General features: G+C 38.4%; 3 protein-coding genes across 13 annotated transcripts in view; 1 reads left to right on the top strand and 2 right to left on the bottom strand.

Annotated features, from left to right (window-relative positions):
- The window catches only part of syne2b (spectrin repeat containing, nuclear envelope 2b), a 124,283-nt gene extending 123,797 nt beyond the window's left edge, over positions 1 to 486 (bottom strand). For all 11 annotated transcript variants that reach the window (XM_079843340.1, XM_079843345.1, XM_079843348.1 and 8 more), the window contains exon 1: positions 301 to 486. The gene's annotated coding sequence lies outside the window, so the exon portion shown is untranslated. The remainder of the gene's footprint in view (positions 1 to 300) is intronic.
- A 3,131-nt stretch (positions 487 to 3,617) lies between these two features.
- Positions 3,618 to 7,266, top strand: gphb5 (glycoprotein hormone subunit beta 5). Its single transcript, XM_079841969.1, has 4 exons — positions 3,618 to 3,844; positions 3,939 to 4,012; positions 4,759 to 4,957; positions 6,223 to 7,266. The coding sequence occupies exons 2-4, from the start codon at positions 3,984 to 3,986 to the stop codon at positions 6,412 to 6,414; spliced, it is 420 nt and encodes a 139-aa protein (XP_079698095.1). The 5' UTR covers positions 3,618 to 3,844; positions 3,939 to 3,983; the 3' UTR covers positions 6,415 to 7,266.
- Positions 7,267 to 13,480: 6,214 nt separating this feature from the next.
- On the bottom strand, positions 13,481 to 69,091 carry kcnh5b (potassium voltage-gated channel, subfamily H (eag-related), member 5b). The gene is made up of 11 exons (XM_079842981.1): positions 68,878 to 69,091; positions 67,300 to 67,423; positions 66,515 to 66,621; positions 65,344 to 65,472; positions 63,671 to 63,789; positions 61,220 to 61,612; positions 54,651 to 55,080; positions 41,097 to 41,296; positions 40,752 to 41,004; positions 35,659 to 35,855; positions 13,481 to 15,453 (listed from the first exon to the last, which is right to left on the bottom strand). The coding sequence occupies exons 1-11, from the start codon at positions 68,948 to 68,950 to the stop codon at positions 14,440 to 14,442; spliced, it is 3,039 nt and encodes a 1,012-aa protein (XP_079699107.1). The 5' UTR covers positions 68,951 to 69,091; the 3' UTR covers positions 13,481 to 14,439.
- Positions 69,092 to 72,089: the final 2,998 nt, after the last annotated feature.

Here is a 72,089-nt window from a genome sequence, read left to right as displayed (position 1 = left end):
CAGTAATTGTTTGAACTAAAACTACTTATAGGCCTATATTAGCCTATAAGCCTACATATAAGTTATTAGTAGGCTATTTATTTATTTATTTTATATATTTTTTAAGTATTAAGGATATTTTATAGAAGCTATTTTCTCAGAAAAAAAACAAAACAAATAAAAGCAACAAATATAGGCCTAATTAATAGGCTACATTAAAATAAATATGGTGTGATTACGATTTAACGTGTGTTATGCGTTATTCTACGACCTTACAGCTGCCAAGGTGGGTCTGTTCAGAAGAACTCAAGTTCTACTCACATGTTTGGCAAAGTATGAAAAACTCTCTTCAAATGTCCACTTAGCCTACATATCCAGTGTTGAATGTTTCCCGTCAACTGCAATAACGACAAATATGAATCGTTAGGGAGTTCACATTACTGCGTGTAGCGAAGAGTGAAGCTACTGGATTCCCTCCCGTTCCCAGCTGAGCTCACCGGGAGAAGCGACCGGCCAGCGGAGTGAGTGTAATCCGACGCGCCCGCGGGGTCTCTAATTATAACGACCACTCAGGGCAGCTCATAGACCTAAAGGAGCATAGCAGACAAACTACCAAATTAACCCTTTATGTAGATCAATAACCCCACGCTGCGAATTATGAGTGCATTTGTGCAGGTCGCCCACCAAATGAATGCTTCAGCCACGCCAAAGAAGACAAAATAGGGTATGTCTAAAAGTTACAGAAAGTTTCACATGTATAGGTTTTAAGATGGTTTCAGTATTGAGAAATGATCAAATACAGCAGTACATGGCTAAAAGTTTGTCACCGCGCGTATTTTTCACCAGTTGTTAAATAGGCCTATAGACACTAAGTTCGACCTCTTTCCATTGACACCAGTTTCAAGCAGCACATCGATAAAGCGCTATCATTATTCACCGATCAGACATTATGACCACCTTCCTAATATTGTGTTGGTCCCCCTTTTGCTGCCAAAACAGCCCTGACCCGTCGAGGCATGGACTTCACTATTCCCCTGAAGGTGTGGTATCTGGCACAAATATGTTAGCAGCAGATCCTTTAAGACTTGGACTTGTTTGTTCAGCACATCCCACAGAGTGAGGTATTTGAAGGTATGAGAATTTGCAGGCCAAGTCAACACCTCTAACTCATTGTTGGGCTCCTCAAACCATTCCTGAATAATTTTTGCCTTGTGGCAGGGCACATTATCCTGCTGAAAGAGGCCACAGCCACCAGAGAACACCATTTCCATGAAAGGGTGTACATGGTCTGCAACAATGCTTAGGTAGGTGGTACGTGTCAAAGTAACATCCACATGGATGGCAGGACCCATGGTTTCCCAGCAGAACATTGCCCAAAGCATCACACTGTCTCTGCCGGCTAAGCGACACACACACACCTGGGCATTCACATGATATAAAAGAAAACATGATTCATTGGACCAGGCCACCTTCTTCCATTGCTCCGTGGTCCAGTTCTGATGCTCACGTCCCCACTGTTGGTGCTTTCGGCGGTGGACAGGGGTCAGCATGGGCACCCTGACTGGTCTGCGGCTATGCAGCCCCATACGCAACAAACTGCGATGCACTGTGTATTCTGTCACCTTTCTATCAGAACCAGCATTAACTTCTTGAGCAATTTGAGCTACAGTAGCTCGTCTGTTTGACCAGACCACACAGGCCAGACTTTGCTCCCCAAGTGCATCAATGAGCCTTGGCCACCCATGACCCTGTCGCCGTTTCACCACTGTTCCTTCCTTGGACCACTTTTGATAGATACTGACCACTGCAGACTGGGAACACCCCACAAGAGCTGCAGTTTTGGAGATGCTCTGACCCAGTTGTCTAGCCATCACAATTTGGCCCTTGTCAAACTCACTCAAATCCCACTTGTCCATTTTTCCTGCTTCTAACACATCAACACCCACTAACAGGTGTCGTGATGAAGAGATAATCACCTGTCATAATGTTATGCCTGATCGGTGTATATCATTTTATTATAGATTTACATATAACAAACAGGCCTATAGCACAAAATATGGTTGTTAAAAACGTTGTTATAGATTTTCATAGGCTACAACAAATATAGCACAACCTTTTTATAACGTACAGGTAGCCTACATTTTAAATGTACTCTTAAAATATGTTTTAAAACAGTGGACCCCTGATAGCCACTGCATAATTCTCACTGTATAACTTGATACTTGTCCACCAGTGTACATATATCTTATATGCAGTTCACATGACATATAGATCCTTAATAATTACAATAATTAAATTAATACTACTAACAATGTGTAGAAGAAACTGATGAAGAACTAAAGGAAATGTTTTGAGCCAGCGTGATCACACTATTCAAATGATATGTGATTAGATCATATTGGTTCTCTGAAGTTAACCAGAAACTAATTCCCATATTGACCACTAGATGTCACTGTGGCATAATTTTAGAAAAGTCATTTGAAGATGGTCTCAGACTCTCAATTTAATGCAGAGAAAAACAACTTGCTTACTCAATAGGTAGGCCTACTTTGTACTTTTCAGGTAGTAGATATTCTGTACATGACATTTATTTTATTTTATCAGCAATTGTTTGTTTGTTTCTCTTTTTCTATTAATATTTTGTACATACAAAGTGCTAAAAAATGTCAGTAATTTTACAAAAGGATAGTCATAATGGAAAAGAATATGAACTTTTTTGGCAATCATTAATCAAATGTCTATAATTTAGTGGCCCCAGTTAGATCAATCCTAATGTTATTGTCTTCAGACTTCTGTTTGATTTGGCAGTAAATAGTTGTGTCAATGCCTGTTTGTCACTTATAAAATACAAACATTTTCAATGTAATTTTATATAAAGCTGCAGTCCATAACTTTTTGCGTTCTAGAGGTTAATAAACAGAACTGCATGCGTCTTGCGGAAGAACATTGCAGCCGGAGCTACTTCTCTCTGTTTATGTCTATGGCGAGTCGCGCAGCGACTGTGCTCCTCCGCAGCGGTTCCTACCAGACCGGTCTGAAATAGTCCCAATATAAACACTTATTATAAGTGTACCATAATGATTCAGGGTAAGACAAAAACACGGTTTGGAAAATGGATTCATGTTGTACATTCTCATTATAACATTTTTGTAAAGTTTGAAACCAAAAGAGTTACAGACAGCAACTTTAACTTTAATTGCGTATAAAGAACTGAATAAAGTCAGCTCAGCTGTCATCCTTGCCCCTCAGTTGTCAATAATAAAGACCTAATTTTCAGAAAATCGCTTCTTTGATTTTGCCACCATGTTGCCATGGTAAATATCTGACTAAACTCAGAGTGTTTGGAGCCTGACGTCTCCTTTAACCTGTCCTGACACCTCCCTATTCTTTCTGGAGCCAGGACTAACCACAGCCCACACGATGGATGGATGAATAAATAAATAAATAAATACATGGATTAGAGGATGAAGGTTCTTCCCATTCTCTTCCATGTGAATGAGTCTGAACAAAAAAAGGTTCTTTCCTCTTCATGAAGTTAATGGGTGTACGGCTGATGTACCTGAGTACTAACAAGTAAGACGTGCAGAGATTTCAGAGCCTGAGGGGCTGGATCAACCTCCACGCAACATGGACACATCGGCTCCTTCCCTGTTTGTCTTTGGTCTTATGTGACATCTCTTTATTACTGCTGGATGCAGTTGGCGCTACAGAGACAGCCCCGTGTGTTTTAGGAGGGGTGGGCAGTGCCGTTTCTAATAAATTACAGATTTGAGCAAGTTCAGTGTCGGAGCTTCTTCAGGGCTGCAAGTGAGATTTCTCGCTCACTGATTCTGGAGAGTTCAGCTGTGCTGCATCTGCTGCCCAGGTATCTTTGACCTTGCTGACAAGACAAATAGAAGTAAGATAAGTGAGGTTTATGTTTTAGAAATACTTTTGTTTTGTTAATTACTGTGATTTAGGCACCTGTTTTAACCCACTGAGATCCACAATCACTGGAAACAGCAATGGCTCATCTGAGGTCTAGAGCACAGGGGTGAGAAACTTACCAAATCACTTTTTCACAGCAGTTTATGGAAGCAGCATTTTAGTATATCTCATCATAGTTTTAATAGGGTAAAATAGTAATACACCTCTTTTCAAAATTTTGGGGTTGGTAAGAATTTTTTATGTAATTTATTCAATAAAAAATATTTATATTGTTAAATATTATTACTGTTTAAAAAAACTTATTTTAATGTAATTTATTATTTGATGGCAAAGCTTACATTTTTAGCATATTTACTTCAGTCGTCAGTGTCATTTGATCCTTCAGAAATCATTATAATATGCTGATTTGCTGCTCAAGAAACATTTATTTTTATTATCAATGTTAATAACAGTTGTGCTGCTTAATATTTGTGTGGAAGCCGAGATATTTTTTTCAGGATTCATCGATCAATAGAAAGTTCAAAATAACAACATTTATTTGAAATAGAAATCTTTTGTCATATTATAACATTATGTCTTTTCTGTCATCTTTGATCAATGAAAGCGTTAATTTCTTCAATTTTTTAATTGAATGACAGTGTAGCTACATGTTGAAGGCGTTCTACAAGATTTACAAAAGTTTTAATGTGACCTTAAGTGAAAGAAAAACAGTTATGTTTTCATGGATCATTACAACTCAAATTATTAATAGCTCTAATTATAAACTGCATGTGTTAGGTTAATTAATAGTAATTGCTTGACTTCATCAACATGAACTCTTATGTTTTCTGTGTGTGTGTGTGTGTGTGGCAGATTGTCTCCTGTGACTCTGTGCTGTGTGACACTGGCTGTTTGGCTGTGCTGTAGAGCTCATACTGAGGCGTCTGTGCTCAACCTGAAACGTTTCATCGGCTGCGCAGTTCGAGAATTCACCTTTCTGGCCCGTAAGCCGGGATGCGGTGGGCTGCACATCACCACTGATGCCTGCTGGGGACGCTGTGAGACCTGGGAAGTAAGACTATATTTCAGCCTGTGAACATTCACTAAAGCCAGAGATTAGAGCTCTTGCAACACACCTGGAATGTGATGAATACTTAATCAGGATGATATAAAACTGTCAAGGAGAAAATACTTTATTACAAGAATTGTAGTGCATTCAAATGATTTAACAGGGTTTTAAAATAGAACTAGTTAATCAAATGAATACCCTAGATATATTACACAGTGGCAAAAATAATAGACGAGGTGATTTAGTTTTTAATACAAACTGAAGCTGCAAACGGGGTTTTGAAAAAAAAAAGGATTTTATATTAGAAAAAATATATTACAGTTTGCATTTGCATTATTGATTGTGTTTGTAATTGTGTTTACCAGAACTCAGTCTGACCCAAATAATCACTTTCTGAAAAAGAAAAAAAAATGTAACAGCTTTTCCTTTAGTGCTCTTAAGAGAGAGGCGGGGAACCTCTTGGGCTGATTGCTGGAAATTAAAGGGGGACAAAAAACAGAAAAATTGTAGCATTATTTGCTCTGTCAGGCCTGGCTCTATTTTTTACTGAATTATTTTTTTTTTATAAATGTTTTTCATTAAAAAAAATTTATTGTTTTTTGTAACAGATGTTTTACATAGTATTATTATGTATAAATATTACTAGGATTGCACTTTATTGTCCAATATACGCACTTACATGTACATACAGCATTCTTACCTAAAAAAGTACTGGGTAATATAAGGCAACTCTAAAGGCTATGTTTAAGGGTAGGTTTAGTACCTAGTTATTACACAGTTATTGTAATCACTATAATAAGTACATACACACAGTATGAACATGTAGAACAAGATTGTAAAATAAAATGCTACCATTACTTGTATTATTACTGCTCCTATTTATACAATGATCTGAAGGAGAGTGACAGTTTATTGTACGAGTACAGCAACATACACTGTAAAAAGTCAAAATCAACTACTTTTAACTCCAAAATTGAATTTAATATAACTGAATCAACCTGACAACATTAAAGCAGATCTCGCCAGCCACTGACTACCATAGTATTTCTTCCCTCACTATGGTAGGCAATGGCTGCCGAGATCTGCTTGGTTACAAACATTCTTCCTTTGTGTTCAGCAGAACACAGAAATTCATACAGGTTTGGAACAACTTGAGGGTGTGTAAATTATGACAGATGCTTTTAAGTGTACAATCTAAAAAATAAATCATATAGAAATGAAAAGTCCTCAGTCTGACATACCCTCTCATCACCTGTCAATCACTGCAGAAGCCTGTCCTGGACCCGCCCTTCATCGAGTCTCATCAGCGCGTGTGCACCTATAACAAGAGTCGATTAGAGACGGTGCAGCTGCCGAACTGCTCAGCAGATGTGGACCCGTTCTACACCTATCCAGTGGCCCTCCGATGTGACTGTGGGGTTTGTCTCACCAGCACCACTGAATGCATCACCTCTGTCTGATATGCAGGAGAAACCAGCCATTTTGTTACGGTTACAACATCAAAGGCCATGTGCACTGCCGGAATAACATAAATCAGTTTGATGTCTATGTACATGTGGGAGAGAGTTTACCTTCAAATGGTGTCTGTATGTTTCTTTCTTATCATTTTTTATTTTAAATCCTCATTTTTTCTGAAAAGAGCAAAATGATTAATAAAATAAAACTGCAATCTTCTGTCATAAATTGAAAAACAAGGATCCTAGCGACAGGACATAAAATTACGTAACATTACAAGGTTCCATCTTATTCTTTTAATTGACACAAACAAACATAGCCCATACGAATCCACATATTGTTAAACAGTTTGGGTCAGCAAAATTTTGTTTGAAATTATATATATACACACACAACACCTGCTCCGATTTTTCCTTCTCAGGCCGAATGGATTTAAACTTTTTGTGTATTTACTTAGTTCATATACTTAATCCATTCCTGTATCTGAGCATTTACGTTGTTTCACACGCATGAGAATGAGAATACATTTTCTCATCATCAGCTTCCCGCAGCACTGACTAATTTTTCAGAAAGCTGTATTAGTTCACATGTTCTAGCAGTCCAAACAAGGTAAATGATTTAAAACCTCGCTAATGTGAAACTGATGAGAAAACATTTTCTTCTATTCTGGCATCTTATTGAGCAGCAGACACGATTATTAGCGTTTCCATTATAACCCTGAACACATTCTGGTGTGTAATGCCTCAGAGGTCAAATTCAGCAGTTTTGTACTGGAAATGATCACAAGATATTGCAGACTACTAACCAGTGAAATTGCTTTCAGCATTGATAATAAAAAGAAATGTGACTTGAGCAGCAAATCAGCATATTAGAAGGATTTCTGAAGGATCATGAGACCCTGAAGACTGTCATTACAGGAATATGTTTCCTTTTAATATGTAAATTATAATATATTAAATAGAAAACATTTATTTTAATACTTCACTTCAGTTATTTTAAAATGTAATAATATTTCAATACTTCATTTCACATTGTTGCTATTTTTACTGTATGTTTTATGTTAAATGCATAAGAGACTTATTTCAAAACAGACCTCAAACGTTTGCACGGAAGTGTATTTCTATATAAAGTATCACATTAACACTCAAGGTAAATGTTCATGTAAATGTAATTGTTTCTCCACAAGAGTGGGAAAAAAATATATCCACTGAGTTGCATCTTGTAAAAATATGAGAAGCTAAAAACTAATTCTTAACTTTGGCTGATGCAATATAACATCATATTTCAGTTATTTTAACTTGCAAATACAAGATACAATTTTTCCCTTTTTTAAATCCCTGGCAAAAAACGTTTGTGTGGGGGTACAAGAGGGGACCTCCAAATCGGCTGGTGCCCTGGGGCCTGGTAGGACCATAATTTTCCTGGCTTTTGATCAATGGTGTACCAAGTGATTTTGTTGCTACGGTAATGTTGGCATGTATGTAATTCACCAGCATTCCCAGAAATGTCAAACCTCCCCCAATGCCTCCTTTGTCCCAGATTAATTACCAAAATTACCCTTCTGTCAAATCACTTCCATTCAATTAGCTGTCAAATAAACAAACTCTAAATCTGGCCCAACTCATGGACAAGACAGGCTCTTTCAAATGACTCAAGGCGTTTGAGCTGACAGGTACAGATCCAACCAAATGAGGTTCTAAATATAAGCAAGAGAGAAAAATATAAGAGAAACTGTTCAGTCTTCTTACACAACAACTCACTCTCTCACCTTTATGTTCATTTATGTTCATTTTTGGTCTTTTTAGATACTATTATTTACATCTGCACTGTAAGGTCACTAATATATGGAAGCTTGTTTTTTTTATTTTTTTATTCACGGAAAAAAACATTTTTAAAAAAGACAAATAATTGACTTTTTAATCTCACAATTCTGACTTTTCTTCTCACAACTGCAAGTTTATATCACGCTAAAAAAAAACTTAATTGCGAGGCGTAAACTCGCAATCGCGAAGAAAAAAAGTCAGAATGGTGAGATTAAAATTTGCAGTTACCTTTTTTTTTATTCAGTGGCAAAAACAAGCTTCTATACATAATAATCCCATAAGTAAATCTTACGGGGAAAATCACTGGACAATGAGATACTTGAGATACAATTTCTAAGTATATTTAGTCCACTAAATTCTGAACTTCTATAAAGCAATACAGTGGGGCAAAAAAGTATTTAGTCAACCACCAATTGTGCAAGTTCTCCCACTTAAAAAGATGAGAGAGAGGCCTGCAATTTTCATCATAGGTACACTTCAACTATGAGAGACAGAATGAGGGGAAAAAATCCAGAAAATCACATTGTCTGATTTTTAAAGAATTTATTTGCAAATTATGGTGGAAAATAAGTATTTGGTTACCTACAAAAAAAGCAAGATTTCTGGCTCTCACAGAACTATAACTTCTTCTTTAAGAGGCTCCTCTGTCCTCCACTTGTTACCTGTATTAATGGCACCTGTTTGAACTCGTTATCAGTATAAAAGATATACCTGTCCACAACCTCAAACAGTCAGACTCCAAACTCCCTATGGCCAAGACCAAAGAGCTGTCAAAGGACACCAGAAACAAAATTGTAGACCTGCACCAGGCTGGAAAGACTGAATCTGCAATAGGTAAGCAGCTTGGTGAATTATTTGAAAATGGAAGACATGCAAGATAATTTCTTGCGATATTATTGCCGCCCGTCATGTGTACAGATAATTTTCATACATGAGACGCGCTTTCAAACCCTGACACGCAAGTGGTTGCCGCGGACGCAGATAGATTAGGTCAGTTCTCTTGCGCGGCTGCTTCACTAGTATCGTCGGCATCGGGAGTTAACGCAGTTTGAGCTGCGGCTCGCATTGATAAGGCTCCGGGTTTGTGTCTGTTACAGACAATCCACCCTCCTCCACTTCAGGTGAAGGTAGGAGAATGACCGCTCTGTTGCAAAGCTGGCGTCACTCCAGTCATTCTCCATCTTTGCGACTCGCGAGTCAGACAGATGTCAATCAATCCGTCACTGCGGGTCTCAGGTGCACGCCCTCCGCTCAGTCCCGCCCTCGGTTCGTCCCCTCTGTGTCCGCCGGGCTCTGCCCACTTTTCCAGCATTTTTTGAAAATTGCCAGTGGGTGGAGTTAAGCTCTGAGCAGGGGTTTAGTTACCCTTTAAGCCAGTACATGTCCGGGCCCGTCTGAAGCTTTCTAGAGGGCATTTGGATGATCCAGAAGAGGATTGGGAGAATGTCATATGGTAATATGAAACCAAAATAGAACTTTTTGGTAAAAACTCTACTTTTCGTGTTTGGAGGAGAAAGAATGCTGGGTTGCATCCAAAGAACACCATACCTACTGTGAAGCATGGGGGTGGAAACATCATGCTTTGGGGCTGTTTTTCTGCAAAGAATCCAGGACGGCTGATCCGTGTAAAGGAAAGAATGAATGGGGCCATGTATCGTGAGTTTTTGAGTAAAAACCTCCTTCCATCAGCAAGGGCCATTGAAGATGAAACGTGGCTGGGTCTTTCAGCATGACAATGATCCAAAACACACCACCCGTGCTACGAAGTAGTGGCTTCGTTAGAAGCATTTCAATGGGCCAAACTACCAGCAACAGTGTGTAAAAACCTTGTGGAGACTTACAGAAAACGTTTGACCTCTGTCATTGCCAACAAAGGGTATATAACAACGTATTGAAATGAACTTTTGTTATTGACCAAATACTTATTTGTGATTTTCTGGATTTTTTTTCTCTCATTCTGTCTCTCATAGTTGAAGTGTACTATGATGAAAATTACAGGCCTCTCTCATCTTTTTAAGTGGGAGAACTTGCACAATTGGTGGCTGACTAAATACTTTTTTGCCCCACTGTATATCCCGAAAGGGTGGGAAATTTTATCTGATTGTCTCTGGGAAGCATAAGGTTATGCTGATCAGGCTATTTCAAAAGGTATAACAATTGACAGAGAATAAGTGACAAGAAAGAGTAGTTGATTATGTGAAGCTTGCTACAGAGAACTGTCTGATATCTGGACAATCTGATCAGTAAGAATCTGATCATTCCTACTCATCTTAATTGCAAGTTACAGAATGGCTGTCAATGCAGAAAGATTGACCCTTGACCCTTTGGTCTTTACCCAATTAAATGTGTCTTATAGCCTAGAACGACAGCTCATTGAGACCTTAAAGGGGTGGTAAACCACGATTTCACTATTCTAACTTTAGCTAACGTGTAATGTTGCTGCTTGAGCATAAACAACATCTGCAAAGTTACAACGTTCAAAGTTTAAAGCAAAGGGAGATATTTGCTTTTAAAGAAATCAGTTTCTAAGGACTACAGCAAACGGCCGCTAGGGACTACTACACATTCACCCAGGTTTTGCTGACATCACCAGGCCCAATATTTACATAAACCCCTCCTCCGGGGAATATGAAATAAGGGGGGGTGAGGCCATTTTGTATCGCGGCGCTGTTGTGGTATAGTTAGGCTGGAGTGTTGTTGCCGCGATGCCGAGGAAACGCTGTTATTTTCATCCGGATTGCAGGTCTGGGGTACTTGCTCTGTTCAGCCTTCATAGGGACAGGGGTGCGTTGCAGAGCGTTTAAAATAAAACATGTTATATGCATGTGTGTTTGAGTCAGCGGGGAATCAGGCGCGCGCAGGGCTCCCTGCAGAGGAGATCTAACATCTAAGCACATCTAACAGAGGAAAACATCCACCGTCTTCGCGATTTCAATGCCAGATTTGCACAACGTCAGCTGCGTGAAAAAAACACTGCCAGTGCGTGGATGCATGACGCGCGCGCTGCACATTTCACGGAGGACAACACAAACTTCCACAAACTTCGCGAGTTCAATGCAGGATATGCACAACGGCTTGTCCTGAAAGCTGGATTTACAAACAGAAGCTGTTCACGGGCCACAACCTGTAAGTCTGATTTATTTTTCATCGATGTGTTTTCCTGTAATAGGTTGTAGCAAGGAAGTAAACAGATGACAATGCTGTTCTGCAAACCAGTCTGTTAAATGCTCATTCATACTTAACGTTATCCGACGAACACCTATCGTTACAAACACTAACGTTAAAATCTCAACAGCGAACCTGGCATTAGTGTAAATGATTCTTTGATTAGAGCTTTTATGTATTATTTATCTACAGGCATGCTAAACATGGTTCTGTGTGTGATTTGGCTAACTTACTAGTTAAAGCCAATGCTTAGTGTTTGTTTTGGGTTAGTTCTTGTGACAGATATTTGGCTATAATCGTTCTAAAAATACAAAAGTTAAAGTGCCATTCAGTAGCGATCATTATAGATCCGCAGTCTTTACTCTTGAGGACTGAACAGGTTCTGCTCGATCATCTTCACTCAAATGTTCTGGGTCTGATTCGGGCTCAGATTGGTGTGGTTTTATTGACGCCGTTGTTTCTAACACTGACCAAAGCACAGCCTCCGGTAAGGGGCGTGACGTTTCCGACATACGTGCACTAGGCGTTTAGCGAATCACAACACACTGGGCCAGCTAACCAATCAGAGCCCATTGCGTATTTTTGAGGGACTGGCTTTCATACAACCCGGAAAGCATCAGACCGTTTTACAAGGAGGGACAGAGCAGTGTAGAATAAAGGTCAAATATATGAAAAATAAGGCAATTTTTTTTTAAAACGAAGCATGAACACATGTTACAGTGCACCCCACAAACACAGTCAAGCCTTCAAAAGAATGTGTTTTACCACCCCTTTAAGACTAACTAAAGCCAGTACCCATTAGTACAGAGGACAACCCTTTGGTTTAACATTCACAAACTCACATTACTGCTGAAATTAACTTGTACATGCGAAACAACCTTTATGTGTTTGTGTGTGTAAAGAGAATATAAAAGCACATGCTATGGCAAAACCAAGCCAATTCCAGATCTTTAGCCTGCTCAGCGAAAGAAAAGAGGGTGAGAGATAAATGGATTGTAATCACAGAATCTTGAGGGCTTGATGCCAAACTGCAAACCTGAAAATTGACTTCGGCCGAGAGCTTCATTCGTCTTTCTTTTGTAGAGAACAGGATCAAACCAGCAGGACTGCAATACAGAGCTGCACTCTTAACCTGCGCAGGTAGTTTTAACTCTCTGCTGTCTGGAAACGGACAGGGAGACAAGGCACAGATTAAACCTCGGATTATAAGAATTGGATGTATTAAAAAACACATAAGGTTACTAAAATCCCCCTTTAGCACATTTTTACAAACTTTGATAAAAGCTGCAAAAATTCCATACTTAAAGGATTAGTTAACTTTTAAATAAACTTTTGCTGATAATTTACTCACCCCGGTGTCATCCAAAATGTCCATGTCTTTCTTTCTTCAGTCGAAAAGAAATTAAGGTTTTTGATGAAAACATTGCAGGATTTTTCTCCATATAATGGACTTCAATAGGCTCCAAACGGTTCAAGGTCCAAATGACAGTTTCAGTGCAGCTTCAAAGGGCTTTAAACGATACCTCTGGGTCAGAGCATCTCCAAAACTGCAGCTCTTGTGGGGGTGTTCCCGGTCTGCAGTGGTCAGTCTCTATCAAAAGTGGTCCAAGGAAGGAACAGTGGTGAACCAGCAACAGGGTCATGGGCAGCCGAGGCTCATTGATGCAAGTGGGGAGTGGAGGCTGGCCCGTGTGGTCCGATCAAACAGACGAGCTACTCTAGTTTAAATTGCTCAAGAAATTAATGCTGGTTCTGATTGAAAGATATATATATATATATATATATATATATATATATATATATATATATATATATATATATATATATATATATATATGGCACACAATGCATTTAGGTGAAGCTCAAAAGGGGAAAGAAATACAATAATACCTTTAAATTAGAGTCCTTATAAGCAGTTTGGGCTTGATGTACTGAAGAGGGTGTGTTTCAGGTGTTTCAATTCGTGAGGACATCTCTGGGCATCCTTGTCCTATGAAAAGGGACTTTGTTTCAAGAGATAAACAAATCAATCCAAAGATTCTTCCTATCTTGCATATGAGATCAAAATATTGTGGCTGATCCTTAAAAATGTAAATATTTATTTACCATAATTTATTAAGGTTGCATGTTATACAGTCGTCAGTACAGCGATGAAGCTTCAGTCACCAAAAGCTGCTATTGGTGCAATATAAAATGAAACAACCCTCAATAACATTGAGTGGTACATAATTGAAATGCATAAAATCCTGCACCCTCCAAAATCCTTGTCACATGACGGTTAAAATGTATAGGACAGACCAAAAAAAAAAACCCAGACCTGTCCTACACTGACAACCAATGCAGGTTTTTCGTCTTCAGCTTTCTCTCAAGAGTGATGTTAAGGCCCTTTAAGGCAAAATTCTTGAGTGCTGTGAAAGTCATTCATGCATACGTGAAATGTTTCAAACAAGACACATTCTTCCTCAGTGATCTGTCATGCTGTTTTGTTAAAAACCCTGAATGTACATTACGTTGAAATCAAGACAATCAACAGTCTCTTTCATTTAGACATTGAAAATAAGCATTCTGTGAGAATAAATAGATCTGCATGCAGTTAACTGCATAATATACAAGCATTTAAATATAATTACAGTTGTATTAGACATCATCGGGGTTGTACATTTTTGGCAAGCCAGAACCCAGCTGGACATGCAGAATATATACAAACTCACGCTGAAAAAAAAGGTGGGGATAGTTCCTGCATTACTTCAGTGTGCAAAAGTGCTTATTGAACATTAAAGCACTAAAACTAAAAATCCTTTTAGTTTTGTATTTAGCAGTACGTGCCACTGTACTCTGAGAGGGTTAGAGTTCATGGCAGTTATTTAGACCCAGAAACCAACTCCTGCTCCCATAGAGACGTTCAAGTGACAGCTCTGTCCTCTGAAATCACTATCCAAGCTCCTATTTAGGACATTCCTCTATGAGCTGCAGGTATATGTGCCAGACACGGATGCACCAAAACAAATGCTTCATCTCAAATGCCTACTGAACGCAAATTTCTTATGGCGATCCCTCATCCTTTTCAGAATCAGGTGTACTGAGTGTGGACCCAGTGATGCTGCCCTGTGTTTTGAGTTTGGGTCTATGTGTTTTCAGATTTGAGTCTTCGCTAGATGGGGCCTTTGAAGTCTCTAAAAGCAGTCTGAGAATTTGTCCAACCCGTTCTTCCAAAGTCGTCATCCTTCCGTTCAGAGCCTGGATCTCTGTCCGCAGCTCCACCCTGGCCTCCTGCAGCGAGGCCAGGAATGAGCTCTCGCTACTGGGGTAAAAATCACGGGCTGGTCCTTCTCCTCCATCAAGTCCAGGTACAGGGCTCTGTGGTTCCGAAACCCTATCCAGTCTCTGGTCGCTGTAGGTCAGGCCGCTATCCCAAGAGTCCGTTTTGCGGAGTGAATTCTTCCTAGATTCTCCAACCACCTCCACACTCTCTATCTGAACTTTAACTTCTGGTGAAAGGTGCTCCATAGACACAGCCTTAGCTGCATTGTTTAATCCCTCTTTCCTCTCCTCCTCTGGAGGTGACCCTGGTGCAGCCATGTTGTTTTTCAGTCTCATCCAGCCACGGGCGGTTCCAGCGGGTTTGGTCCGCGCAGTGTTATTCACTTTGAATCGGTTTGCGACTTGGTCGCCGCTGGCCACAGCAGGTTTGAGTTCCATGATGTCGCGGTTGTTCTGCTTGATGGAGTCGCCCAGTTTAGGATAGGCCAGACAGTTCTGGATTGGTGTGATCTGGGAGATTGTGACCACGCTGCTTGTGGACCCGTTCTGAACCGTGTGCAGAGAGTTCTGCATAAGAGAGGCGTGTGGTTTTGGCATGCGTGCGGGCTGCTGTTGATTCTTCTCCAGGTCGAGCTGGGCCGAAGCGCCCTGGTTACGGAGTTCCTTCTGCTGTTTAAACTTCTGGAAAAGTTTTCGGACCGGGTGGTCCACAGGAATGGTGAGCGGGACCTCATTCTTTGAGCGCTGCCTCTCCTCTTCCTCCTTCTTCACATCGCTGATTTTACGGAATATAAACTGAATAGGGAGACAAGAAATACCATTAGTTTGATTGGAAGTGGCATCTACAAGAATTTTGGAATCAAAACTTTCACTTGAAGATAAATAGACTATTGCTGCATTTTGTTTATAAGAATTTTGATGTAAATTGAGATATCATTTCTATCTCTATTATTTATAAATTATAATCATGAAAAACAGTATCAGAAAAGATGTATTAATATTTGAATATTGAACATCAAATAGTCAGTTTAAAAATTAAACATTTAGCGTACAGTAACAACAGCAATTTCAGCATAAGGGTATTATTAATAATGTGTGCTGTGATGAAAGAGAAAGATTTAAATTATACATGTTCTATCTTCCTCAACAGCCATCACCCTAAAAATTCTTTTTGTGTCTTGCCATTGTCTGTCCACAGATTACCTATGCTTAGAGATTGTCTTAAATTATATATTTTGGTCTCTTCACCCCTCACTGTCTCTCATTTCCCACTTTCTCTCCACATGAAAATCATCACGTTCCTTATTGAAACTGATTTACGGTGCTTGATTCGTTTAGCTCAGCTGATTATATTCATTTAATTGTGTGTCTCTCTCAAGATACTGTGAACGACAATGTCAGACTAAAGGCGAAACAGTTCAACACAATAGCTTCTGATAACCAATTTAACTACATACAAGAAACAGGTTTTTATTATGTTTATTATTCATTTAAATAGAACTTAATAGTGCAGAAATTACACACTTTAAAATTGTTATATAGCTTGAACATAGACATGTAAAATGCATCATGAGCTAAGTTGATCGTAGAGACCATTGTTGGCATTTGTTCCACGATCTACTTAGGCTTATGCCGCTTTTGGGAAACGCAGCCCAGATCATTTAGAATTGCCTATGATAAAATATATTTTTGCGTTATTCGATTGTGCTAAAAGACATTTAATCCAGCGAAATAAAGAAACAAAACGGAAAACGAAAAGGTTTGCCTAAAACAAATGAAATAAATAGAGTAATGTTTTGATAGTGTCACAGTTACACCTTTCGATGGAAATCAAAATACATTTTAAGATCAGCAGAATTGCACACATTACCTTTTTTCCCCCCTGTATGTATTAAGAATCTGTATCATTTTGAAGAATACTGACTGCATTCAACTCTCAGATCTGAGCACAAAAATGATGGATTTGTTCAGACACTGGAGCTCACAGACAGAATAAGTCTGTCATTCTCTTTTGCCCTCTTTCTGAAAGTCAGCAAAAAAAGAAACACTGCACTGAAACATTCTCTGTTTGAACATTACAACATTTTCCGTCCCACTGAGGCTTCGTTTGAGATCACACATCATCCTCTGACACACACATTTCCTGGTACAGCTTAGAGTTATGCACGCAAAACCAACAGAATTTATTTAATGAGTTCCAATCATGGAGGGAACTGCTGGCATTTGTGTTGTTTTTTAATAACGTAGAGCGATGAAAGCTCATTAGAAGCTAATTCTTCTGACCCCTTTCAAGGCAATAATTGCTTGTTTGCCTTTTTTAGCACATCTGCGAACAAAGTTTTATGATGAATTAACACTTTAAATTTGATTCCACTAACTGCAGTAAAGCCAGGGATGAGCTGGCCATAGGACACACAGGGATTCTGGGACCATCGTCTTGTAGGCTGTCTGTCAAACTTTAAACATACAAAGCAAAGACAAAGATTTAAAGGGAGAAAATGTTACTCTGGACGGTCCATGGAAGCCGATGTTGTGGATTTGGGCACAGGAACATAGAAAACTGTCCAAGGCTGCAATGTCCCCTAGGGCAACACGGGACACAAAGCTCAAACACGCACTCCAGTCTTCTGCAAAAACTACAAACTGCAAACTACAAATCCTTTCGAATTTCAATGAGATAGGAGATTTAGAACAAATGTCTTCTGACCATATATATTCAAATTATTTTATATACACTGATGAGCCAAAAATATTAACCAGTCACAAGGGAAGCAAATTTCATTGATCATCTCCTAACAAGACCACATATTAAGATCTGGGTAGATTAGATGGTAAGCAAACATCAGTTCTCGTTATAAACGTGTTGGATGCAGGATAAATGGGCAGGAATAAAGATCTGAGCGACTTTGACAAGGGCCAAATTGTTATGGGAATGAGTCTCTCTGAAACGGCAATGCTTGTGGGTTGCTCCCGGACAGCAGGAGGAGGAACAAACCACAAACTGGCGACAGGGTGTTGGGCGCCCAAGGCTCATCGATGCACAAAGAAAACGGGAGGGCTATCCCGTCCCAGCCAACACAAGGTCTACTGTGGCACAAGTCACGTAAAATTTTAAATGATGGTTATAGGAAGAATGTGCCATAACCATAGACTATAAAAAAATATGGACGTAGTGTCCGTGATGTCACCCATAGGATTCTGAAGAGCAGTTTTGAAGCGTAAAGTAGGGTTGAGCTGGCCGTTGCCATCTTGGCAGCGCGTCACTCCTGGATAACAATGGGCAAAGAGGCAGGACGCAGAGATGTGCACTCGAGTTAGTGACTCGGACTCGAGTCGCATTTTATGAGACTTTCAGACTTGACTCGGGACTCGACCTGAAATGACTTCAGACTTGACTCGACAAAAAAGACTCGTGAAATTTTAAAAACAAAAGTTTTTAATCCTTATCTATCGTAAATTTTAAAAAAAAATCTTTATTTGAATGTTATAATATCTGCTTCACATGTACGTGACGTGGTAGGTCGGACCCTTGTTATAGAATTTCATTACGGATGTCCGTGTATTGCGTGCGTCATAAGAGTCCTATGAAACATGACAGGATCCATCGTGCCATATGTTCTCACATATGGATTTGTTACCGTGTCAGATCGGCCAGATGCAAAGAATGTGTGGAAAACAATTCAAGATGCAGGAACGTCATTTTATTAGACATCGCGTCCACAAAGGTTATTGACATTAACTCACACAGCTGACGGTGTAACGTTAGCTGTTTTACTGTGGTGTAGCCGAGTGGCTCTTTTGGGTTGCCAGCCTGTTAAAACATGAATCAAATCTAACCTTTTAACCTAGCAATACGTTTTTCGCAGCTTTTCTCTCTCTTAATGTAGACACGAGAGGGAGATAGAAAGATGTTAATCCGTTTACTGCTTAAAGCGCATATTTTAACGTATCGCAATCAGCATGCTGAAAAGTTTTCTATTGACTAGAAACAACTAGAATCGTTCGGTTTGATTATTTTCTGATAATGTCTGTCGTCAATAACAACGCTGTGTAACAAACGTGAATGGCGCCATCTTGTGTCCAATCAGCGACTGTATTGAAAATAACTACTTGTCTTGTTGCCAGGACAATAGTTTTTTTTTTTTTTTCTTCACATTATAATGGATTATAACGTACGGCTGGATGTATCCCTTACATCTTAGGACTTTTATTACAAACAAAACAGATGATAGAAAGATCACATTTTGTCTATTAAAAAAAAATTGGATTTTTGAATATTATGTCTTTTTTTTGTAAGACATAAAATGACTTGAGACTCGACTCGGACTCGTGAAAAAAGACTCCAGACTTGACTCAGACTCCAGTGATAAAAACTCCAGACTTGACTCGGACTCCAGCTTAAAGACTTCAGACTTGACTCGGACACGATGACTAACAGACAGCAGATAAATGGCTATCCACCTGTCACTCAAAGTGGCCACACCCTTAATTATGAAGAACTTTAAGGCTTTATATAATGTAAACGAATGAGATATAAAAAAATTCACCCCCCTCACAGTTGTCATGAAGGGCAAAATTAGCCGTATAGACAAAAAACACAATTTGTTCTAGGCTGTAAACATGTTTTTTTCTGCTGTAAAGTTGGGCATTTTAACATGGGACTCAATGAGATTCTGCTCCCTTCTGGAACCTGTCCCTAGCGGCCAGTCGATGAACTACAGTTTAAGTCACTTCCGTATTGGCTTCAAGAGAAACTGCGGGAGGTTGCCGCTTGGCCATAACACAGTGCATCAGACTCTGCTGCATATGGGGCTGCGTAGCAGCAGATTAAACAGAGTGCCTATGATGACCCCTGTCCACTGTCAAAAGCATCTAGAGTGGGCATGCGAGTATCAAATTGCACCTTGGAGCAGTGGAAGAAGGTTGCCTGGTCAGATGAGTTCCGTTTTCTTTTACATCACATGGATGGCCGTTTACGTGTGCATGCTTTACTTGGGAAAGTGATGGCACCAGGATGCACTATGGGACGATAACAAGCCGGTGGAGGGAGTGTGATGCTCCGGGCAATGTTCTGCTGGGAAACCCTGGGTCCGGCCATTCATGTGGACGTAAATTTGACACATGCCACCTACCTAAACATTGTTGTAGACCAGCTACACCCCTTCATGACAATGGTGTTCCCTGTTGAAAGTGGTCTTTCACACTGCACATATTGTTTAGGAATTGTTTGAGGAACATGATGAAGAGTTCAAGATGTTTCTCTGGCCTCCAAATTCCCCAGATTCGAATCCAATTGAGCATCTGTGGGATATGCTGCTCAAACAAGATCCGAGGTGGATCCACCTTGCAACCTACTGCAGGATCTGCTGCTAATGTCTTGGTGCCCAGATCCCACAGGAGGGATCTTGTAGAGACTATGTCTTGGCGTGTCAGCGCTATTTTGGCAGGACCAACAGCATATTAGACATTAGCTTATTTATAGATTTTCTACTTGTGGGTTCGATTGGTTTTTCTGTCTTCTTCTCCACTGACCTTCATCACGGACCTGTGTTGTGACAAGAGTCCTCAGAGAAAGGTTAAAATTAAGACAGAATCTCTTTCATGATGTTGTAAGAGGACATAACCAAAGCAATTAGTGCATGAAGAGCATGTGAGTGATTAGAAGAGAGAAGCTCTACTCAAATAAACCCGAAAAACATGAACCCAATTAATACTGTGGTGGTCCAAAAGTAAATGCAACCAACAGAAATGGAGATTTACTCCAAAATCTGTAATTATCAATAAGAAAATGACATTGAATCGTGCAAAAGACGAGATCGTGAATAATGACATTGTAATTGTGAACACTCTTGCGGAAAGGACACAATGCAAATTTGTACTATGCATATTCAGGAATGCATATGGTAATATCAGAGAAATTAACATTGCCAGAAGGTTATTGTATAAACAATTACCCCACAAATAATATTTTGTGTCATAAGAAAGAGGCAGAAGAAGAGAACTGCCGACTCAGTCGAGGGCAGAGCCATTATCACATTCTTTACGGATCCTAAGCAATGATACGGTTCAAAATTTTCAAATGAACTGATTCACATTCACCTCAAAGGACTTTAGCATCTCACTTTTTCTAAACAAGAGACAGCTGACCTGACTGTCCTTCCCTGAAGGAATACCACACAATGCACATAGCAATACGCATCAAATTTTCATGCTTTTTTTTAAGTATTAAAGCACTCCGTTTCATACTATAATGGCTGTTTAAAGATTCCACTTCTGATCTCAGAGTGACAGAGTGAAGACTTTGTGCACTGTTGTGTAGTCACCTGCAACTGCCAACAGAATAAGAGATTAAAAAATTTAAAAAAGACTTTAGGTCAGTGGAGCAATCAAAATACTCCATTTGCAGTGCTGGGTATAGATTACTTACCAATTGTAGTCAGTTACTGATTCCAAATTACATAAAAAATGTAGTTAGTGATGCAGTCTAGATAATTTATTTTAGGTAATGCATTCAGACTACTTTTTGATTACTTTTGGCCTAACTCGTTTATCACATAGATTTGAATAGGATAATTTTGCACAATAATGATGCTCATTAAGCCTGTATTTATTTGATCAGAAATACAGAAAAAAATGTAATATTGTGAAATACACTCACCTAAAGGATTATTAGGAACACCATACTAATACTGTGTTTGACCCCCTTTCGCCTTCAGAACTGCCTTAATTCTACGTGGCATTGATTCAACAAGGTGCTGAAAGCATTCTTTAGAAATGTTGGCCCATATTGATAGGATAGCATCTTGCAGTTGATGGAGATTTGTGGGATGCACATCCAGGGCACGAAGCTCCCGTTCCACCACATCCCAAAGATGCTCTATTGGGTTGAGATCTGGTGACTGTGGGGGCCATTTTAGTACAGTGAACTCATTGTCATGTTCAAGAAACCAATTTGAAATGATTCGAGCTTTGTGACATGGTGCATTATCCTGCTGGAAGTAGCCATCAGAGGATGGGTACATGGTGGTCATAAAGGGATGGACATGGTCAGGAATAATGCTCAGGTAGGCCGTGGCATTTAAATGATGCCCAATTGGCACTAAGGGGCCTAAAGTGTGCCAAGAAAACATCCCCCACACCATTACACCACCACCACCAGCCTGCACAGTGGTAACAAGGCATGATGGATCTATGTTCTCATTCTGTTTAAGCCAAATTCTGACTCTACCATCTGAATGTCTCAACAGAAATCGAGACTCATCAGACCAGGCAACATTTTTACAGTCTTCAACTGTCCAATTTTAGTGAGCTCGTGCAAATTGTAGCCTCTTTTTCCTATTTGTAGTGGAGATGAGTGGTACCCGGTAGGGTCTTCTGCTGTTGTAGCCCATCCGCCTCAAGGTTGTGCGTGTTGTGGCTTCACAAACCTCGGTTGTAACGAGTGGTTATTTCAGTCAAAGTTGCTCTTCTGTCAGCTTGAATCAGTCGGCCCATTCTCCTCTGACCTCAAGCATCAACAAGGCATTTTCGCCCACAGGACTGCCGCATACTGGATGTTTTTCCCTTTTCACACCATTCTTTGTAAACCCTAGAAATGGTTGTGCGTGAAAATCCCAGTAACTGAGCAGATAGTGAAATACTCAGACCGGCCCGACCAGCCCCAGGATATTGTCTTGACCAGGACCACACCCCTAAATGCATTGAAGCAACTGCCATGTGATTGGTTGATTAGATAATTGCATTAATGAGAAATTGAACAGGTGTTCCTAATAATCATTTAGGTGAGTGTATTATTTTATTACAATTTAAAATAATGGTTTTTAATTTGAATATACATTCATTTATTTCTGTGATGGCAAAGCTGAATTATCAGCATCATTACTCCAGTCTTCAGTGTCACATGATCTTTCAGAAATCATTCTAATATGCTGATTTGATACTATTGATATTAGCACTGTTGAAAACAGCTTAATATTTTTTGGGACCCTGAGATACTTTTTTCAATATTCATTGATGAATAAAAAGTTAAAAAGCATTTATTCAAAATAAAAATCTTTTCTAACAATATAAATCTTTACTAATCCCTTTTTATTAATTTAACACATCCTTGCTGAAAAAGTATTAATTTCTTTTAAAAAAAAAGAAGAAAAAAATACTGACCCTAAACCTTTGAAAAGTAATGTATATTGTTACAAAAGATTTCCATTTTAAATAAATGCTGATCTTATTAAAAACTTTTTATTCATCAGAGAATCCTGAAGAAAAGTATCACTTCTGAAGGATTCTGAAGGATCATGTGACACTGAAGACTGGAGTAATGGCTGATGAAAATTCAGCTTCGCATCACAGAAATAAATTATATTTGAAAGTATATTAAAAGAGAAAACCATTATTTTATATTGTAATAATATTTCACAATAATACTGTTTTTTTCTGTATTTTTAAATAAATGCAGAAAGAAATAATGATAAGAAAACAAAGGAATACTGACTCTAAATAATTAAAATATAAAAAAATTAAAGTACATCTTTGGTCATTCTGAATATGTCACTTGTCAGTCCTTTTCCAGTTTGAATGTTTATTGTGTGTGTGTGTAGCATTGAGGTTTGAGTGACTTAAAACGACACACAGGCCTGTTAGCAACACCATTACATAACACCTCTTGCACACACACACACACACACACACACACACACACACACACACACACACACACACACACACACACACACACACACACACACACACACACACACACACACACACACACACACAGCCACCCCGCAGTGGGGAAGAGTCTTCTCTCTGACGAGAGGTAATTGGCTCAAAATATGTCCAGAACGTTTACTGCTGAGAATCACTGACAAATGCTTCAGACCCTCTTACTGTCACATTAGAGTTAGAAGGAAACCAGGTGTGCTCAATCACACTCTCAGTCTCACACACAACTCCTGCTCATTATATACTAATAGACAACGTAACCCATCTTAAAATGTAAGAATCCCCACACAGGTGGAGAAAAAAAAAAATTATCTGACATTACAGCAGCAGAAATATCACAAACACAAGCTTTCAGATTTACAGCTGCCACATCACTCCAAAATCCCTTTCACGCATTATTGCCAGCAAGCAAGCCAAAAAAAAAAAAAAAAATTCAGAATCAAATTCAAATGCTCCTCTCCTCCATCAATCTCTCACCCTCTAGAAAGTTCTGGAAGCACTCAAGAGAGAAGCCATTATTACAAAGAGGAAATCGGCAGGGGTGTCGCAGCTTATTTGCCAAGGTGTCGCTGTGTGTATCCATGATTAAATGACTCTTTTTTTTCTTGGTAAGAGCTCTTGAGGATCTGCCTGAGGCGAGCGAACGAAAACATTCCATCTTTATTCAATTGTTTTTTTGTAATTTCTTTCTTTTCCCATATATTTATCATGTAGTGTGCCTGAATTTGTGTATCTCTGTACTCTCCTGAGCCCTGGTAGGTACTACAGAGAATAAACTTAAAAACATCACTAATTAGACCACTAAACAGACCAAATGGAGACGAAGAGAGAGAGAGAGAGAGAGAGAGAGAGAGAGAGAGAGAGAGAGAGAGAGAGAGAGAGAGAGAGAGAGAGAGAGAGAGAGAGAGAGAGAGAGAGAGAGAGAGAGAGAGAGAGAGAGAGTGAGAGTGTCTTGGGGGGAATTCGCTAAGAATGAATGGCACCAGTCGCTAGCGTAGTGTATGTGCTTATGCGGTTCACAGTGAGCACCTGATTCACTAAAGAAACTGCAATCAGGTAATTGAACTTGAAAATACATTATATGAATTATTATTATACATAAAAAATAAATATACATATAAACATATTAAATATAAATGATTTTTAAAAGAATTTCTTTAAAAGAAAAAGAAAAAAGTCTTTGTTTCACTAAATATGTTCTCATCCCTTTCTTTCAGTCGAAGTCGAACCCTGGTGCCATCACTGTACCGCACCTAAACCTCCCTCCTCTCTCTCACACACACACTGAGGGAGAGTGTGTCAGTCTCAGTGGGTGATTAGGTGACACATAAGGGCTGTTCATGTAATCCAGCCTGTCACATGCAGTCCTACACACACACGTCTAATGCAGCCATGCAGTGTACACACGCACTGAAAACTGTTCTAATTCAGTGACACAGACTGATGAGATATGAGATTCAGTCTTCGGTTCTATTTACGGCTTAAAGAAAATACTTCTAAACCTGTCCGCATCTTTTTGCCTAAGAAAACATATGACTCCCGGAGGAAATAACACACCCTGTACGAAAATCTGCCATTGCTGCCTGGTACCCGGAGTTCTACAATAAGAAAGAATACATGAAGTATCACTTCCAGAAAAACACTTGCTCTTTGAGATTATGTAGACACAGTCAGGAGTGCGTTTGGCAATTGTATTACATTATTATTGTTAATTAATTATAATTTAAACATTAAAAAGTAATTATTAATGCATGTAAATGCATTTATTAAACTGTATTATTATTATTATAGTTGTTATTATTGATAATATATTTATATATTTACAATAATTATAATTATTAACAACAACAATAGCATAATAATATTTATATTATTGTTTATTATTATTAATACCAATAGAAATAATAACAATAAAGTGAATATTAGATTAGAGTATATATTATTATTTTATAACAGTAATATTACACAGAGGAAATACAGCATCACCTCTAGAAAAACACATGATCGCTGAGGCTATGTATACACAGTCAGGAGTGCTTTGGTAATTTTATTGACATAAAATATTTATTTAAAATTATTAACTTGTTAAAACGGTATTATTATTATCATTATTATTATTAGTAGTAGTAGTAGTAGTAGTAGTAGTACACTGTAAAAAATATATCTTGTAATTTTCACAAAATAAATTAAGGTGACAATTAAAAATAGTGTGTATATTTTCTTAAGAAAATTGTGGTTCAGTGTTGTATAGAAATTTAATATTGAGAACATTTCACTAATAAAACCAAGGGACACATTTTCCTAATTTACTTAAGGAAATTAAAGCAATTTTGAGGCTTGAATTGAGGAACCGATTAAGCTGTTAAATTTAAGAGAAAAAAGGCTACCTATTTATTTTAAGAGAATTAGCTCAATTAAGCAGTTTTATTTAGAGACACCATTGTTAGTTCCCAGCATGCTTTGCATATGGCTGGAGAGTTAATGTTAAAATTAAGTGTTATTTTATGTATTTTTGAGTGAAGGGAAACATCTGTTAATGTTTAACGTTCAGTTCAGTTTGACATTTGAAAGAGTTTCTGTTATGTTGAAGTTTTGACTGTTACCGTTGTGGAGAAGAGCAGAGCAGAGTTTATGGTTGTGATATGAATATCTGCATATACTAATATTATGAAGCATGTTGCTTTGTTCAATGAGCATTAACTTTACTAATGCCAGGGCAATAACACGTTTGTTTCTACTTGTGCTGTGCTCTATTAATTGTATTACGTATCTCAAAGTATAAACAGATCATTTCCATTCACTCTAATTTATAGCCTTTTTTTAAAGTCAACTTAAAATAAAAAAGCACATTTCACTAAAAATATTAAATTAGTTGTTTCATAGACTAAATCATTTAGGAGATTTTACATGATTTATTCAGGTAGATTGCATTAAAGAAATCAACCCTTAAAAACGACTCAAAATTTGTTTTACAGTGTAGTATTAGATATATATGAATAATCAATAATTTAATTAAAGTGAATATTCAAATATTATTGTAAGATTATATTTATGTCAGTGCAAGGTGGTCTGGTTAACTAATACATGTATGCTTCTCGTTGTCATCATTAATAGACATGAAATTGGAAAGATAAAATGAACTTCCTCCAATGATGTTATTGTTTGCTTATAATGCTAAGATAGCTATATAACTTTTGAAAATTGTATGTGGTTTGACAGTACAGTCTTATTCTGGGTCACATCATTAATGCAAAAGCCTTCTGGAAGAAGTGTGTCTGTGTGTTGTCTGTCTGCCTGAAGGCCCACAAGCTGTTTTATAGACTCATAAACAAGAAAAAACACACACGAGAATATTAGACAAACCTTCTTAAAATACCATTAAATAATCATCACACACCCTCTGCCCTACACACACAATCAAAAACACCCGCAATCCCCCCTGTTTGCTCTATTTTTCTCCAGAGTGATGCATCTGATTCCTTACCTCTCTCACTCTCTTTGACCTCTTTTAAATGGCAGATAGATGCTTGAAATCTAAATCTTTCATTCTGTCGAAATCCTCAGGCTCCCTCGACAAATACACTAAACAAGACTGGTCTTTCATTTGACCACAGAAGAAATCTGAATTCACTATTCTGCTGTTTTGTTTCTATATAATAAAAGGATTAATTGCTGTTAAATGAAAATAATTATTCTATTTTGTCCATTAACACAACTACTCCCTTTATTTTCAGTCCTCTATTCACTATTTATACAGTAGAGAAAAGACTAAGGGCTAGTGTTGTAGTCAAGACCACCTAAACCGAGACCAAGACAAGACCAAGACTTTGAAGGGTCGAGACCAAGTCAAGACCAAGACCAAGACAGGCCGAGACCGAGTCAAGACCAAGACCAGTGCAAATCCCCACATTGCATGACACACTTCTGATAAAATGTGGAATATGCATACGATTGGCACTTCTCTCGTGTGTGTGGGTGTGTAAGAGAGAAGTTTTGATAAAATAATCAACAGGCATTGCTGATATGTGGGAATTTATCTTTTTCTTCTATAAGCAAATAAATGCGAATAAACACTTAAGAGCTGAAATGAACTTAACCATTTATTCAGAACCCCTTTTCAATGGTTTGCCATCCACCTAACACGATGCAGGCATTTTGGCCAAAAAAATTACAAAAATTGTAATTGGGAGAACCTCAAACATTGATGACATTATATGCCAGACCTGAATGAACTGCCGTGGCAAAACACTTCTAACAAGCTTGCCACCAAGGACAAAACATAAAGCTGTAGTTAATGAGAAAAATTAAATAAAATCTGATCAATGGGAAAAGTGGGTAAAACTTTACAATTCGGGTGCACTAGTATGCATTAATTCATCCTTAATTAATGCACAGATAATCATGAGTTAATGTATTACTAATGGTGAACTAACCCATTTATTAATGATCACTGCATCAGCAACTAATGAAGATTCTACATGATTAATAGATTAAGTCATCATTAAATTGTTATCAGTTAAATATATCATAACGTATTAATTCCTTAATAACATATTATACTAACTAATCATTTAAATTAATTACCACAACGGGTCAAAGCCACGCATTTCAACTTCCAGTTGTCTGCTTTAATTAATCATTAGCTAATGATTTACAAATGTGTCATTATGTTATGACTTGTTGAGGTACATGGCTATTTACTAATTGATTAAGTAATATTTACTTGTGGTTATGGGTTTTGAATTAATTATGAATTAGTTAATAGTCATGTGCCCCAACAAGTAAAGTCATAACACAATGATACCTTTGTAAATCATTAGCTAATGATTCATTAAAGCAGACAACTGGAAGTTGAAATGCATGGCTTTGACCCATTGAGGTAATTAACACGTTGCTTTACATTATTAGTTCATATAATATGTTATTAAGGAATTAATACATTGACACATTTAACTAATAACAATTTAATGATTACTTAATATATTAATCATGCTGAATCTTCATTAGTTGCTGATGCAGTAATCATTAATAAATGGGTTAGTTCACCATTAGTAATACATTAACTCATGATTATCTGTGCATTAGTTAAGTATGAATTAATGCATATTAGTGCAAATGTCGATAGAAGTTTGACGTGGTCCCAGCCGTCTCAGTAAGCGTCGCGTTGCAGAACTTACACACTGCTGTATGTTTTCTTTTGGATGCATTTTTGCAGATGAACTCTTTGTGGTTTAGGTAGCCAAATTGTATAACAGAAGATTTGGCTGACATCTCTCCAACAGCCACGGTCACGGTGACGGCACAGCTTGCTCTCCTGTCTCAAGCATTCACGTGTGGAGTGTGTGTGTGATGCGATGTGGGGGTTGGCGGCGCAGCGCAGGGAGGGGAGGGAAAACTAAAAGTATTTAAAATTAGACACGAGTCAAGCTTTTGGTCTGAAGTTTTTTGTCTAATCATCACAGTAATGATGTTAACAAATAATTTCGTGATATGCTCTCAGTTGTGGTCTTGACCGGTCTTGAAATTAAATCCCGAGTCCTCTGAGTCCGAGACCGAGACGAGACCGAGTAAAAATGCGGTCGATTCCGAGACGAGACCAAGACCTTTAAAAAGTGGTCTCGAGACCGGTCTCGAGACCAAGACCAATCTCGAGTACTACAACACTACTAAGGGCCCTACACCCGGCGCAATGAGACGGCATACGTGTTTTTGCTAGTTTCAGCCCAGCGCAGTTATCATTTTCACATGCTATCATTTTCACATGCTGCACCACATTGTTTAAATAGCTAAATATACTTGCGCCCATCTGTTCGCCCATGGGCGTGCTGGTCTGAAAACGAGGGGTGTTCAGGTGCATTTGTTTCCAACCACGGGAACTTTCCCCAGGAACTAGGAACTTTTTGGCTGTATTTGTGTATTTCCTCCAAACGGGCCTGCTCACGAGGTAGTACTTTTTCAAAGTTCAGGAAATTTCGGGGGTGGGACTTGGCCGCTGAACATGCTGATTTCAGCATTTTATTTCAACTGGCATTTCAAAAGTCTTCAACGAGGTTCATTCTGCGTTCAGTAAATATCAGTCTTGATGGCGCGCGTTGTCTCAGCAATCTCACGGTCAATGTCCGTAATAGCTGATAATAACATACGTTGTCTTATTTTAAATCTAGCTTTACGAGCTTTCAGAATACGCTTTAGTATCAGTGCTCGTCTCTTTTCCGCAGTTTTGTTAATGACCTATTTAGTAAACTGATACATAACCAGCAAAAGCAGCGCTGCTTGAATCTCCTAGTAGTCCTAGTAATCCTACTAGTTATTGTTGCAGACAGTATCGCACAAAAATGATTACTGTCCGTCGGTGACTGGGAGGAACAGTCGCACGCAGTCCCACGTCTCTGGACTAATTTTCCTAATCTTCACTGTACTTTAGACCGCAGTGGAAACGCAGACAGTAGCAGGTCTGGAGGGAAAAAAGTTCCTGTAAAAAAAGTTCCTGGTACAAATTGTTCCGAGTAATTTCGGTGGAAACGGGGCTTTCGAGGCAACTGAAAATGACTGCGCCATTGACCCCTCAAAAACCTGTTCAATAGTCAATAGCACGTACACTCTGCTTATTACACACAAAGGGACGTGCAGCAGCACACAAACCTTTTTAAATATTAAAAATAAAAGAATTCGACTCTGGAGAAGCATTCAGTCTTTCCACTCGCAAATTCCGTCATGTAAATAGCGAATCCACCATGGTGCAAGGCCGCTGACTTTTAAAGGGAATGGGAGATGAGACTCCGACTGGTTTATTGCACGTTACACCCAAAAACACACCCATGCCTCATTAAGAGACTAGGTACAATGCTTTTGGACAATGCGCCTGGCACGCTGACCTTTTTTTCCGTCGTTAAACTATCAAAAGTGGATTCGGTGTAGGACATGCCCTAAGTGCACCTCCGCCATCCGCTTCAGGCTTTGCACTTAGATTGTTAAAAAGGGCCCTAAGAATAACATTAAATATATTGAAACTGTTCAAAACAGTGCTGCTGTGAATTTTTGTTTTGCTTCAGCATAGATGTAAGACTCGTTGACAGGGTAAAAGCAGGTTGGGAACAATCAGGGTGGAAAAAAGGAATAACATTAGGGAAAGAGGGAGAGGGAGAAAGTGATGCTGTGTGTTTTGATTTATTCATATCTGACCATTAGCCTAAAAACACTATGTTGTTGTAGGTTTAAATAGGTGAGTTGTGTGTGTGCGTGTGTGTGTGTGTGTGTGTGTGTGTGTGTGTGTGTGTGTGTGTGTGTGTGTGTGTGTGTGTGTGTGTGTGTGTGTGTGTGTGTGTGTGTGTGTGTGAGTGAGTGAGTGAGTGAGTGAGTGAGTGAGTGAGTGAGTGAGTGAGTGAGTGAGTGAGTGAGTGAGAGTGAGTGAGAGTGAGAGTGAGTGAGAGTGAGAGTGAGAGAGAGTGAGAGTGAGAGTGAGAGAGTGAGAGAGTGAGAGAGTGAGAGAGAGAGAGAGAGAGAGAGAGAGAGAGAGAGAGAGAGAGAGAGAGAGAGAGAGAGAGAGGGTGTGTGTATGGCTTATTATTTTTTAGGAAAAAAGAGAGAAAATATTGAGGGAAGCAGCAAACAACGAGCTTCTAGTCAAATCCAAGGCTGGTGATAAAGGAAACAAAAGTGGAAATGAAGAATGTGTAACAACGAGAAGAAAACAAAAAAAGATAACAGTTGATCAGTCGAGGTAAAAGGACTGAACATGAGAAAGAAAGAGGAAGGAAGAGAGAGTGAAAATCTTAGCTAAAGGATAAGCCCCAACATACTGAACCTTTTTTTCCAATGGGTTTCCCCCTCTTTGACACTACTGACCCAGTTCTACCCATAATCCCCCCGATGGCTATGACACATTTTTAAACTTTGTACTGTATCCAATAAGATTAGGGGAATTGATGGCAATTGTGGCTTATTTCCAATCAGAGCTCTGACAGCTTAAAGGGTTAGTTAACCTATTTATTTACCCTCATGCTATAAATTCTTTTCTTTACATTTGAAGATTTTTTTTAATAAATTCAAGTTCGATTTGCAGAAATGAAAGCTAAAAAAAACCCAAATGAATTCCAAGTCTTCTAAAAATCATACGGTAGCTTTCTGTGAGGAACAGATCAAAATTGAACTTTCCCCTCCGCACAGCTCTCAAATCACTTATAAAGCCACTTGTGGATCACTTTGATGATAACCTTTATATTGTTTTTTTCCCAGTAAAATTAAACATCCACCTTCATAGTATAAGACACAGACAAAACAAATAACTCATACGTGTTTGGAACGACACAGGTTGGCTGTGTAGTATGATCCAAAGACGATGATGCGTGACACAGAATGAATAAAGATATACTTTAATGAACGGCAAGAGATAAACGCATACAAGACCACTAACATAACTTCAACACAAGGAGAACTGAAGGCATAAATACACAGAGGATGATGATTAAACTAACTGTAAATGTAATTGGAGGAGGGCGAGGAGCAGGCAGAGGAAAACACCAATAAGATGATGACCAGGGAGGAAAAGAAGGTGGGGGAGTAAGGTGAGAGACAGACGGGACCAGAGCATAGACAGGAGGAGCAGGAGGATGACCTAGAGCCATAACATAAAAGACCATGGTGGAGACAATGGAGGGAGGAGCCATGGTGGAGCCTTGGTAGAGGAGCCAGGCAGAACCAGGGAGATGACTGACTGAGGTGGAGACTGTGGATGTGAAGACAAAGGAGGAACTGAAGAAGTGGGCGTGGCCGAGTTGGAGGCGTGGGCTTGACAGACCCGGGCAGAGATGGAGGGAGTAAGGACAATGGTGGAACCGGAGGGAAGGATGAGCCTGGTGTAGCCAGAGGGGTGGAGGATTGAAGCCAATGGTATGTAAAGCACTTTGGCCAACATATGTTGTTTTTAAATGTGCTATAGAAATAAATGTGATTGATTGAAAATGTGACTGAAGCTGCTGACTCAGAAGTCCGAGGTGGAACCAGAACGACGATGGACCAAGGTGGAGCCAGAGGGGACATGAGGGATGGCAGTCCATGGTGGAGCCAAGGAAGCGTTAAAACATGAAGGATGAAACAGGTGAAGCCAATGGGTCGAAGGGCCGAGGTGGAGTCCGAAGCTTGGAGGCTTAAGGTGGAGCTGAGGGATCCCCGAAACAAGGTGGAGCTGATGAAAAGCCTCTGGTGGAACTGTGAAGCATAGCGGAACCTCTATAAGGCAGAGTGGATGGTTATGACAGTGGAGGAGGGAGAGGGAGGCTGGAAGGGACCATCCATGACAAAGGAGATTTGGTACTGGGCATAACCAGTGACGACTTGGAGCTGGGCTTAACCAGGGTCAACTTGGAAATATCCAGCGATGACTGAGACAATATGGTACTGGCTGGGACCGGTGGTGACTGAAGTGCAACAAATACCTCATTCAGCTCATCATATAACATATCCATTGATGACTGAGATGATATGAAACTGGATGAGAACACTGTTGACTGAAGTGAAACAAAAGCCTCCTCCATTCAGCTCATCACACATTGTATTTACACAGCTTTGTTTATCTTCATCAGCCATGGGAGGGTGGGCGGGATTCCAAACCATTTCCATGAATTCCACTAAAATGCCCTCGACTGCATTTGTTGTTGCCAGCTCAAACACCTGGACTAACTCTGCATTGGGCTCGGGCTCCGGGATGAAGGCAGCCTATGGCTCGATCTTCGTGGCAGGCTCGGGCTCATCAGCTGTGGGCATGACTGACAACTGGCTGGGCTCTGGGTCTGGAGTGGGGCTGGCGATGTCCTCAACAGCGAGGCAGATGGTAAAGAGAGTCATTTCGGACAAGCACCCAATCCACAAACTCGGCCAATGAACCTCGAGGACCCTCTCTGGGCATGCATGCCTTGGTACAAGTTATCCAAGCTGGCTTGGAAAAAAAAAGACACGCAGAGGGAGCGCACCGGGGAGCGGATAAGGCAAACCAGGTCTAAAAAGTCTCTTGTGTGGTCCTCTAGGCAGGCATACAGACAGCATGTAAATCCATTAAATATTTGCAGATCGAAATCTTATGGTCCCGTGTTCTGTCACGGGTTGGTTCTGTAGTATGATCCAAAGACACTGGTATGTGTACAATACTTTAAAGGGTAACTAAACCCCTGCTCAGAGCTTAACTCCACCCACTGGCAATTTTCAAAAAATGCTGGAAAAGTGGGCCGAGCCCGGCGGACACAGAGGGGACGAACCGAGGGCGGGGCTGAGCGGAGGGCGTGCACCTGAGACCCGCAGTGACGGGTTGATTGACAGCTGTCAGACTCGCGAGTCGCAGAGATGGAGAATGACTGGAGTGACGCCAGCTTTGCAATAGAGCGGTCATTCTCCTACCTTCACCTGAAGTGGAGGAGGGTGGATTGTATGTAGACACAAACCCGGAGCCTTATCAATGCGAGCCGCTGCTCAAACTGCGTTAACTCCCAATGGAGACGATACTAGTGAAGCAGCCGCGCAAGAGAACTGACCTAATCTATCTGCGTCCGCGGCAACCACTTGCGTGCCAGGGTTTGAAAGTGCGTCTCATGTATGAAACTTATCTGTACACATGACGGGCGGCAATAATATCGCAAGAAAAGCCTGACGTGTACTGACAACTGCATTATTTAACCGTATTTTCTTCAATACAATGCTAAAGCAAGTGTCAAGTCAGTTTCATTCATAATGTTTCTACTACATGTAATATGACAGTTCATACTGGAGTGAAGCCGTTCTCATCCTGTGATTGGGGGAAACATTTCTGAGGGCGTGGTGAGCTCGTGCCAGGGGCGCGGATAGTGAGCCGTTGGAGGTACCACAATGTCCAATAGGAAAATTCAACTGCAGTAGCCACCGTTCAACCTTAAGAGGGCAGCACTTTGGCGGTTTTACACCATATTTTATAGAATTAAAACACGTTATACTCAAATGTCAAAACATTTACTCGAATCAATGAACAGCATTAATAAAGCCCCAGTATTACAGATCATTAACTAAAAAAAGTTGGTTTAGGGTTTAGTTACCCTTTAATGAACACCAAGAGATGAATGCATACAACACCACTAACATTATTTCAACATAATTTCGACAATGAACCGAGGAGAACTGAAGGCATAAATACACAGATGATGATGAGTAACAGAATGAGGAACAGGTGAGGACTAATCAGAAACCTAGTAACAAACAAGAACTCAGGCAATGACAATGACCATGAAACTAAGGCCCCATCCACACGAAGCCAAAGCTTTCCCTATCCAATCTTTTTTTTTCCTAGTTTCAAGAAATATCTGCGTATTCACTAGAGCAATGAAATGGACTCCAAACGATGTAGTATACAAGAAGAGTTCTGGCTAGAAGGGGTACAGCAATGGTAGGAAGTGAGGCAAAATCTCACAATAAAATAACAATAAATAAATAAATGTGCTACTAACCAGATTGTGTTTTATTAACGCCTACACCCTAAACCTACCCATACAATAATGCAAATACAGTAATTAAATGACGCAATATTGATGTGCGCATAACGAGTGCCCATAGTTGTATCCCTTTCTAGTCTTTCCCGCACAGGACGGGTTGTGATGACATCACAGTTTCACAAAATATACGGATTGGCTGTACACACGAAAACGCAAGGGTGTCATTTTCTGATTTATCCACTCTGGGAACCGGTTTCAAAAAATATAGTTTCATGCTCCCAAAACGCTGATACGGTACAACATTTTTACGTATACAGCTAAACGTGTCTCCGTGTAGATGGGGCCTAAATGACCAACATAGTTTTGAAAACAAGCCTGATATACTTTGGATTCATTTTAAACTCCATTCTTAGTATGTCTCTTAATATACCCATGATAAAATGGCATATGCCAGGATCTTCTAATCATGGTAATTCCTCTCTGGATAATTCTGTTCTTTAAACACTCTTGCAGATTTGATTAGTATCAAAGAGTAGCTTGAAAAAATTTAATAAACTAGGTTAAACTATTTAATAACTATTAAATACAGTTAATGTTTTAATAAATGAACAAAGAACAGGGCTCAGAAATGGACTTGGCAAACAATAAAGAGCCTGCTGACTGACACGGGAAGGCACAATATTTCAGCACAAAGAAAAAAATAGGACGAGTCATTTGACTAAATAAACCTGAACACAGACAAACAAAGGAGTCTGAAATGCTGGTCTATGGAAACACTGACAACCCTATCAGAAACAATGAGAGAAGTGTACTTGCTAATGTTTCTCACCCTTTTGCGAAGGTTGCAGGTGAGAATGAGGTTTCGGGAGAAGGAGTTGGCAAACGCTGTGTAAAAATCCAACACCTTCAACAGGGCTTCTCTCTTTATGATGTGAAGATCACAGTATGTTAACGCTCGAACGTTAGCACATGAGTGGGCCAAAGTCGTCTCCTTCCAAAACACATCACCAAACACGTCCCCTTTACCTGAGAGAGCAAAAGGACAAAAAGATCAGATTATAAAAGGGGTGATTATGAAGATATTTAACAGAGCAGAGAGTTAGTGTGAGATCAGACTGCATTAATTGCTTTCAATCCAAACGTATCATCTCTCAGCAGGGTTAAGCAGCAGAATGATCAAATTTGACATTTCAATTAATATTATCTCCATAGATCTAGAGACAGGCACCAACCTGAGCAGGAGAATTACTTGACTGTACAGGAAAAAGTTTAGCTTACTCTACTTAAAACGAGTGATTAACCTAAACATGATAATTGTGGATTACACACTTTCCTTTAATGCTGAACGCATATGAATTTTTCTTGAGTGGAGCCGAATAAAGCCAACTAATAGCTTTGTGTGATGAACAGACAGAAATCATTTATCATTTAGTTATCATTTAAACCCCCTCATGTAATTACAAACCAGCATGATTTTCTTTCTTTCCTTTTTTAAACAGTTTTTGAATATTTACTGGAAACTTTCCCCTTGCTATGGTCTGTTCCTTATACAAAGCTATCATATGGCTTCAGAAGAATTAGAACAGTGCATGGGTCATACGAACTTTTTAGTGTTTTTTATCCCTTGTAGTAAGAATTACTATCAAGTTTTGTTATATGAAAAAAGACATTCTTCAAAACATATTTTGTGTTCCATAGAAGAAAGAAAATGAAGGTGAGTAAATGACTGAAGGTATGTAATGGAATTAGTAATAGATAATTTCATCCATTTTGTGACGTACATCCTACTAAAACAGAAAGTAGGACGGGGACTTGGTTAAATTCATCAGCTGTTGATTGGATGGAGATAGATTTGAATGCGAGTTTGCGGACGATTGTAAGAAAGGGGCTGGGTTTATGTAGACTAAATGACTGGAGAAGTCCAGCATATGTCACCAGAGAGAAGTCTGACGTTTCACTGGAAAGTCGTGTTACAAAATTACAAGCTTGAATAAAAGAAAAGATTGGATGAATCGTTCACAATAAGATCAATGCCATGCATTTAGAAAATAGATGGATTACCATTTCATGCCAACCTTAAATTTTAAGGCCAAAAGGAACTCAAAACTCTTCAGAAATGAAATAAGTGTAACGCACAAAAGACTATAAACTTAAAGCTCAAGTATCATTATTGAATCATCTCTTATTTTCAGAACGGAGTGAAAGAGCCAAGAAACATTGAGAGACAGTAAGAAAGTAGGATAATTGCTGCATTAGATAAATGTGGTATTATCAGAGAGGAGTGTAGCTGTCTCTGCTCGTTTGAGATGCCGAAGATCAATGGCACACTGATCTCTCCCATCACTTTCCACAGATCCTCGGCGCCAGAGACCCAAAATAGACCTTCAACCTTCAAGTGCCAACCCTGTACTGATTCCTTAGGACGCAGCAGTGCTGAACATGCAGTTACCACAAGAAATATGTGCAAATTAAAAAACCTTTTGGCTGGTTCAAAAAGAAGTGTCTTTTTTTCAGGCTAATATTTTATATGCTGAGCTCAGCATAATCTCACCACAGAGATCGTGTCTGTCACAGGTGTTTGTCCAGCCAATTAAAGACTTATTTCTAGTAGCAAAACATATTTAATTGGCTGCACATGCCAGACCAATTAAACCACAATTAGCAGCTGCTTGGAATGCATGCACACATGTGCTCTAATTAACCTTTCTAAGCAAAACTGAAAAATCCTCTTTTCCTGAAGATCATTGTTCTGGTGTCATCTTTATAACAAAGCAAACCTCTCTCGTGTCAACCCTAATAACAGGTTGTAGACCGCATGCACAAGAGCTGGTAAGGTGCATTTAGAACAATATAAACTTAATTTCTACTTAACTAACTTAATACCAGTTCCACATGGATTTCCAAGATTCATGTCAACAATATTATGGTACAAAAAAATAAGTTGTGTTTCACACGGTCTGGGTGTTTATTTTTGATTCAAACATACTGTGTGCAGCAGATCTGGTCTGCAGAGACTTTGTCAAGGGCTCTACTGAGAATTTAAAAGCAGTCGTATCCCCGAAGAGGCTGTGGGGATTTACAGTTGATCTCAGACAGAAGTCGCCAAACATGGTCTCCAAGGAGTCATGTGTTACCATGGCACTCTGTTACAGCGTGGGTACAGTTGAACTCATACCTTCAGGATCTGTACTGTAATATTTTATATTGCAAATGTACAGCGGAAAATTAGGCTCTGAGATAGTTCACTCAAAAATGAAATGTATGCCATTTTTTACATTATGTTGTTCCTGTATGATTTTCTTTGGTAACACTATTTCGATAGTTCACTTTAGACATTCTTATAACTTAAGTAATTTTGCAACTACATGTCAACTAACACTCATTAGATTATTAATAGACTGTAAGGGTTACAGTTACGGTTAGTAGAATAAGTTGACATGTACTTTCAAAGTTACTTATGCTGCCTTCACATGCTAACGTAATTATCGTAAATACTAGTTTCTTAGTTAAAAAATTGGACATGAACGCCTTCTCTAAGTCAAAATTTAAATGCGATGAGCCTGTAATCACGACTTCAGAAATGGGTAGGAAATTTCAGAAAGCACATGAAGGCAGCATTACTGAAAATGTTGATTGGTCGAGTTAACGCAACGTTTTATTTCAACCACCATTTTTAAAAGTCTGTTGCGATGTGCAGTAAAAATTGTTTGCTATTCAAATCAACAATGGAGTTTAAATGATACGACCGATGACGAGGTTCAGGCTTTATTAAACTTATATCTGGAAGACGAAATCCAGTGGGAACTGGAAAGTCTTGCGCAGTCCTCAGTCACCGGACTAATTTGCCTAATCTTCACGGTACTTTAGACCCTGATGGAAACGCAGACAGAAACAGGTCTGGGGGAAAAAACGTTCCTAGGAAAAAAGCTCCTGGGACAAATTGTTCCAGTAATTTTGGTGGAAACGAGGCTTAATAATCAGTAGCTGTCCGCTGGGAACCATCAAAACAAAGTGTTAGCAGATATTAAGCTCTACTCTAATTACTCTAATGACTGGTAGTTGCAAAGTACATCTACAATAATATGGATATATTTGAAAACACACTTTTTTTCTACGTTTTATCTTCCCTCCAAACTGAGACAGTGTTTTTGTCCTGCGAACGCAGAGTCATTTGAAGAGGCTCTCTGGATTAATTAGTGCATACATTTAAAAAAAGCCTGTTTTTACAATGTAGTAAACTGAAAATTTAGGTATTTGAAATTGACAACATGTTTAGTCATGTGACGTATATTGTACCCATAGGCATCTATGGTTACACCATCATTGTTGTGCCTGCTATTCATTTTCACAGTGTGAATTTTTTTTTCATACTACATAGCTGCAAAGATTCCAGAAAATTGCTGTCCTGTCCTGAAATTGCATTTTAGACCATACATGAAATAGTGATTTTGAGTGCGACCTGGACCCACCAGTACAGTAAGTTGTGGGATATTTTTCTAATAAAACGGTCATCCCAGAAGAATAGCGTGAGATCTTTATTATGTCTGGTCTCTCAGCATCATCTCAGTGATCGATTTAAACATTATCCAATGTTTCAGTGTGGAAGTGCATATGTGCGGACGGAGAGCGTTTTGCAGCAAAAACACTGGATTACACTATTTTAAAGTGTTGGTGTTATTATGGATTTAAGTACAGCGTGATATTAAGTAACTACATGTACTCTCTAGGGTTAGGAATAGGGATTGGTTTAGAGTTAGCATGTAGTTATGCATTTATAGTTATTACTACAGTAACTAAAATGATGACAGCATTTCCATTTTGGGAGAACGATCCCTTAAACAAGTGATACTTGGGTATGTTTTTTTCCTTACGCACATTTACAGCAGTTCTGTTGAAGATGGTCCAGCGAAAATTGTTTTTGGTAAATGTGAGCCATATGGATAGATGTGACTAATGACATAATTTCTTCTCATTGGTCTCCTGTAGAGCAGCACAGCTCTACACCTCGCTAACTCAGCTCCCCAGGAGCCCATCTTCCTCTGCCCGGACACCCACCACCCTCCTGGGTACAGAGAGGCACTGTGGGTCCAGGCTTCCTGCTGAGCTGGAGGAGAGACAAGGCCTCAACTTAGCAGCTATTAGAAATGAATGATTAAAGAAGCTGTATGGGTCCATTCCTATGACGACTCAAGGGAGAATGATAATCTAATGCGATTTCAGTGAAGCAGCTGATTGAAAGTTTAAAAGTGAGATGGTGTTTGTAATGGAAGTCAAAATCAAATTAATGATGTCAAAAAGAAATCATTTCATCTCTGGGAAGCATATGCTGGTTTTGTTCTGTTGTGTCACAAATCTCTAAAATAGTTTTTCATCACCATGACAACCAAAATGCATTTCTACTATAGAAGTCAAACTCTGAAAGAAAAAAATATCAGATATTGAGAGATACTAATAGATGGACAGAAAGTCCAAAGCATGTATTAAGCCGGGTCACTGTACGATTTATAATAGTCCTTTCCGATTTTTGCTTGTCAGACTGTATGAATGTGATCCCCGCTGTAAGCCATGTCACACTGTAGAATCTCAGTTGTCATAAATGTCAGACTGTATGGCAGTCAAGACACGTAAAAAAAAAATGGATGCACGCAAGAATCATCAATCCTTGACATGTTTGGTGATTGAGAGCTGGATTTACATGTGGGGAAAAAATTGCGGCTAGCAAACAAAAGCAATCTCTAGCATTAATTTGGATCATGGCTTTCATTAAAAAAAGGAAATTAGGAAAAAATGAAGCAATCAAAGACTTCAGATTTTAAATCAGAGGAATCTTTTAGGATTCACCAAATTTGTCTCAGACGGTCAAAATCGTAGAGTGTAAACCCGGCTTAAATCATTGCTTTTAAAAACAGTTACCAAACGAACCCAGTATAGCGATGACCTCGTCATCCTGGATGACCTCTAGTGATCCTGACACCACAAAGCAGAGCAGGTCCACGCTTTCACCTGCATGGAAGATGAGGTCACCGGGGGCGGAGTGTATCATTTGGAACTCCACAGCCAACGAGCGCAAGCATCCGTCACTGGCCAATCGGAATGCTGGGTGCTCGTTGAACACATTCCTGTTCAGGTGCACGCAGATATCCGCTCGCATGTCCTTTGGGCAGATGGAGAGCACCTGTGCACAGATGAATTTCCAATGTAGAATTTTCCTAAATAATAATATTAAAAACTTCAATCATGCAACCCTCCTATCTGTTTCAGTCTCACCTTCTGTGTGTCGATGCCTTTGGACATGGACCACGTGGAGACGATGTAGTCCATCACTCTCTCACTGAGGCCTTTGGGCACCTGGTAGAGCTTGAGGAAATCCCGCACGTTATTCAGCATTTCGTGGTAACGGTTGGTGTTTGCATACATCTGCTGGAAAATGGTTGTCACATTACCGAAGATGGTGGCGTAAAGGAGAGCTATAGGACAAGAGGGGAAAAGAAAAATAGATATTGGTCAGACAGTTTTGAAATTACTATATATATTTTTTTACTCTGGGCAAGTTATAAGAATATTACACAATATTGTATTGCACAATATACTTTTGGGGGTCTGAATATGTGGCAGATTTAAGTACCAAAAATTAAATAAATCATTCCTTCAATCAATTAATGATCAACAAGCAAACATTTTCACTTTTAATAAGACTGATGATGCCCACTGGACAAATAATGTATTTCCAAACCCATATTTACCCAAAGAGCTTGTTATAATGAAAAGCACTGGATTTCTTTTGTAATAAATATTTTCTTTTCATTATGAACAGGAAATTATTTTAACGTGGGGTTAGAACAAGTGCAAACATATACATATATAAGGGTTTTTTTTCTTTTCGTTTTCTTTAATATTCCATTTTACAGTTGGACGTCTTTTATAAGAGAACTGAAGATGAACAGTCGGACTCCGAATGTACACAATGTAAACTTCTGCTCCTGTTTTTATTGCCTCTCTCATGTGTTACCACAGTATCTTCGCTCCTCATCTCTATGGCAACCTTCCCTGAAATAGCTTTCCAAATACTTCCACTCACAACCAATAAGAGAAGAGCGGGAACAGAGAAGAAAGCGAAATGAATGGAATATGATAAGATAAAAAATGGATAATGAAAAGCCAAATAAAATGACCAAGTTAGAGGAGGAGAAGACAGATAGAAAGAAACAAACAGGGAAAACAAGAGGGAGTCAGAAGGCTGAAGACATTGAGTTAGGCGGATTTATTCTCGCCATCTGACTCACCTGTACTGAAAGTAATTATAGCAGTGCTGGGTGAAAATTAATTGCATGTCTGTATATATACACACACACCATCATATACAGTATATACAGTGAGGAAAATAAGTATTTGAACATAAGCAAGTTCTCCCACTTAGAAATGATCATCTTAGGTGCATGTCCACTGAGGGACATAATCTAAAAAAAAAATTTCCAGAAATCACAATGTATGGTTTTTTAACTATTTATTTGTATGATACAGCTGCAAATAAGTATTTGAACACCTGTCTATCAGCTAGAATTCTGACCCTCAAAGACCTGTTAGTCTGCCTGAAAATGTCCACCTCCACTCCATTTATTATCCTAAATTAGATGCACCTGTTTGAGGTCGTTAGCTACATAAAGACACCTGTCCACCCCATACAATCAGTAAGAATCCAACTACTAACATGGCCAAGACCAAAGAGCTGTCCAAAGACACTAGAGACAAAATTGTACACCTCCACAAGGCTGGAAAGGGCTACGGGGAAATTGCCAAGCAGCTTGGTGAAAAAAGGTCCACTGTTGGAGCAATCATTAGAAAATGGAAGAAGCAAAACATGACTGTCAATCTCCCTCGGACTGGGGTTCCATGCAAGATCTCACCTCGTGGGGTCTCAATGATCCTAAGAAGGGTGAGAAATCAGCCCAGAACTACACGGGAGGAGCTGGTCAATGACCTGAAAAGAGCTGGGACCACCGTTTCAGAGGTTGGTAATACACTAAGACGTCATGGTTTGAAATCATGCATGGCACGGAAGGTTCCCCTGCTTAAACCAGCACATGTCCAGGCCCGTCTTAAGTTTGCAAATGACCATTTGGATGATCCAGAGGAGTCATGGGAGAAAGTCGTGTGGCCAGATGAGACTAAAATAGAAATTTTTGGTCATAATTCCACTAAACGTGTTTGGAGGAAGAAGAATGATGAGTACCATCCCAAGAACACCATCCCTACTGTGAAGCATGGGGGTGGTAGCATCATGCTTTGGGGGTGTTTTTCTGCACATGGGACAGGGCGACTGTACTGTATTAAGGAGAGGATGACCAGGGCCATGTTTTGCGAGATTTTGGGGAACAACCTCCTTCCCTCAGTTAGAGCACTGAAGATGGGTCGAGGCTGGGTCTTCCAACATTCCAACATGACAATGACCCGAAGCACACAGCCAGGATAACCAAGGAGTGGCTCTGTAGGAAGCATATCATGGTTCTGGCGTGGCCTAGCCAGTCTCCAGACCTAAACCCAATAGAGAATCTTTGGAGGGAGCTCAAACTCTGTGTTTCTCAGCGACAGGCCAGAAACCTGACTGATCTAGAGAAGATCTGTGTGGAGGAGTGGGCCAAAATCCCGTTTGACCTCTGTAATTGCAAACAAAGGCTAATATATCAAATATTAACATTGATTTTCTCAGGTGTTCAAATACTTATTTGCAGCTGTATCATACAAATAAATAGTTAAAAAAGCATACATTGTGATTTCTGGATTTTTTTTTTAGATTATGTCTCTCACAGTGGATATGCACCTACGATGACAATTTCAGACCCCTCCATGATTTCTAAGTGGGAGAACTTGCAAAATAGCAGGGTGTTCAAATACTTATTTTCCTCACTGTATATATATATATACACATACACATGCATGTGTGTGTATTTATATATACATAATAATTATACACAGTACACACACATATGTCGCCTTTGGCTTGGCTTTCTCAGTTGGGGACACTACATTTTCAACAAAATATCCAAATAAATATAATTAGTAAACTAAATTAACTATATAAACTAAATTACTGATCTGCCCACATTGTTACTGTGTGATAATTGAAATGAGCTAGATGACATCACCGTTTTCTCCGGAGCGGCTGTACGGCCAAATAAAATTCTGTTGCATTATTTTCCTGTTTAACACTGTGAAGCTGCTTTGAAACAATCTGCATTGTAAAAAGCGCTATATAAATAAAGTTGACTTAACTTAACATATTTTATGTGAACACAAACTTTTACTTTGGATGCGATTAATCACGATTATTTTTTTTCCCAGCACTAAATTATAGTAAATAAAAAAACACACAACTTCATAATAAATACGCAAAAACATAAGGAAGTCAGTAAGTCAGGAAGGAAGTAAGGAAGTAAGTCAGAAAGCAAGAAAAAGCAAAAAAGAAAGCAAGAAAGAAAGCAAGAAAGAAAGCAAGAAAGCAAGAAAGCAAGCAAGCAAGCAAGCAAGCAAGCAAGCAAGCAAGCAAGCAAGCAAGCAAGCAAGCAAGCAAGCAAGCAAGCAAGCAAGAAAGAAAGAAAGAAAGAAAGAAAGAAAGAAAGAAAGAAAGAAAGAAAGAAAGAAAGAAAGAAAGAAAGAAAGAAAGAAAGAAAGAAAGAAAGAAAGAAAGAAAGAAAGAAAGAAAGAAAGAAAGAAAGAAAGAAAAAAAAATTATGACGGATGGATGGACAGACAGACAGGAAGGAAGGAAGGAAGCGCTTCACTTTGTTCACATTTTGTTATGTTACAGCCTTATTCCAAAATGGATTAAGTTCATAATTTTTTCCCTCAATTCTACAAACAATACCCCATAATGAAAATGTGAAAGAAGTTTGAAAGAATAAAAAACAAAACAAAATATCACATGTACATAAGTATTCACAGGCTTTGCTCAATACTTTGTTGAAGCACCTTTGGCACCAATTACAGCCTCAAGTCTTTTTGAGTATGATGCTACAAACTTGGCACACCTATTTTTGGGCAGTTTCTCCCATTCTTCTTTGCAGAACCTCTCAAGCTCAATCAGGTTGGATGGGGAGGGTTGGTGCACAGCCATTTTCAAATTTCTCCAGAGATGTTCAATCGGGTTGAATTCTGGGCTCTGGCTGGGCCACTCAAGGACATTCATAGAGTTGTCCTGTAGCCACTCCTTTGTTTAGGGTCGTTGTCCAGTTGGAAGATTAACTTTTGCCCCAGTCTGAGGTCCAGAGTACTCTGGAGCAGGTTTTCATCAAGGATGTCTCTGCACATTGCTACATTCATCTTTCCCTCGATCCTGACTAGTGTCCCAGTTCCTGCCGCTGAAAAACATCCCCACAGCATGATGCTGCCACCACCATGCTTCACTGTAGGGATGGTATTGGCCAAGTGATGAGCGGTGTCTGGTTTCGTCAGGACATGATGCTTGCCATTCAGGCCAAAGAGTTCAATCTTTGTTTCATCAGACCAGAGAATTTTGTTTCTCATGGTCTGAGAGTCCTTCAGGTGTCTTTTGACAAACTCCAGGCGGGCTGTCATGTGCTGTCTGGCCACTCTATCATACAGGCCTAATTGGTGGAGTGCTGCAGAGATGTTTCTCTCCACAGAGAAACGCTGGAGCTTTGTCAGAGTGACCATCGGGTTCTCCCCTTCTCCCCTGATTGCTCAGTTTGGCCGGGCAGCCATCTCTAGGAAGAGTCCTGGTGGTTCAAAACTTCTTCCATTTACGGATGATGGAGGCACTGTGCTCATTGGGACCTTCAATGCTGCAGAAATTTTTCTGTACCCTTCCCCAGATCTGTGCCTCCATACAATCTCGGAGGTCTAGTGACAATTCCTTGGACTTCATGGCTTGGTTTGTGCTCTGACATGCACCGTTAACTGTGGGATCTTATATAGACAAATCAAATCATGTCCAATCAACTGAATTTACCACAGGGGGACTCCAATCAAGTTGTAGAAACATCTCAAGGATGATCAGTGGAAACAGGATGCACCTGAGCTCAATTTTGAGTGTCATGGCAAAGGCTGAGAATACTTATGTACATGTGATTTTTTCAGATTTTTAATTTTTTTTTAATAAAAAAGATTGAAATAAAAAGATTTCAAACAAACTTATTTCACGTTGTCATTATGGGGTATTGTTTGTAGAATTGAGAAAAAAAAAGAATATAATCAATTTTGGAATAAGGCTGTAACAACAAAATGTGGAAAAAATGAAGCGCTGTGAATAATTTCTAATTATATAATTTTTAGCTGATGTATTAAAGGTATGAACTGACTCACAGAACTGAACTGAACTTAGCAACTCTAATGCCATTTTTGCTATTAGAGATGCTATTAGTATATCTTAAAGGGGACATGAACTGAGAAACACAATTTTCCTTGAGCTTTTGACATACTGTATAAGAGGTCATAATACTATAAGAATGTCCTGCAAGTTTCAGAACTCAAAACTTACTTGTTAGTCCAAAAACAGCTTTTATTGTTAACAAGCCCAACGAATGACTAAGGCCCAATCCCATTTCTACCCCTTAGCCCTTCTCTTTCCCCTACCCCTTCGTTTTGCGCGTTCACGTGAAGGGGTAGGTGTGTCTCGATTCTGTTTTGGCTGGAGTGGTAGGGGTAAGGGGAAGGGCCAGATAGCCCTTCAAACGAAGATTTTTCAGGACCACACTTCGAACGAAGGGGTATGAGGAGTTTCCCTCCACCGACTACCGTGCTGCTAGAATGTGTGTGTGTGTGTTGCCACTCGGGATCGATCACTGCGCGCGCCTGGCTGCCGTTTCTCCGTAGCTTGCTAAACGCACTATTTGCGGGATTTGAACACATATAATAATATGTGTTAAAAAATAATATAATAGTTATAAAATATATATCTGGTCATCCTTCATAACGCAGTCGATATTTACAATACATATCATCTGTAAACTCTCGCGTTACCAAGGCAACGACTGATTTGACGTATAACGTATGAACATTATCGCAGCACCACAGTAGATAACGAAACCATATCCGTACCGGCCGGCTCGGATCAGCACGGAATGGAACGGTTAATAAACAAAGAGACCAGTTTGGTCCAATGGAAAAGCGGCTTCACTAGTCTTGTATGTTCTGTATCATCTTAGGAAACTCTGGCTCATATGTTTTTGAACTGAAAACGAGCGACATTTTATTAAGTCCAAATACAGCGCAAAACTCTGTTGGGAGGGAGTAATTTGTTAAACGTGCTCGCGCCTGATTTCTGTGAGATATAGCCTACGCACTTCATTGCTCATACTGGTTAAATGTCACAGGATTTTATAATAAAAGAAACGGGGTATGATGAGGTGTAATGGTATAGTAGTGGTGTCCCATTTCTTAGGGGAATATTTTCACCCCTACACCTTGGCACTCTGTTTCAAGGGGCAAGGGGAACAGGTAGGTGTAGGGGTAGGGGAAGGCGAAGGGGTATAAAATAGAATTGGGATTGGGCCTAAGTGTGGAATGTGCATATCTATGCCTACATCATTGCAAGTTTGGCACTGCCTACTGACGTGTTAGTGAGATGATGAGGAGAGAAGAGCAATACAGGATGGACTACAAATGACATTACCTTCCAAAGGATCCTGATGCTAGGAAAGTGGTTATTTATTTTTAACAATGTGAACATCTCAGTTGAACACTATTTATTTGCATTCGGTACATTTTACTGTGGATTCTTTGGTAAATCATTCACAATTTCGGTGCAGGCTTTGCAAACAAACTTTTACAATATGGACTCGACAGTAATGCCACAACATGTATGTAACTGTGTGCATTCTAATACCTGATCTGTGATCAGGGATTTCTGATATGTATGATTCATGTACAGTCAGCTGTTCTTTGTCTATGTGTCAGTAAATCAAACCAGTGACTAAATGTCAACTTCACATTATTTCTCTTAGTAGGATGAAAATAATCTGTTATTTAAACTGTGATTAAATTATACATAGAAAGCGATGGAGCTGTCAATCAAACAGCATGAGTTTATCAGTGACTCATGTCAAAACTCCTGTAATAATCAACAAATCTCTTTCTTAAATTGTGTTATGATGAAAACATTTGTTAGTGTGCAGAAATCGAGTTGCAGTGACAAGATCACTGCATTTATGCGCTCAACATGTCTGTGATCACTGCAACCTTCATGCCACAATCTAAATAAAATTCCATAGATTATAATCAATGTTTTTCACGATTAGTGAAAGGTGCAGTGTGTAGTATTTATGAGGATATATTGACAGAAATGCAATATAATATACATAACTATGTTTTCTGTGGTGTTTAAAGACCTTACATAATGTACCGTTATGTTTTTATTAGAATGATCCATTTCAATCTTCATACACCGCGGCTCCCCTTACAGTGAAATCGCCATTTTGCGCTGTCATGTTTCTACAGTAGCCCTAAATGGACAAACTACTCTACAGAGCGCTAGTCACTCTCTGCTCTCTCCAGCGATGACATTTTTGCCCTGTGTCGGCCACCGTGGCTTCTCTATAGGCTTCGAAATAGGAGAGGTGAGCGGTGGCCGATTGCAATTCACAACCTCACCACTAGATGCCGCTCATTTACACACTGCACGCTGAGAGCTGTAATAGTAAAAATGTGCTAAAAGTTTTCGAGAGAGTTCCACATGTAATGCTTAGCTATTTCATATATAAAGATGTTAGCCAATCATAGCAGTGGGTGTTTACACTGAAGTCTCACAGCAGACACGGCCCTTTAAACAGAGTGTTCAAATCTCTGAGGGCTAAAATCAGGGTAGGAAAAACGCCTTTAATGGCCTTTTAAAGACTTTAAAGTCTTTAATGGCAAATATGATGTGCATCAAAATCATCTCCTTAACACGTCTGCAAGATATCATGAATATTTGATATATTTTCCAGCCCTAACTGGATGTGACAGTTCCTCACAGTGACTTCAGCATCAGCCAGAGATGAGGACTGGGAATTTGAGATCATCAAAATCAGCTTGTTTTGAACAATTTGGCATAAATAAAAAGGGATTTATCTGACATTTTTGAGTACAATACAACCATATTCCACCCCACATATCACCCAGTCATGTGAGATTTTAAACTTTTATCCAGGTGTAACTTTGGGGCTGAAATAGAGAAAGTTGTAGAGCAAATGGCGCAGATGGTGCATGAGGGAGAGTCTCAGGCGAGCCTGTAAAATACTACCACACAGAATGAGGTCTTAAATGACCTCACTACCAGACAGACAGACAGAGATGTGGGCAAGACGGGAATAAAGAAAGACAGAGTAAGAAAGGAGATTAGGATCTTTAGCGAAACATGGAAACAAGAGAGAAAAGATCTTGACTGAAGGATCTGGAGATGAGAACAATGCGTTCAGATAATTACAGACGGAGAAAGAGAGGATGGGGCTCTGCGCTGTGTACGAGCCTCATCAAAGAGTAATCAGAATAGCTAACTACAATTATTCTCTCCATTAATTATGTACTGTTGTTTTTATTGGGCGTGTGTGATCATCTCCCCTTGATTAAACCAAAGTGTTCTGAAGACCTCACAACATCATGAGTAGATCAAAAGAATCCCGTTAAAATGCCTTAGGCCCAAAACATACCCGTTTCTGGCCTTACATGGCGTTAATAATGTCAGAAATCCTGTGTTCTAACGTTATTCTGACATCAAGTATTTGCCACATGCGTGTCACACTCGTAGATTTCATTTGTCAGAAACCAAACCGGCATCAACAGAGCTCATTCGACTATCCTCTTAAAGCTTCACATTCACAATGACCCATTAGTGTAATGAGCTTTAAAATGACTCCACCTGAGTGATGTTGTTAGAGAATATTACAGGTCAGGGAAACCGCTGCTAGGTCAAAAGCAAGAAAACACCTTATGATGCACCTTATGGATTTTTCACAAAAAAAGCAGAGGAAATGAAGATGAGATGGGAGGCATCATCTTTGAAACAGGCAAAAATGGATTGTAAGCCACCAGTAATCATATTTCTGCACATATAATATAACAATTGATATAATATAATTAATATAATATAATATAATATAATATAATATAATATAATATAATATAATATAATATAATATAATATAATATAATATAATATAATATAATATAATATAATATAATATAATATAATATAATATAATAATAGCATTTAAAAGTTTGGGTTTGTTAAGATTTTTTTCTGTCTCTTCTGCTCACCAAGGCTGCATTTTTTAAAAATACAAAAGATTGTGAAATATTATTACAATTTAAAATAACTTCTATTTTTATATACATTTCAAAATGTAATGTATTGCTTTGATTGCAAAGTTTCAAATTTTCAGCATCATTACGCCGGTATTCAGTATCACATGATCCTTCAGAAATCATTCTAATATGCTGATTTGCTGCCATTTTTGAAAACAGTATTATTAACAATATTTTGTGGAAGCCATGATACATTATTTTCTTTGATGTTTCGAAAAGAACAGCATTTACTTCTTATATAAATGTTTAAGATTTATATCACTTTTGATCAATTTAATGTATCCTTGCTGAATAAAAGCATTAACAAATAAAACATTCTCATAATTGTAATAATCGTAAAAATAAATCAATAAAAAATAACTATCTTAAGATTGTTTTAAATAAAAGAATAATATACTGTCTATGAATACTCGATTTTGATTGGCTGGAAGGTGTGCAATAAAACCGTTTTCATTGAAGCACACACACGCATTGGAGATTGGAGATCGCACTGTGCATTAAAGGTAGCCAAGAAATCTAGACGCACCCTAGCGGCAGAAAATGTATTTTGCCGCGAGTGTAGTCTAGCAACTCTCGGTAGACCTGAGAGCTGGAAAAACCAAACTGTGGTCAGGCCAATCACAGCGTGTGTTGAGTCGGTGGGCGGGCTTAACATAATGACGGCACGTCACGGCAGATTTGCGGAGGTTCTGCAGCTCGAAAACAAAGAAGCTGACAAACAGCGGTCTTTTGAATTGGCTTTGGCCGCGACTCTGGAAGACTTGGAGTTAAGCTTTTCTTTGAGAAAAGAACGGCACTGAAGTCATTCTTAAGAAAAGAAGATGTGTTCGACGTTTTGCCTAACGGATATGGCGAAAGTCTATCAACTAACGTTAGCTCGGCTTCACCTTCTTCTTCGCTTTGGTTGGTTGTGGCGCTCATGGCGCTATCCAATTGCGTGCTGAGGGAATTTGAAAGACAACCGTTTATCCCGCCCCTCGGATTGAGCCCTGCCAATGGTGAGTCTTGATGTGGGTCTGGCTTGTCAGGCTACATTAAAGGTGCATTAATGTAACATTAACAGCTAGTGGTTGAAATGGGTACTGCAGGCCAAATTCAAAACATTATATATAATGTTATATTATATTATACATCCGTGGAGTGCATTCAAATTGTTTAATGCAAAGCTAGCCGTGGATTATCCCTTACATATGTATGCATGTAGAGGTATGAGGGCGATTTGAATGCACTCCGTGGAGGCAACCACCCGCTTTGCGTCGAGTGATTACGTGTTTGTGTGTTTTTGGCATTTGAACCTAGGTTTTCTTGCACACTAAAGAAAAATTGTAAACTTAAAAAGCCTCCTGAAAACATGGTTCAAGAGTCATGCGGGGTCAGTTAGCAGGGTTTCTATATGTGTGTTTGTGCGGTTCAGCACATGCTGATAATTACTGCATATTTGTTTAGTCTCCAGAGTGACTCCTCACTGCACACACAGATCTGGAGAAGGACATTAACAACGACTGGCCTCGTTCCTTCACTCTGGCCAGTTATATGCCCTTCTCTCCACCCATCTCTCTCTATTACTGTCTCAGAGTTATTTCTGAAGGAGATGCACTAGAAGCAAAGCACTGCTGTCTGGAGGATAGAGGGGCCAGATGAGATTAGTCTGAGTAACTCTGACAGAAGAGAGAATAAAGAGAAAAAGAGAAAAGAAGCAAGAGAAGAAAAGAGTCCCCATTTAACCAAATATTAATATTTGGGTTGTTAATGTGACAAGATAAAAATTAATAGAATTAGTATAAAGTTGGTAAAGCATTATTTAAAAAGCAGATTTTTTTATTTTTGAGCCAAATCTCTAAATTGTCCTATGGTGTGACTGTCTCAAGCATGATTCAATAAATTACAACGTTTTTAAATAAAAAAGAAAAGCATACAAATGTTCATAAATACCTCAAGCATTATTTTACAAGCGCCTATTTTAGTAAATGACAATATTTTTTTTTCATCCATATATTTCTAAAAGCGTAGGAACTTGATACATTTTGTCACTGAAAACCATGTCCTCCGGTGTGACACCATATCCTGATTTTAAATCGGCAATTCCACTGACAAGTTTAATTAGTTGATGGACCCCATTCAAGGTCATGTTACTGTGAAGCACATGGCATGTGCACATGGTAAGATTTTGTCTCAGAATTGTTCACCAATTGGAACCACTATAAAAGCGTTACGTTTTGTTGTCCTTTGGTATTCTTAAAGCTACAATATGTATTTTTTCGTCGCTAGGGGTCGCTAACCTCTTTAAAACAATAACAAAGGCGTAGATTGATGACGCAGTGAATGATTGTTGAATCATGGAACTTGTCGTCATACCGATGGATCTAATAATAATTATGGGAAAATAATTTTTATGGATGAGTGAATGCATTCATGTTTTTTAACATGACTGTGGTATGAAGCAGGGCGCGATATTACTAAAGAGACAGATATCAGTGCCACACGTGCGAGTCCCAGGGGATATAAAGAAATGAGGACATTTCATTCTACCAAACTACTCACAAGTGCTGAATTACTAGGGGTGTAACGGTACACAAAACTGACGGTTCGGTACGTACCTCGGTTTTGAAGTCACGGTTCGGTACGGGTTCGCTTCAGCAGTTTTACAAAATTGCTTTTTTTTTTATTAAACAGTGGTTTACTGAAAAAATCGTGTCTGTCCTTAAATGAATTAAATTATAACTAAACGTTTCTTAAAGATAATGCTGTAAACTATATAGGGCCCCTTACTTGCACATTACTATAATATTAAAGGTTAACAACAGAGCCCAAACTATTTGCCTAAATTCAGTTGCTATTTATTTTTAAAGATAATAATCAACACTCAAATAACATATTGTATGCAAACATGTAAACAGGCTTACATAAGGCAGTTTTTGCATTAACTCCTAAATCTAATTATAAAATTATGTTTTTTCTCCAATTCGTTGTTGAAATATAATCATTTTTACACAGTCTGTGTCATTTTCATGACAGTGATGTTTTGATTATTTAATGTATGTTTAAATAAATCTAACAGGTTAAGTAGAATATAATTCATATATATATATAGGTTAATATAGTGCATATATTTTGTGAAAGAGTTAATTTCTCTAGTGAACTAACAACTGTGAACACTGAATGACTGCCTAAGATAAATGTGATGCTACGTGACATTGTTTCCAAGCTGTTTTATTGACGTCTTTCCGCGGTTGAAACACTGATTGAGCGATTACGCGACATATGATTCGTTTCAGTGAGTTGTAATGTATCCTCAACATACCTTGAGATATTAATTCATATTTATTCTTTTGGAAGAGATGATCGCGTTCACACGTGTGCCGCGTTGCCACTTGAACTGAGGCGCCTATACAGTGATCGGTCACGTCACATTAAAGAGCATCAAAATGGCATTTATCGTTTGAATTTCGTGAATGAAATTGACTAAATACTTAATATGTTTGTGTGGGAACTCAGAATGAAGTATGTTCCGCGCTTAAAACAAGCCTACTGTTAACTGTTAAAGATTGCATTCGGTACCGTTCACGTGCACTGTACCGAAAGCCCTGTACCTAAATGGTTCGGTACAAATACGTGTACCGTTACAACCCCAAGAATTACTATTCATACAGGTCAGTTTATTTGACTAATTCAAATTGTGAGTAAACGCAATGCTGTTTCACTCGGTCTACACTATCTAAACTGCATTTGAGTGTGTTGAAAGTTATAATGGTATTCTGTGTGTTAGATTGTTGGCTGTATGAGACTAGCAGTAAGCTACATCAACATTAGAACATCATACTGGTGATATTCTAATATTTCATCATGTTGAGCTACATAACACTGATTCATTTTATGTACATTTGCTCACCAGTCTAATAAAGCACATGCAAGAACGGCATCTCTGTCAAGTCAAAGTTTGTTGTGAAGCTCTCGCCATCTCAAAAACAGTACGTTGATACTGGTCCTCTTTTGATTTCTCATTTTGTCCCAAAGTCTGCTTGCCATGGTCCATAATGTTTGGACGAAACTACATCAGCATGCCGCTAGACGTTGTGCAGTTGTCCATGTCTGTTGCCATGGTTTCTATGGCAGTAAAAGCGGAAACCGAGGGTAAAGCGGATATGACGGCATTGACAGGCGACTTCCTCACACGTCCATGTTCCTTGGTTAAAATCACAATTTTCTCACGATTTACAAATAGTTGGAAACATTTGGGATATTGTAAGTACTCAACTAGTGTTTTTTGGATATTTTACTGCAAAAATTCTATATATTGCACCTTTAATTCTTTCTATGTCTTTATTGTTCTTATATTTTTTCAAACATCAGACTTCACTCTACATAATATGCATTTTTTCCTTAAAAAGTGGTGTTTTACAAAAAAAAGCTTTTTTACTACTTATTTGTCAACTTCCCATCTGATTTATAAGGAAAAAATGATAATAATTTTCACCTGATCATTTTGTTCTGAAAAAGAAGAAGTGAAAGAAGATAATCACTCACATCCGACCATCATCATGGCCACAGAGAAGATCTTCTCTCCGTCTGTAGTTGGGGCAATGTTTCCAAAGCCAATGGTAGTCAGGCTGGTCATGGTGAAATATAGTGACGTTATATACAGAGAGTCTTTCCCAGGGCCGCCTTCCCATTGGCCAGTCCCACTGGCATTGTACCGGTAAGGGGATCCAATGCTGGAGGCTAATTGGTAGAGCCAGCTGTCAGTCTTGATGGTGTTGGTTTGTTCGTCGATGACCTCATAATCTCCAATGCTGTACCAAATGCAGGCAAGCCAGTGGGCCACCAATCCAAACACACAGACCAGTAAAACAAGCACAGCTGCGCCGTACTCCAGATAGTGGTCCAGTTTACGTGCAACACGACCCAATCGAAGCAGTCGAACTACCTTCAGAGAACTGAACAAGCTGCTGATGCCCTGGAAAAAAGCAAAATAAAGATAGTTTACTATATAATATAATACACTATTACGATAGTCCACTTTAGACTTGGCAACTACATGTCAATTATCTCTCAGAGTGTTTTTTTCCATAGGGGTTTTATAATGGGGTGTTCAATTTATGAATAAAATAAAGCCTGTGGTAAACATAACTTGACGATGCTTTGACGTTTTGTTCTACAACCGAAATCACACAAACACCTTTATAGGTGGGTCACACCTATATGGGTGTGAGTGTGTGCAGTTTACATTGTAGAACAAAATGTCAAAGTATTGTCAAGTTATGTTTACCACAGGCTTGATTTTACTCATAAAATGAAAAACCCCATTACAAACCCCCATAGGGGTTTGGACTTTTTTAAGCAGACAGTCTATTGATACTCTAATGACTGATAGTTGACATGTAGTTGCAAAATTACTTAGCAAAATGTCTAAAGTGGACTTTCGAAATAAAGTGTTATGTTTGGTATTGATACTGAATTTTACTTCTTGCATATTTGTCATGTGCAAATGTTATATACATATACGTACAAAAAAATCGAAATGCATCAGAGTTAATATGCAGAGTTATACACCGAGTTGCTTTTTAAACAAACCCATAATTAAACAATCATCTACACTCCACTACATTAAATATGTCTGGTTAAATTATTCCTCTATTGTCATTTATCACAAAGCCTCTTAAACAGACCACTGAGTTATTTTATACTATTTGGCACACAGCATTGTTAATTGGACGCTACATTCGGAAACAATGAGTGCTATTCAAATTTTTCAGTTAACTGAACAAACGCTTCACAGTCCTAATTGCACAAAATATAATTCTGCAAACAGTTTGTTCTAAATTTGGAGTAGGTTAGCTGAGCCAATACGACAGAAAAAAGGTGCGAAAGTGGTTGGACATTAGAATCACTTTGCAAGGAGAAAGCTCTGTTCTCTCACATGAAAATTTGATGTCAGGCAGCACTTTAGTCCTGCGTAAAAACATTACAGTTCAGTCCAGCCTGACCTGGTGTGACCATCTGAAGCTAATCCCTTCTTTTAAAGTGCAAGTTAACAATTCAAGCAACTCTTTGTGCAGAAATTACCAACAATGCAGCTCAGTTGAAACTGTAAAGCCAACCCAAAATATGTAAAGATATAGCCTACTACAAAACTGTTATGAAACACCAATCCTATTTAAAAAGTAAAAAAAAAAAAAAGATGGAACTATGAAACTAAGAAAAAACTATAATTAGGGGAATGACAAATACCAGCAAAGTGACACTAAAACTATAAACATTTGTTATCATAAACATTATTACAAAAAATGCAGATTTCACATAAATGGATATGAATAATGGAGATACTGAAGCCTGAAGTTATGTGTGCTCCTCGTGTTTATTTCTCTGATGCTGGTTTGCCTGAGAATAAACTTCATGAGAATAACGGAGCATTACATAATGTTTACAGCAAAATCTTAAATATAAAATTCTTTTTCATGTGATAAGAAATCCACTTGAAAGACAACATGGAGAATTTGCACTATGGGATTTTACTGAAAGCTTGTCCTGAAATAACTGAGATGAGATGTTTATCAGAGCTGTTTATCAGAGACAACAGGCAATACTGTGTTCAATTCAGACACAGAATTGAGTTCTGTTATCAAGGAAAATGGTGAAGAGTGGACCTGAACTCAAGATGCACAATGCAACTTTGAGGTATTTTAAACCCTCATTCTGATACACATTACTCTCTTAAATTTGAATCAATGGTTCCATGCAGACCCTTTAACATCGATGGAACCTTTCCATTGCACAAAAGGTTCTTTATAGTGGAAAAAGGTTCGGGTTTGGTTTATGGAAACCAAAAAGGCAGTATAAACTAAGTATAAATAGCAACTACACACATTGCAAAGAAAATACTGCTATTTTTACATAGTATGTCACCAAGTGTAAATAGCAACTAGATTATATTTACACTAAGTGAAAATAGTAGCATTTTCTTAGCGATATGCTATTACACTAAGTGAAAATAGCAACAGGTTATATTTACACTAGGCCTGTGTAAAAAATTGAATAGCTGTATTTTCTTTGCAATAAGTGTACATAGAAGTTAGATGCTATTTATACTTATAAATAGTCGCAGACACTATTTGCACCTCAGTGTTATTGTACATTAAACGAATGCAATAATAGAAAAAAAGAGTGAAAATTAGGGTTGGGTCGATAGACGATGCCATCGTCCATCGCCGATTGCTGACAGACATCATGATGTTGAGCCAGCATCGTGATTTCCCTGCCTAATCGATAAACATTTTATTATTAAACACACGTTAGACATTAAATTTCCACTTTCTGAATATTTTCTTCATGTTTATTGAAAATAAATGCCTTTACGATCTGATATGTGATGGGAAAAGGGAGTAGAGCGAGTTCGGCAAAAGGCAGATTTCGGATCAATTTGCGACAAATCTTTCTGCCACAAGCCTTACCCCTATTGCTGTTGACAATCCAGCTTCTTCCGTAATTGTGTCTGGCCCAACCAGACGTCAGCGGGCGGAGTTAGTGTAAATAGCCTCTGCCAACAAGCCATATCGAATTTGTTGTCAAAAATGAAAAAATGCAATGACAAATAATCAGGGCAGTCATACAGAATTAAAGGAAATGGTGAATATAATCAATCATCCATGGTGGTTTGGATGTAACATCACATCACGCCCTTGATTAAAATGGGTTTTAAAGATGTATTCACTGCAGTGGACTAGATGCCTCAGGGGGTTCATTCCGACAATTAGCCTATGTTAAGTACATTTTTTGGCACAAGATACCTTGATTAAGTGGACTTGAAGAAAAACAAAATACTCCAAAAGTGTACAAAATTAAATTATGTGTGCCTGGCTCATGTTAATTCTCCTGCTTTTGAAATACAGTAGATGCTTCAGGACCAGTCCAATTCTACTGGGGCAGGACAATTCTACTGGGGCAGGACAATTCTACTGCTACTGCTGTACTTTCTCAGTGCGGTGGACTCCTCCTTACTGCACCTCCGCAGGAACAGTACTCACTTACATCATGATTTAAAGGCTTTCTCAGAAGGTTTCTGGTACAGTAAGCAGCTCTCTTAAGTAAAACTTGTACATTAAACTTTAATCATGTATACAGGTTGTGGGCTGGTAAGAGCACACGCCAACATTAAAGGTCCTGTAACACTTATGTATTGTGCATGATGGAAGACAATGCCAGCATATTAAAGAAAAAAAAATATATATATATTATAATTATCCATCACAATGGTTAAAAACCCAAGAATAGATTTCTCATGTGCAGCAAAAGATTGTTGAGCTTCACAAAATAGAAAGTGGCTGTAAGAAAATAGCTAGAAAATTCCCATTTCCGCCATCAGGGCAATAATTAAGAAGTTCCAATCAACTAAAGATGTTACAAATCTGCCTTGAAGAGGACGTGTGTCTATATCGTATAGAGTTTGACTGGCCAAAGACTGTCCAAGGATCACAGCTGGACAATTGCAGAGATTAGTTAAGTCTTGGGGTCAGAAAGCCTAAAAACTATCAAACAGCACCTACATCACCACAAGTGTTTGAGGGTTTCAAGAAAAATCCTTCTCGCTCATCCAACCACAAACAGACTCATGGCATATTAAAGGGATAGTTCACCCAAAAATAAAAATTCTGTCATCATTTACTCACCCTCAAGTTGTTCCAAACCTGTATGAGTTTCTTTGTTCTGCTGAACACAAAAGAAGATATTTGGAAGAATGTTTGTAACAAAGCAGATAGAGCAACCATTGACTATCATAGTATTTTTTCCCGTACTATGGTAGTCAATGGTTGCTCTATCTGCTTGGTTACAAACATTCCTCCAAATATCTTCCTTTGTGTTCAGCAGAACAAAGAAATGTATACAGGTTTGGAACATTTTGAGGGTGAGTAAATGATGACAGAATGTTCATTTTTGGGCGAACTATCCCTTTAAGTTATCAGACACGACTGGAACTTTAACAAGATGGGGTTTTGTGATCAGATGAAACTAAAAAAGAGCTTTTTGGTAGCAAACCCAAAAGATGGGTTTGGTGCAAACAGGGTTAAATATACTGCTGGATCTTTGGATCCTATTTTTCTGCCAAAGGATCTGGAAATCTTGTTCAGATACATTGTATCATAGATTCTATCATACCAACAAATAAAAAAATTAAAAAAACCTCAGCTAGAAATCTTATAATGGGCTGTGGTTGGATCTTCCATCAGGACAATGATCCAGAACGAACATTAAAATCAACACAAAAATGGGTCACTGAGCACAAAATTGCCATGGCGATCCCAGTTCCCTGATCTGAACCCTATAGAAAGTGAGTGGGGTGAACTAAGGAGAAGAAGCAACAACATGTACCTCGGATTTTGGAGGATTTGGAGAGATTCTGTATTAATTCTGTGTGGAAAAATAAAAATAAACTTTTTATAAATATAAATTCCAAGAGTCAGGGAGATATATCAACGAAAGCATGCTAGCATTCAGTGAAAACCTTGTTTACAGTGTGTGTCTGGGGTTCAGCTCATTGCACTAACTTCCTATGTGAAAGAGAGAAAATGATCCAGTCTGCACCAATCAATATCTATCCTAAGGCACATAACCTGGAGAGACTCCATGGATATATAACATAAACCAGGAGAGGATGCAAAGGACAAAACGACTTTCTAAATGGTTCAGTTTCCAAGAGGAAGAACTTTACAAATCAAGTCAAGCCACCTTTATTTATATCACGCTTTTTACAATGGCGATTGTTTCACAGTGTTAAACAGGAAAATAATGCAACAGAATTTGATTCAGCTGTACAGCCGCTCTGAAAAAAAAAAAAAGGCATCCAGCTCATTTCAATTATCATATAGTGACCATGCGGGCAGATCAGTAATTTAGTTGAAAATGTATTGAATATTTAGTTGAAAATGTAGTGTCCCCAACGGAGCAAGCCAAGCCAAAGGCAACAGTGGCAAGGAACCAAAACTCCATCAGGTGGCATAATGGAGAAGAAAAAACCTTGGGAGAAACCAGGCTCAGTCGGGGTGCCAGTTCTCCTCTGGCCAAACAAGGCAAGTTTATTACAATCTCAGAAGGCACACCCACAGACTGCACACAGTCCATTGTCACAAAATTGACAAGAGCTGCAAGAATACTTCAATCTCTTTGAGTAAGTGGAAGTGAAGTAGGGTTTTTGGGGTACAGATCTGATAAAATGAAAGCTTCTGAAGAAAAACTAATTTGTCAGAACTTGATTTGGTAACACTTTAGAATAATGGTCCATCATTGGTAACTATGCAGGAAGTAATGCAGGTCAAATGAGTAAACAAAAACAATTGCTTACATCTCAGGCACATGTTAATGTTGTGATTTGTAATTATTTGACAATTCTTTATAATTTGTTATAGTTAGTTGATAGTTCTTAATGAGACTAATCTCATTTAGTAATTATTGATTACCTAATAGGGCAGTCCTAAATTTGATATTAGCTGAAGTGTTAATGTAGTACTATTCATTTGTCCTGCATTACAACCAGCATAGTTACCTATTAATGACAGACCATTATTCTAAAGTATTACACTTAAAATCCATGAGAATGCTGGTGTTTGGCCAAACTAAACAGTAAAACGGACAAGACTTTATGTTGTCAATAGAAACAATGTCTATGTGACACTACCTGAGGTTTCTTTCTGGCAAAACTCATACATTTTCTCAGAGGGAAAAAATATTGCTGCCAGTTGAGCTTTTCTGTTTTTCTGCCCCAAAACTATCACGCTCTTCAAAAGTTTAAATGAATTTGAACAATAACCCTAAAGCATTATTCTCAGAAGAGTACCTGTGAGAAGTCCTGCCATAGGAAATAATTGTTCAATCTTTCATCTTTGAGGGGTTGACAGGTTAAAAAAACAAGTGTTTGAAGCACTGCTGAGTTTTACTTGAAAAAGCCAACTACAGCTTCTCTTATAAAAATAAAGTGCCAAACATTCTCAGAATATAAGAACTATTCAAATTAAATTTGACTATTAACCCATTAATTTCATAGGGCCACAAACAAAGTACCCGTGTCCTACCAGGAGCAAAGCGACGGTTATACGTTTTCTCACCTCATCCACGTTTTCAAAAGCATTGATGATGTCATAGGGCAAACAGGACAGCAGGTCTATGACGAACCAGGTCTTCAGGTAATTCATCCTGATCAGTTTCGGATCTGAAATCACCTCCCCTCCAGGCCCGACAAACGTGGTGTGGAAGTTGAGCACGATGTCCACGAGGAAGATGACGTCCACAACACTGTCCAGAACCAGCCAGGTGACATTATTCTGTTTGGTCTTGAAGGAGACATTGTAAGGAACCATGATGGCAGTGTAGAACGTCAAGATGAGGATGACCCAGTCCCAGGTGGTCTTAAAGGTGCAGTAGTGTAAGATGATGTGAGGCGGGGTCTTAGGGGCTTCCTGCTTATACTGAGGAAGGATGTCAGAACCCAGCTGAAGCACCTGAGAAAGATGAAGACGACAACAAATTGATAAAGGGATTGAAGGATCTGAGACAAAGAGGTAAAGAAAAATACTAAAATTGCAGATTTAATTGTTAGGAAATGTATGATCAAGTTACAGTATATACATTGTTTTACAGTAACTTAATATTTTAAAATATGTAAAAATTATATTAAGATACATTGACAGCCTTTTTTCCTTTTCAGTACACTGGATTTGAAACAAATGTTCTACTTTGAAGGAATTTTCACTCAGAAATTGCTAGTCAATTTAAAGTTATTACAACAACATGTAACATTGCAAGTAACACAATGAATTAAATGTGAATTTTTTCAAGTAGAAACACTGAAATAGTATTTTCTCGTAAAACATACTCCAATAATCGTTTTATTTACAATTAAACTAATAATCACCTAATGAGGAGGGGATTATCTTTAGGGATAAAAGAGAGAGTGAAAATGAAAATGAAAATGAAATTTCCCTCAGGAAAGTGTGTTTGTTTCAATATTAATTCTAGCTCTGGTTAATTTCTGCTCTTCCCTGGACAATACACTGTTTGCTTTATAATATGCATGTTTGTATTAACAGAACATTAAGTTTACTCAGAGATTTAAAAGGAGACAATAAAGAACAGATGTCAATGGAGGGAGAAAGACTGTTTCAGATCATACAGTATAGCAATCAACACATTTTTTAATTGTTTAATTGATTGTAAAATATGCAAGAAAAGAAGATCAGAATTCAAATGCAAAAATAGCGACACATTTCCGGTTACCTTTTGAATGCTAAGAACTCTGTCAGAGTAAGTCATGAGGAGACCTTTTATCTTAAATTTAAGCAAGAAAAATATGTTTACAAAGTATGTTTTCTCAAAAAGAAAACAGTTAAAGAATTCAATGCAAATCAAAGGTTCAATACAGGAAGGTTCAATCAACAGCCTCTATGGCACATTTGTGGCAAAATTGACTAGTCCCTTATTTTCTTTAAAATTAAGGTCATATTGAGGTACTTGCTGCACAAGGGACGAGAATTTTGGGCCAATTCAAAGCAAAAATCTGTAGCATATAATTTTTTTTATAGCATTTACATTAACTGTTCTGCTAAAACGTGTGTATTATTTGATCTGTAAACGTGTACCCAGAATTTTTTAGGGTTTTAGGCATTTCAATTTTTATAAAAGTTAGTTAGCACTAAAATCATTTTAACATACTTTTACTTTTGAAACTGTATTTTAACATTTACATATTGGCCCCATTCACTTCCATAGTAGTGCCTCACTGTAACCCAGATTTTCTTTTAAGAAAAAGAGAAAAGTCCAAATTCATTTTTGTGTTAATCAACATTAAAGGGTTTCAACAATACTGTCGATTGAGTTTAACTTATACTGAACCCAGAATATTCCTTTAAGAGATTCAGGCTGAATTAATTGCAGAAGTTTAATACTTAAGAGTTAATGAATAAGAACAAACCTTAACCAGTGTAATGCTGCCTTGCGAACACTGTAACAACACACATTCAGCATGGATCAGAGACATTAAACCATGATAAAAGCAACCAGCCTCGCAAAACTATCCCATCTTTTAATGTTCCCCCTCATCAAAAACGAGTGTCGAAGATTCAGATAAAATATCTAGTAAGATTATTGCTTCCTGACACAGAAAAATAACATTTTCCTCCTCTTTAACACCATCACAAAACCGTGACAGAGCAGTAAATGACAGATGAGAAAAGCAGAAAAATTAACAGGGGTTATGACACACACACTCCTCATCAGTGTTAATTATTAATAGCAGCTTCTGGCACTCAACTGTAGACTTCTGCTGTCCAACAGACACGTGTGAGATTGTGTTACAGCAGCGTCCTGTGTGTGTGTGATTCTATTACAAGTTTGTCCTCCGTGAGATGAAGTTTTGTATAACCTTGTACTGTGTAGTCAAGGATGTAAGCAAATGCTGCCTCTGTGTGTGTGTGTGTGTGTGTGTGTGTGTGTGTGTGTGTGTGTGTGTGTGTGTGTGTGTGTGTGTGTGTGTGTGTGTGTGTGTGCGCGCGTGTGTTCACCTCTGCGAGTCTGGACTGTTTGTGCGAAGTGACGTCGGTTCTGCTCACGGGCGTGATTTGCTGAATGGTGCTTTTACTGTTCGTCAACGCTCGAGTCAAACGTGCAAACTTGGTCCAGCCTACAAGACACATTTAATATGTTTAATGAAAAGCATCACACATCTGAATAAAGGTTCTGCATAACTGAACTGAATTCAAATAGTTTCAAAGACCATGTTGTGCTTCATTGCGAGCAAGAATCTGACATTTTGTTCCGCATTGACCTTATTCTACATCCCTTAATTCTACCCAATACCAAAATGTAACAACTACCTTACTAACTATTAATAAGCAGTAAATTAGGAGTTTATTGAGGCAAAATTCCAGTCCAATAGTTACCATAGTCACCAAGGATGCATTAATACAGTAATATTGTGAAATATTATTACAATTTAAAATAAAACTTTTCTACTTTAATGTATTTTACAATGTAATTTATTCCTGTGAACAGAGCTGTATTTTCAGCATCATTACTCCAGTCTTCAGTGTCAGAAATCATGCTAATATGCTGATTTGGTGCTCAAAAAAACATTATATATATTAAACGTGTCTATATATATATGAACACATCCTCCCAAACGTAAGTCCTCTGTGGCCCAGATATGACTCTGACTCAGCAAAGTTCTTTATGTTGAGTAAAAGTGGAACAAAATGTTAGCTGTCGCTCCTGTAATGATCCTTCAATGAAATATAACTGTTGGAACACTGTCTGGACCCTGGAGCGGTTTCAAATCTTTCTCTCTCTCTCTTTGACTCTTGTGTGATTAACATTCATCTCACACACACTGGTGAATCTGATGCAAACACGCTCAAGTCACACTTCACCCTAAAATCATTTAGTATAAAGAAAATTATTTTTAGGACCATTAAAAAAACATTATTTTCATGACAGTTAAGCAAATTTTACCACAAAATTCTCATTACTGTAACAATTCCCCTGTATTTTCAAAGTGATTCTCAAAACTGTAACAGTAATTGTCTTGCTGTAAAGAATAAGTGGCGTAAAAAAAAAATACAGGCTTCACTAGTGTCTACAAGAAAAATATCATTTCTTATTTCTTTCTTTTGATTTTGGGGTGAAAATGGAGCTAGACTTGTTTGAAACAGGTTTTGTGAAAATGTTTGGAAACAGACTCTATTTAATATTTTTCAGCTCAATAAACAAGCACCCAGTAGACACACAGACACGCATACTGTACGTGCTTGAAATAGCACTTGAGAGTGAGAGCCAAAGGAAAAAACAAGCTATGCTTGCCAATCATAAACAAATATTTATTTATATGACATACAGTACATAAGCACATCAGAGGAAGTGTTTATCTGTCAGAACAAACTCAAGACCAGCAAGCACTATGGGCACATCTGTGACTTTCAGACAAGTATCTATTTTGAAAGCATCAAAATTAACCATGGTTTTACTACAAAAAAAAAAAAAAAAAACTGTGGTTATACAAATGGTACACATTTACTATAATAAAACCATGGTTCATTTTCGTAAAGGTGACATTACAAGTGTACTATTGTACAGTACATACATACGTACGTACGTACGTGCGCGTGTGTGTGTGTGTGTGTGTGTGTGTGTGTGTGTGTGTGTGTGTGTGTGTGTGTGTGTGTGTGTGTGTAAAACTCACCTCTGGTGCTTTCGTCTTCAATGGGCTGTTTGAAGACAGTGATGTCCTTAAATGTACACAGGAACAGAACCACTTTGTCATTTTCATTTCGGATTGGAGCAATCTGCATGTAGAACCACACCGGAGATCCTGTATAGGTCAGAGGTCAAAGTCAGCATCATCACGCACGGTTTCTGACAGCACCATGTATTAAATCTTTAGTACAGATTCTTTTCATATTGAGCCTTCAAACCAATTTCGATTAAAATATGCCCCTGTATTCATTAAGTAAAGAAGTATATTATATATCCCATAGTATATATATATATATATTGTGTTTTAATTTATGACAATAAATTCATAAGCACATTTGTATGGCCAGAACAAATGTTTTTACCTCCAAGGATCCATGATATACCATTTGCTTTTTTTTTTTAATGTGTTTTTTTTTTGGGGTAAAAAATTGCAAAGCTGTTTTTTTTGCATTATTACGCCAGTCTGCAGTGACACACGATCCTCAGGAATCATTATAATATGCTATATTAGAGCTCAAGAAACATTTATTATTAATAATAATGTTTTGATTTGTGTGGAAAAAACACATTTGTGTTATAAACTACTATTCAGAAGGTTAGGGTATGCAAGATAAAAAAAAGAAAATCAATTAATACTTTTACTCAAGAATGTATTAAATGTATCAAAAGTGACAGTAAAGACATGTATAATGTTACAAAAGATTTCTATTATAAATCAATTATTGTATTCATCAAAGAATCCTGAAAAAATAAGCAGAAAAAAATGATTAGCACCTATTCAGCATATTATTATTTCTGTAAAATTCAGCTTTACCATCACACTAATAAATTACATTTTACAATATATTACAATAGAAAACAGTTCTTTTAAATTGTCATATTTGACAGAATTACTATCTTATTGTATTTGATCAAATAAATGCAGCCTTGGTGAGCACAAGATAATTCTTTCAACAAAAATAAATCAAAAAAATCGTAATTATTCCAAACTTGACCAGTAGTGTACATGGAGATGTTTAATGCTGTCTGTTCAGATATTCCATTCTCAGTAATATCTAGTAGTTCTTTTAATTCTAGTACTAATTATTTTAGTCATTCTAAGAAACTTCAGAGACATGGTAGTATCTGTGCATATATTTGTTTGAAGTCTCACTTACTGTTCTTTCTGTACAGCAGCACTTCAAAGCAGTTGGACTCATAGTTGTCAAAGGCCTGTCTCACCTTTTCTATGGTCTTCTTGTCTGTCAGCTCCCCATACATAAAACTACAGAGAGAGATTGTTCACACAGCGGGTGGAATTTAAGTAATTATCCCTCCCTGAATTCATCAGAATCTACATAAGTCTGAAGATTCATGAAAGTAGTGCTCGGAAGATGTTCAGGATTCAGATTTTCCCATTTTCCCAAAATGGGTGGCCATATCGAATAACAAAGATTAAGAGATTTTCTGAAATGTATGTGCACCTCATCCTTGAGGCAAAGTGTGACCAATTATGGCATCTTAACCTGTTTGCTTCTGTTGCAGTCACAGATAAAACCTTATTAATAAATTTTAAAAAGACTGTCTGTTGTAAGCATAGCAGGGAATATGCTCTAAGTGCGGAAGTATATCTGTGGCTCAAGCCACTTACTGAAATTAGATTTTTTTTATATCACTGTATGCCACTGCAAAGCCAAATCATGGCTGGGCCAAAAAGAGACTTTCATCCATTTCAATTTAAATTCCAAATTCCTAACACGTCGATATATACACACACACACACACACACTTATAACACTACACTTTAGGCAGAGGCAAGATTATGACATTATCGTTTCTTAGAACAAATAATTAAAAGCCTCAGTCTTCAATTGTTCAACAGGCACAGGTACTGCAACACCGGAGATCTTCAATACAGCAAGAACTGTGTAACATTTCTATCGTCACGTGTACATCCCCTCACCTGCATGTGCTGCTTTTCTGCATGACTTCTGCTCTGTGGTATCCAGACAGCTTGCAGAAGCCGTCATTACTGTAAACTACAGGCCAGTCCACAATCTGAGCGTTCCCCAGCAAGAAACTTGTCTCTGAATGTTCAGAGAAGGTATAAAAGAGAGAGCAGGAATTAGTGACCTGACAACAGTATATTATTGTCACTTACCTAGCCCTACTGTAACATCTGGTTTACTCTCTATAAAATGTAGACTTTCAAAACCACATCAAACAAAACAACTACAAACTACCTTTCTTCTCACTTTAACTATCATATACATCCCCCGGTTTCGCAGACTATGCTTAAGATAGTCCCAGACTAAAGTGCATGTTTGAGCCGTTTTAACAGAAAGCAACTTGCACTGGGGTATCTTAAAATATGTCAGTGCCATTGTTTTCTCTCAAAGATGCACACCAGTAATGTTTTTTTTTCTTCTAAAGAACGTTTATAAAAGCTACTTAAATGCCCTAATTGAACTAAGACCTAATCCTGGCTTAATCTAAACCATGTCTGTGAAACCAAGCCTGTAATTATCAGACTGGCTTTGTTTGTGAAGCGGATGGCAAACCAGACACAAACAGCGTTCCTGTGACAGGAACTAAGAGATGTCGCGCCCTCTAGTGGTCATAAACGCAACCGTTCTCTCAAAACCATCAGGCCAACTTCACGCGAGTCCTTTTGTGCTGGTGACGCAGAGATGTGGAGGGAAATTACTGTATATTGAGTGTGTTTTTAATCAACTGAAGGAGAAATAAAATGAAATGCGTAATTATATTAAATTAGATACAGGTAGTAGGCCTACTACACGATGATTTAGTCAATTGCGGCTGCTTAACGTTTTACTGTCTAATTATTTACAATTAGGCTATCTATGTGTGCTCCTTTTTTATAAAAAAACGAAAAAACACCCAACTCAAAAGGATAAATACATTTGAATAAATATATATAATAATAAATAAACAGACTAAATATATAGCCAACTGTCTGTAAATATAAATTCTCCAGTAAGAAATTGTTTTATTAAATTATAGTCACTCATTTGACCATCCCACTCATCTGTGCCTCAAGTACGCATTTATTGAAGGATATCAACATCTAGTCCTATAGCTACAACAGATAAAGTCATTTTACAATGAAGACGCAGGAGATGTACGAGATACTGATGCATGGATAGGCTCCTGACGAATGAAGTTTCTTTATTGTAGGCTACGTATTTAAAGTTAATTTCTTGCAAAACGCCTCTATAACTCAAGAACAAATATCACTGTGAAAATTATTCATATAAAAAACATCACAATGTGCCCAGCTCAGAGAACTGCAGTCACTAAAATATAATGAAAATTAATGATAAAATAAAATAAAATAAAATAAGCATTATTACAGCGAATAGCTAATTACAATACAAATAACTGCACAAAATCAGCTCCACATTAATTCCATGTTTTTAGTTTGAAATACTGGTAACTCAGTATATAAATGCAGAGTAACATTGACACTGTAACAATAAGTGACCTAATGCATTTCAGAAAGCATAAGCGTGCTCCTCACCACTCGAGCGTCTAACGATATTCTCCAGGAAAGTGTTTTGCGGTGCCACCAGCCCTCTCTTTCCCCCGGGCATCGTGCGGCTGTGTGTGTCGCGCTGCTCTCGTTAGGTGGGCACTCTCTGCGCTTGGAGTCTCTGCCGGCGGAGCGGGGAAGCTCATGGTAACGTCGCGCGCTGGCTGGCCGGGAGCTTCTGTGTGCCACCCGCGCGCGCTCTGGGCTCAAAGCGACAAGTCGGTGGGCACGGGGAGCTCCCCGCGCATGCGTAGCTGCGCCGAGAAGCACAGGCAGACGCTGGGGATCTCCAACTTCAACGCTGGGCGCGTGCCCAACAATTCCCCGCTTAAATCTCTTAAGCGTTATACATACATATACTATACTTGATTAATTATATAGGCCTACATCGTACGTTCGGAGATTTAATAGTTCCCGTACGAACTGAAAGGACCAATTAATTGCAGAATAAGACTGAAGGCCACGAGTCGCGCGAATCACAGGCGCGTTCACCAGCGCGCTTCAAAAGGGTGCTAAGATTTGCACGAGCTGTTCCTATCGCGACGCTGATGGTAAACTGTGCAACCCATTTGAATTCTATTGAGATTTTACTACTTTAAAACGCTATGGAAAAAAAGTCAAACATGTTCTAAAAACAGTCATTATAAACTAACAAGACTGATGAAAAGAGGAGAAAGCACCAGCCTGCACCAACATAAATTATAAAGCTTTTTACTCATGACCACCTTTAGCCTACTCTACGTGCATATTCAACAAGTTTTTTTTAATAAGTTATACACGATTAAACCGATTTCTTAAGTCAGTTTAATGTAATTTAATTTTAAATGACTTAAACATCCAAGTTGAATTTAAGGGAGCAACTTTTTTACAGTGAGATAATCTAAGGGAATAGATTTCACTAAAGATTTATAATAGCTACAACTGTGGCATGGTGTTGCTATAGTTTCTAAATGTGTACACTTTAAACCCTAATGCTCAAAATAATTAATTGGTTTGATTAGAGCCAACTCAAATTAAACAAATTAGTTCAATCAAATTAACTTTTATGAGTAAAAGTTCACAAAACTGACATTTTAAGTAACCTGAATTGTTTAATTGTTTTGAGGTTTATGAACTTGATTCTTTTAATTTAGATAAACTTAAATTTGACTGCAGGGATTTATATTTCACAGCATGCTTTTGCCATGACACTCAAAAGTGAGAATAAAATGCAAAAATTAAGTTATATGGGGAGGGGGGAGGGGTTACCATCGTGGTGACGAGTGGACTTAGTTTGTGTACAGATGTTCTATATTGCTGTACTCATTCAGCAAGTGCTATGCTATGCTACTATTAAAGCATTATGTTACCAATTAGCAATGGACTTCTTGGACAGCCCTGTGCCCCTCTCCGGACCGAGGGAGATGGACTTGATAATAATCTTCTCAATCAAACACTGCACTGCCAAGTTTCCACTACTAAACATGTTTAGGTCGATCATTTTAATTTAAATGAATTGGCTTACTTAAATATCTGAAGTTAAGAGCAATTAAAATCTGCAAGTTCTGCTTACTTAAACTTTAAATTTCTTAACTTAAAAAAAAAAATCGATGTAACTGATTGCTTAAATTTTTTTGAGTTTTGCCAACTTATTCGGGTTTACATCGTAGGCTACTATTTTTCATAAATGCTATAGATAACAAAAGAAAGAAAATAGTTAACAAAAGCATGGTAATGGTCTTATCTTTAATTACATCCTTATTGTAACAAATGCTATAGTTAAACAATTAAAAGAACTGTTACTGTTATAAGGCCAAGTACAAATTGTAGACTTCCCTAAGCACTTCTCCTCGGGGGAATTCCTGCCGCCATTTTGAAGTGCATTCCACTTCGTGAAGTCGACGATTGAGTCTACTTCATATGTACACTTCAGGCAGCTCCATCACTTACAGTCACAGTCCAGAGAGCAGTTTATACAAATGAAGATATAGTTGACACCAATTAGACATACAGTCATGTGAAAATGTTAAGACAACATATTCAATTCGATGGTTTTCTGTATCAGGACATAATAATAAAAAAAAAATTTGGTCCTTGGCAGGTCTTCATTTGGAAAATAAAACCTCAGATGAACAACAACACATGACATATCACACCGTGTCATTATGTATTTAGCAAAAATAAAGCCAAAATGGAAGAGCCATGGGTGACACCCAAGTCAGGACACCCTTACTGTTAACATTGGAATTAAGAGGGTAAGTAATGGCCAGGCACTGCTAATCAAATGCCATTGATTAACTGATCACCAGCAAGTGTGATCACCTCTAAAGCTGAAGTTTTGGCAGTTTGCTGGTCTGGAGCATTCAGGTATGTGTTAACAGCGATGCCAAGGAGGAAAGACATCAGCAATGATCTTAGAGAAGCAATTGTTGCTTAGACAGCCATCAATCTGCAAAAGGTTACAAGGCTATTTCCAAACAATTTGAAGTCAATCATTCTACAGTGAGGAAGATTATTCACAAGTGGAAGACATTCAGAGCAGACACCAATCTTCCCAATGAGTGGACGTTCCAGCTAATTCACCCAAAGACTGTGTAATGCTCTGAAAAATTGCAGACAACCCAAGAACTGCACCCTCACACTCTACAGGCCTCAGTTAACATGTTGAATTTCAAAGTTCATTACAGTACAATTAGAAAAGGATGGGTCCAGTATGGCATTTTTGGAAAGGTTAACAGGAGAAAGCCTCTTCTCAAAAAAAAAACAAAAAAACATGGCAGCACGGCTTAGGTCTGTAAAGTTGCATCTGAACAAACCATAAGACTTCTAGAACAACGTCCTTTGGACAGACGAGACCAAAGTGGAGATGTTTGGCCATAATGCATAGCGCCAATGCTGGTGGAGGGGTGACGATTTTGGGCTTGTTTTGTAGCCACATGGCCTGGGCACCTCACAGTCATCGAGTCGACCATGAACTCCTCTGTATACCAAAGTGTCAAATGAGAGACCATCTGTCCGACAGCTAAAGCTTGCCTAAAATTGGGTCATGCAATGATCTGAAGATCACAAGCAAATCTACAACAGAATGGCTGAAAAAGAAAATAATGAAGGTGTTGCACTGGCCCAGTCGAAGTCCAGACCTCATCCTGACTGAAATGCTGTGACAAGATCTGTACATAAACAAATGCCCACAAACCTCAACAAACTGAAGTAATGTGAGT

Source organism: Gobio gobio (assembly GCF_949357685.1).
Source record: "Gobio gobio genome assembly, chromosome: 18".
Classification (NCBI taxonomy): Eukaryota; Metazoa; Chordata; class Actinopteri; order Cypriniformes; family Gobionidae; genus Gobio; species Gobio gobio.
The sequence above is the reverse complement of the archived record's forward strand: the minus strand, read 5'-3'. Positions and strand labels throughout refer to the sequence as shown.

Excerpts from the sequence above, each read along its gene's own strand:
- gphb5 (XM_079841969.1), top strand. The coding sequence starts at position 3,984 with ATGGCTCATCTGAGGTCTAGAGCACAGGG. Across the intron at positions 4,013-4,758 it reads CTGAGGTCTAGAGCACAGGG|ATTGTCTCCTGTGACTCTGT; the intron begins GTGAGAAACTTA and ends TGTGTGTGGCAG. Across the intron at positions 4,958-6,222 it reads GACGCTGTGAGACCTGGGAA|AAGCCTGTCCTGGACCCGCC; the intron begins GTAAGACTATAT and ends CAATCACTGCAG.
- kcnh5b (XM_079842981.1), bottom strand. The coding sequence starts at position 68,950 with ATGCCCGGGGGAAAGAGAGGGCTGGTGGCACCGCAAAACACTTTCCTG. Across the intron at positions 55,081-61,219 it reads CTTTTGAAAACGTGGATGAG|GGCATCAGCAGCTTGTTCAG; the intron begins GTGAGAAAACGT and ends GCTTTTTTCCAG. Across the intron at positions 15,454-35,658 it reads CCTGCAACCTTCGCAAAAGG|TTTATATTCCGTAAAATCAG; the intron begins GTGAGAAACATT and ends CTCCCTATTCAG.